The sequence below is a fragment of the Phodopus roborovskii genome, unplaced genomic scaffold (assembly GCF_943737965.1).
Source record: "Phodopus roborovskii unplaced genomic scaffold, PHOROB, whole genome shotgun sequence".
In the NCBI taxonomy this organism is placed as follows: Eukaryota; Metazoa; Chordata; class Mammalia; order Rodentia; family Cricetidae; genus Phodopus; species Phodopus roborovskii.
The window spans coordinates 29,021,520-29,093,608 of record NW_026126558.1 but is presented as its reverse complement, the minus strand read 5'-3'; positions in this window follow the sequence as shown (position 1 = coordinate 29,093,608).

The following is a 72,089-nucleotide window of genomic DNA, read 5'->3' as shown; positions in this document are numbered from 1 at the left end:
TCCCTATTTTAAGAGACCAGGCACTTGCACCATCTTTTCAAGGTCACACTGGAAGGATGAAGAAGCATGGGTAATTCAAAAGAAAACTGTCACCATTCTTCAGGACAATATCTTTGAGTTCTGACTTCATATAGAATCTGGAGATGTCAAAATTAGAAGGATATTTAGAGAATCACATATTTATATTGCACACTTTCCTGAATTAGAAAATGATATCTGGGGTAATGGAAAGTAGTCTGATGCCCCAGGAATGAGGGGTATCTTTTTAGCATCTCAGAACTACTTAATTAGCATTGTACTTTGAAATTAACATAAAAGTATAAAGAGTGAGCAGAGATAAAAATCTTTGATGAACAGCAATATATTCTATTTATTTATAAATAAGGTGTACATCTTTTATCTAAAATCTCTTTCTTTTCTGACTGTAGGGACATTGCCACATAAAAGACTATGTTCTACTCTAGTCATAAAAGTGCACTGATTTATGTACATTCTTCTTATGGTACATTCAAAGTATAGATCAGTTCTAATTTGTTTTGTGTAATTCTTTTTAAACTAACAGACATATTTTGACAGCTTATAAATAGACACCCATATCTTGTAAAGGTAGATTAATTATCTATAGTAAGAAAGTGATAAAAAGAAAATCAAAAACCTTTTATGAAAAACACTCCTGAATGCTGCATACCATCCCATTTCTTTGCCGTTTAAGGTGCACTTAAAATTTTAACATGTGATGTCCAATGTGTTCAGCCTATATTTAGCATAAGTATAGATTGCATTAGTATTTAAATATACTGGCAATACATATCAAAAGGATGCCTTTTATTTTCTCAACTCACAACGTTTTATTACAGTGGAACTTCCACGACTATAGGGAAAGAGCGAGTGATCAATTGCCTTAGAATAAGTGAAAATGTCCCTGTACATTTCCATGACATTTTTGACATGGATTGGTAAATAATACAGCATATAAGTTCAGAATTAGGCTAAGTGTGCTGAATGACACCAGAATACCCTGCCTCTTCTAGGAATACACCAAGTTTATTCCTGCCTCAGAGCATTTGTAATAGTATTGACCCTGTTTGCAATGTTCTCCGAAGACCTGTGTAAACTACATCGTGCAGAGATTTGCTTAAATATCCACTCTTCTTTGGGATATTACCTTTTAAAATAAATTTTGTTTAAATTAGGAACAATCTTATTTTACATATCAATCCCAGTTCCCACTCCTCTCTATCATCTCATGGCCCCCCACCAACCTACCCATCCCATCCCCCATCTACTCCCCAGGGAGAGTGAGACTTTCCACAGGGGATCATCAAAGTCTGTCAAGTCATTTGGGGCAGGGCCTAGGCCCTCCACAGTGCATCTAGGTTAAGAGAGTATCTGCTCATGGGGTATGGGCTCCCAAAGTTCATTCTTGCACTAGGAATAAATACTGGTTCTACTGTCAGAGGCCCTATAGATGCCCAGGCCTCTTGGCTGATACTAAAAAGCAAGTGGCCTGGTTAGCTGGCTCCCCAGCTGTCAGACCACGGTCCATGAGCTCCCACTTGCTCAAGTAAGTTGTTTCTGTGGGTTTCTTAGGGATATTACTTAACAAACTATGTTTTTTATTAGTTCACACTGAAAATTTTCTTGACTCTACAGCATTAAGCAGAGAAATCCCAACAAATACTTCCATTTGAAAACCATATGCACTTTCAATGAATAAATGTATTTCAACAGAAATTTAGCCTATGACATAAATGAGTTAATATTGCTTCAAAGTCACACCTAACTCAACAACTAATCTATCTTGAATTTGTGCTTTATTATGTCAGGAAGTTGTTTTAATTTCATATAAAAATAATAAGATACTAGTTTGCTTGGCAGCCGAACAATAAGTGGATCCAACAGACTGATAGTTCCCACATAAATTTACAATATTGCAAAAGGAGTCCAAACAGATGCATTTTTCTACTTAAGCTTGAAATCTATGTGCAAACAATTCAGTGTAAGTGTAGGTGATTGATGAATAAAATATCACTGGTCAGGCTGGCTACAGCTAAAGTTTGGTTTAATCTTTCTGCTTTAATTTGGTTTGGTATTTTATTGTTGTTAATTTTTTTCTCCTTTATTCTGATGCTGTTTTCACCTGAGGTGGATAAATATACATTATGCATGGGAAATAATGAGCAACATAAATTTAAATACCTGGAACAGGTGACAAAGTTGTTCAGCTGCTTTCAAATATTATGCTTCTGCTAGGAAAACACATAAAAATAGCTTCCTTTCTCCATTCTTGAGAAAAAAAGTTGTCATTGACTATTTAAGGCATGACATATCAAAACAAAATAGTACAATGGCCGTGTTTAGTATCAGTTGTCATTATACTTGAAAAAGTTATGCATGAAGTATTGTCAAGTATATAAAACAATGAGAGTTAATTTAACATGCTTTTGGAGAAAAAAATAATGTTATTTGGTTTAGAGAAGAAACATGAAATTTTAGTAATGTCACTGACAGCTGAAGAAACTATAGAATTAGACATGGATTTCATGACATGTGTCTGTCACAAGACAAAGGAATAAATTTTATTTGCCAGCATAATTAATAATTTGCATCTAAATATAAAATTTCTTTCTCAACTCATGTCCTTTAATGTTCAAATTTGGCTTCTTGTAAAAGGGGAAATATTATCCCCAACAGGAAAGTTAAGAGAGAAAAGGATTATGCTAATGTCAAATGTGTTTCCAGTGTCAACATGTTTAATGTAGCTGTAATTAATAAATAGGATTATTCTTTTTATTTTGAAAAGTATCCAATTAACTTCAAATGGGGGGAAATCAGTCATTTGTTGACACTTCTGTATTTATATCAATTTTTCTTGTGGTATACAGAAAAAGAGGAAGGTAGTAATAGTCCAGCACCTAGTAAAGTATTCCAGAAACAAAAACACAAGCAAATGAAATGTAACAGCAAATAAAACCAACACTGTTCTTTTACTTAATATATGGTAGTCAGTGCCATGTTTAGCACAAATGTGTGGATTCTAGTTTTGAAAGCCTACAAATGGAAACTCTCATAGGAACCTAACTTCATTCTAATTACATATTATGCTTGATATGTGAGCTTTATCTGCTGTGCAGGGCCTCATGAATTACCATAACTGCTGGATTTATAGTATTCTGATGCAGTGCTTTTTCCATCTGTGTTCATTCTGCTCTTACATCAGATTTTAAAAATGATTTAAGTTTGAAACAATTCAGTTTTTCCCTTAAGGATCTGATATTTTAATATTAAATTAAATACAGTTTGGAATCAAACACAATGCTAAAGTATTGTATAAGTTAAACAAGTTTTAATAAGATCACTTATTTAAAAAGGATAATACTGATGTTTTTATGGGTTTGCAAAAACATGATGAATGTTATATGTGACAACATATGTAGAATTGATCAAATTCACAGAAACATTTTATGCACATATAGAATGCATATATAGGTTGTGTTGTGGTGAATGACTGAACCATTCACAGTGAGTCTGAGGCAGGAGGAATGTTTGAACTTAAGGCCAGTCTACCCAGAGCTGTAAAGTGATATCTTGTATCAGAAAGCATAAAAATATACAGGTAAGAGAGTTCATTGGGTAAGTACTTGATGCCACACCTAAGAATGTGGGTTTGATCCTGGGATATATGTGATCAATAAAACTGACTTTAGCAAGTTGTTTTGTAAATGTGGCACTTGTGCCTGTACATGTATATGTATTTAAATATACACTTATGTGTGCATGAAGATACACAGTAAATAACTTTAAGAAGTTAAAGCAAAAACTAAATAATCTTAAAAGCATTGTACATATACACTAAATACATTTAAGCTTAAAAAAGGAAACATGATAGAAAATAGAGACAAAAAAGGCTACAAATAAAAAAAGTGGTCACGGCTTTTATGTGTGTTTTTATGGATAAATTATTACATTACTAACTAAAATCACTCACTCTTACTATTTCTTGTACTTATATATGATAAGTCCTAGATACATTCTTAAAAGCAATATGAGGCATTTTTGGTAATGTGGTATCTTCTACAGTGCCAAATAGTTTAATTAATATTCATAATATCAAATGTCATTACAAATTTCAATGTCTTGTTGAGGAATGTTTATTAATAATCTGATATGGCAAGACAGCTGTGGGTACTGGTACTTGATGACACATCTAAGGACCAAACAAAGTTTGTTCAAAGAAACGTTGGGTTTTTGCATGTGTCATGTGTCACCTGTCTTAACTTCCATGGGCTGTATAGGAGGTCCTATCATGATTCCACTTTTGTATACACAGCCAGTAAAACAGAAAGAAAATCACCTTGAGAAAAGTCACAGTTACTAATTCCCACACTGACCTTCACAGCAATCCAGTCATCTTCTATAATCTGTGCTTTAAACCTTTACAATAATTTCCAAATTCATTCTAGTCTGGATTCCTTTCTGTGACTGTGAATACTCTAGATGTCTCATTAAGTGAAGCTTTCTGCCTTGACACTATTTCATGCTCAGCTAATCTATTGTATTTTATAGGAGTTATTGTAAGGTGGAATCATATGTAAAAATGAGAGCAAGCATAAGAAAAAGAGAGAGATTTTTCCCTGTACCTCTACCCACTGACAGATGTGGTTGCTCTCCATGTCTTGGTTGCAATGATAGCACTACAGTAAACAAGGTTGCTGGTTTCTCTTGAATACTCTCATTTCATTTGAAAATATAGTAAGAAGTGAATCCTACTATTAACAATTTAAATAATCTTCATAATGTCTTCCACCACAGATGCACCACTTTATGTTCTTACAGTATGCCAAGGTTTTTAATTCTATAGTTTCTTTAAAACACTGCTGTGGTTCTTTTGGTTTGGTATAGTATCTAGTATCCATCTTAAAAGGGATGAAATATTTATCCTTATATCTATAATGGCTTCCTCTATTATGGTATCCCTTTTCTTGATCTCTTCTATTCTTTCCCTGTCTCAAACTTCCTGCTCCTTTATGCACACCTCTCTCTTCCTATTCCAGCCTTCCCTTTCTCAAAACTCCCTCTCACCTCCCTCTATGTCCCTGATTTTCTCAGGAGAGCTTGTCCCTTTTCCCTTCTCCAGGGGAACATATATCTCTCTTAGGGTCCTCCTTGTTTCCTAGCATTTCTTTTCTGGCAGTGTGAATTGTAGGCTGATAATACTTTGCTGTATCTAAATGCCATATATGAGTGAGTACATATTCTGTCTTTTTGTGACTAGGTTACCTCACTCAGGATGGTTTCTTCTAATTCCATCCATTTCACTTTGAATTTCAGGATCCCATTGTGTTTTTCTGTTGAATAGTACTCCATTTTGTGAATATACCAAATTTTCTGCATCCATTCTTTAGCTGAGGGGCATCTAGAGATACCATAATAGAGGGAACCATTATAAGATTTAAGGAGAAATCTGGCGCTAGGGAAATGCCCAAATATCTACAAGGATGAACCCAAGTAACAATTTGATTTATTTTATTGAGAGATCTCTATTCAGCTCTGTACTCCATTTATTAATAGGGTTATTTGGTGTTTTGTTGACTAGTTTCTTGAGTTATATGTATATTTTAGACATCGGCCCCCTGTCAGATGTAGAATTGGTGAAGATCTTTCCCCAATCTGTGGGCTGCCATTTGGTCTTGTCAACTGTGTCCTTTGCTTTACAAAAGAATCTAAGTTTGAGGAGGTCCCATTTATTAATTTTGATCTCAGTATTTGTGCTACTTGATTTATGTTCAGGACGCAGTTTCCTGTACCAATTTGTTCAAGGGTACTTTCTCTTCTAAAAGGTTCAGTGTGGCTGGATTTATGTTCAGGTCTTTGATCCATTTGAACTTGAGTTTTGTGTATGGCGATAGACATGGGTCTATCTGCAGACTTCTACACACCATCATCCAGTTGTGCCAGCAGCATTTGTTGAAGACACTTTCCTCCTCCAATTGTATACTTTTAGCTGTGTTATCAAAAATCAGGTGTTTGTAGGTGTGTGGGTTAATAACACGATTTTTGTTTTAATTCCATCAGTTTACTTGTCTCTTTTTCTGCCAAAACCAGGCTGTTTTGAGGACTATAGCTCTGTAGTAGAGCTTGAAATCGGGGATGGCGATGACTGCTGAAGTTCCTTTATTGTACAGTGTTGTGTCTTTTGTTTGTCCATATAAAGTTGATTATTACCCTGTCAAGGTCAGCGAATAATTGTGCTGGGATTTTAAGGGGGATTGCATTGAATTTGTAGATTGCTTTGGCAAGATTGCCATTTTTACTATATTTATCCTACCTATGCAAGAGCATGGAAGATCTTTCCATTTTCTGGTATCTTCCTTAATTTCTTTCTTTAAAGACCTTAAATTCTTATTATATAGGGCTTTCAAATGTTTGGTAAGCATTACCCCAAGATAATTTATGTTGTTTATGGCTTTTCTAAAGGTTGATGTTTCTCTGATTTCTTTCTCAAGGTCTTTGTCACCTGGATAAATTAGGGCTACTGATTTTTTTGAGTTCATCTTGTATCCTGCTACTTTGCTGAAGGTGTTTATCATCTGTAGGAGTTTCCTGTTAGATTTGTTTTGGATTGCTTATGTAAACTATCATATGATCTGCAAATAGAGACAGTTTGACTTCTTCCTTTCTAATTTGGATCCCCTTGATCTCCTTTTGTTGTCTTATAGCTTTAGCTAGAACTTCAAGAACTATATTGAAGAGAAATGGAGAGAGAGGCCAGTCTTGTTCCTGATTTTAGAGGAATCACCTTAAGCTTCTCTCTATTCAGTTTGATGTTGGCTGTCAGTTTACTGTATATTGCTTTTATTATGTTTAGGTATGTTCTGTTATCCCTGTCCTTTACAAGACCTGTATCATCATGAAATGGTATTGAATGTTTCCAAATGCTGTTTCACCATCTAGGGAGATGATCATGTGGTTTGTCTTTATCAGTTTGTTATATGTGCATCATGTTGATAGATTTTCATTATGTTAAACCATCCCTGCAATCCAGCGATGAAGCCTACTTGGTCATGGTGGATGGTTTCTCTGATGTATTCTTGGATTTGGTTTGACAGTATTTTATTGAGTATTTTTGCATCAATGATCATGAGAGATACTGCTCTATTGTTTTCTTTTTAGTAGTTTCTTTCTGTGGCTTGGGTACCAAGGTGATTATGGCCTCATAGAACGAGTTTGGTAATGAACCTCTGTTTCTGTTTTGTGGAACAATTTGAGGAGTATTGGTGTTAGCTCTTCTTCGAATTTCTGGTAGAATTTTGCAGTGAACCCATCTGGCCCTGGGCTTTTTTGGTTGGAAGGCTTTTGATGATTGCTTCTATTTCATTAGGGGTTATAGGTGTTTTTGAATTGGTTATCTGTTCTTGATTTAATTTTGGTAAGTGATAGTTATCTGGAAATTTGTCCATTTCTTTTTAATTTTCCAATTTTCTGGAGAACAGATTTTCAAAGTATGACCTGAAAATTGTCTGTATTTCCTCAGTGTCTATTGATATCTACCCCTTTTCGTTTCTGATTTTGTTAATTTCCATGTTCCCTCTCTGCTTTTTGATCAGGGTTTGTCTATCTTGTTTTTTTTTTTTTTTTTTTTTTTTTTTTTGTTCTGGAAAAACCAGGGATCTGTTATGGGCTTTATGAGAAACCTGACCCTAAGGAAATTCCCAGGAGTCCTAAAGGATGAATCCAACTTAGAACCTATGCCTTAATGAACAGTGAACCTTAAATGTTCTTCCCTTATAATGAGGTTGATGACTAGAGCCTTCCTTCATCCAGTAACTGATTGAAGAAGAATAAGCAGAGATCCACAGCTAAGCAATAGGCCAAATTCCTGGAGGCCAGCTGTAGAAAGGGAGCAGTGATAAGCAAAAGGGTCAAAACCATGTTGGGGAAAACCACAGAAACAGCTGATATGTGCAAATGGGGAGCTTATTGACTCCAGAATTACAGCTGGGGAACCTGAAAAAGTAATGTAAGGATCTAGGAATTATGTTGGCTGCCCCTGTCACCTGGAAGAACGTACTCAGAATGTACCCTAGTCAGCCCAGGTGCAAAGAACCCCTTTAAAAGAAATATCCACCCACTTATGTTCTCTTTCTGCTCTCTATTTCTACTCTCTTTCCCTCTCTCTATTTTGCTGTTCCCCTTAAGCAGACAGGAATTTTCCTGGTTCCTTCTTCTGTTCTGTCCTCTCTCTTTGTCTCTTTAATTCTTTTCTCTTTCCTCTTCTGTTAACAAAAACAAAAACAAAAAAACAAAACAAAACAAAACAAAAAACAAACAAACAAACAAAAAAACTTCTTACTAATCTCTGTCTTCCCAGCATGTTTATCCTTCTGCCTTGGTCTCCCTCCCCTGCCATGGAATCCACAAAGTTCCCCCTCAAACATCATAACAAGACCAAAGCAGCCCCCCACAAAGCAGGACCCCCAAATGTGAGTGTCAGTTGGAAGCCTTAGGCTGTTTATAGGGCCACTGGCAGTGGATCCAGTATTTATTCCTTGAGCATGAACTGGCTTTTTGGAGCCCATTCCTTATGGAGGGTTAGATACAAGGGGGAGGGCATCGGTCCTACACTAAATGATGTGACAGACTTTGATGCTTCCCCATGTGAGTCCTCACCCTCTCTGAGGAGTGGACTTGGGGAAGGATGGGGATATGTTGGGGAAGTGGGAGAAAAGGAGGGAGAGGAAATTGGTATGCAAAATAAGATTATTTTAAAAATTAAAATTAAAAACATGCATACATATAAAACTATATGTATTCAAAATGTTATATTTAAGAATATATGTTTGCAATAAAAATTTAAAGTAGCCATGAATTGGAAGGAGGAAAGGGAAAGGTATATGGGAATGTTTGAATGAAGAAAATGGAAGGGACAAATCTAAAAGGAACTAGCAAAAAAAAAAAAAAAAAAAAAAAAAAAAAAAAAAAGCAGAATAAGACAGCAAGGACTACGGCAAAGAGCAAGCATCCTTCTAAGGCTTTTGCTTCAGTTCCTACCTTGAGGTTCCTCCTGATCTGCCTGGGTCCATGCCTGGGCTTCCCTTAATGACAGATTGTTATCAGTGTATGGAGGAAAAGTAAACCATTTCCTCCCCAAGCATTAAAACAATGAATATGTGAATAGAACTGGAGATTACTCTTTGAGAATTTAATGTGTTAATGTGTACAATGCATTTTGATCATCTCCATCCAGCACCTTACAGAACATTCTCAAAAACTGACCAAATGTTTGGTCACAAAGCAAGTCTTAACAGATTCAAGAAAATTGAAATACCACTTATACTTTATCAGATCACTATGGACTAACCATATTTCAACAAGTACAGAAATAATAGAAGCCCTACAAATTTGTGGGATTGGAACAATTATCTACTGAATATCACCACCAGATCAATGAAGGAATAAATAAAGAAATGAAAGACTTCTTAGGACTCTGAAAACTAGTGCACAACATATTCAAACTTATGGAACAAAAAAAAAAGTTGTGCTAAGAAGAAAATACACAGTACTAAGTGCCTGCATAAACAATAAGGAGGGATCTCATACTAGCACCCTAATAGCCTAATAGCACACCTGAAAGCTCTAGAACAACAACAACAACAACAACAACAAAAATCCAACAAAAAACAAAAAATCCAAGAGGAGTAGGAATAGGAAATAATCAAATTCAGTGCTAAAATCAATAAAATAGAAATGAAGAGAACAATAAAAAGAATAAATGAAACAAAGATTTGGTCCTTTAAGAAAATCAACAAAATAGAGAAACACTTATCCAAACTAAAAGTCAGAGAAAGAATATACACATTAACAAAGTCAAAAAAGATGAGATAGCAATAGTTACCAAGGAAACCTAAAGAATCATTGGGTAATATTTCAAAAACTTTTAGTTTAACTTCAAAAAATTTAAAAGAAATGGAAAAATTTGTAATAGATACCACTTATCCAAATAAAGGTCAGGTAAATAATTTAAATAGACCTATAGCCACCAAAGAAATAGAAACAATAGTTAAAATCTGTCATAAAAAAAAAAAGCCCAGGGCCAGATGGCTGTAGCAAAGAATTCTGCCAAATTTTTAAAGAAGAGCTAATACCTCCATTCTTCAAATTACTTTGCAAGATAAAAACAGAAGCAATATTTCCACATTCTATTTATATGGCCACAGTTACTCAAATCACATTGAAGACTCAAAAAAAAAAAAAAAAGAATTAAAAAGAATTACCAATTTCCCTCATAAACATTGATGCAAAAACAATCAACTACATACTCAAAAACTGAATCCAAGGACACCTCAAAAACATTATACACCATGATCAAGTAAGCACTAACCTTGAGATGCAGGGATGGTACAAAATTGAAAGATAAAACCACATGATCATCTCATAAGATGCTGAAAATGCCTTTGACAAAATCTAATACTCCTTAATGATAAAAATCTTGGAGAAATCAGGGATACAAGGAACATACCTAAACATAACAATGGCAAAATACTATAAGCCTATAGACAACAACAAATTAATTGAGAGGCACTCTAAGCAATTCTGATAAAATCAGGACAAAACTAGGATGTCCACATTCTCCATATCTCCTCAATATAGTACTTGATATTTTAACTAGAGCAACAAGACAACTAAAGGAAATCAAGGAATACAAATTAGAAAGGCAGAAGCTAAAATAAAAATATCATTATTTTCAAATGACAAAATAGTATATATAAGTGATCCTAAAACTTCTACCAGGAAACTCCTGCAGCTGATAAACACCTTCATCAAAGTGGCTAGATATAAAATAAACAAAAAGCAAGCAAACAAACAAAAAACTGTAGCCCTCCTATATGCAAAGGATATATGAGCTGATAAAAAAAATAGGAAAATATCACCATTTACAATAGTCGTGAGTAATATAAAATATCTTCATGTTACTCTAACCAACCAAATGAAAGAAGTGCATGGCAAGAATTTCAAGTCTTTGAAGAAAGAAATGGAAGAAGATATCAAAACATGGAAAGATCTCCCATGCTCATTATTTGTTAGTATTAGCATAATAAAAGTGGCTATCTTATCAAAACAAACCTACAGATTCAATGCAATTCCCATCAAAATGCTAACACAATTCTTTACAGAATATGAAAGAACAATACTCAACTTTGTATGGTAAACTAAAAACAAGATAGCTAAAATAATATTGTATAATGAAAGAGCTTCTGGAGTTATCACAATCTCTGTCTTCAAACAGTACTAATGATGAATAGTAATAAAAACTGCATTATATTGTCATCAAAACAGACAGCTTGATCAATGGAACTGAATCAAAGACCCAGGCCTATATCTGCATATCTATGTTACCTTATTTTGTATAAAGAGACCAAAAATATACAATAGAAAAAAAGAAAGTGTCTTGAACAAGTGGTGTTGGTCTAACTGGATGTCAGCATATAGAAGAATGCAAATAGATACATATCTATCACCCTGCACAAAACTCATCCAAGAGTATATAAGATATCAACACAAAACCAGATACACTGAACCTGATAGAAGAGAAAGTAGAGAATAGCCTTGGTACACATTGGTACAGGAGACAAACACATGAAACTGAAAAGCTTCTGTAGGGCAAAGGAGATAGCCAAAAGGATTAAACAGCAACCTACAGAATGGGAAAAGTTCTATAGGAAGCCCACATTGAATAGAATGCTAATTTCCAAAATATATAAAGAATTCAAGAAACTAGACATCAAAATACCAAGTAATCCAATTAAAAAATTGGGTAGAGATTTATGCAGAGAATTATCAATAGAGAGATCACAAATGGCAAAGAAACAGTTAAATACATGTGCAACATCCTTAGCTATCAAGAAAAGTCAAATCAAAACAACTCTGAGATTCTATATTACTCAAGTCAACATGGCTAAGTTCAAAAATACAACTGTCAGCCCATGATGGTAAGGATGTGGAGCAAGAGGAAACCCTCCTGCATTACTGGTGGGAATGAAAATTTGAACATCTACTTTTGAAATTAATATGGCGATTTCTTAGAAAACTCAGAATTGACCTACCTCATAACCTAGCTATACTACTTGTGGGTATATACACAAAGGATACTATACAGTACTACATGGACAACTGCTCAAATATTTTCATAGAAACTTTATTCATAACAGCTAGAAACTGGAAAAAACTTAGATATCCTTCAACTTAAGAATGGATAAAGAAACAGTAAAATTACACAATGAAATATTAGTGAGCAGTTAAAAAGATGACATCATGAAAATTTCAGGCAATTAGATGAAACTAGGAAGGATCATCCTTAGTAACATAATGTAGATCCAGAAAAATATACATGGTATGATGGGAGATGCCATTATGTATATATGTTTCTCATACTGGTTAATGAATAAAGCACTGTTGGCCAATAGGAAAGGAAGATAGAAAGAACTAGGAGAAGGAGGATATAGGAGTCAAGATGGAGAGCCTGGAGAGAACAGAATTGCCATTCCTCCGCTGTCGGTAAGACCATGTGGAAATACATAGAAATGGGTTAATAATTAAGACAGAGCTAGCCGATAAGAAACTAGTACCTGGCTAATAGCATTGTATCAAATACAGAGTCTCTGTGTGTTATTTGGGGCTTGGTGCGGTGGCAGGACAAGACTGGTGACCGGTGGTAAAAAAACTGTACTCCTTACAATAGTATGTACTCACTTATATGTGGATATTATCTGTGGATAACAATGCTACAATCCACAGACTCAAAGAAGCTAAGTAACAATGAAGGCTCAAGGGGGTGGTCATTAATCTCACTGTGAAGGAGAAATAGAATAGATATCACAGGTGGGTTGGGAAGGTGTAGGTGGTTGGACATGAAAACAGAACTGAATGTGTATGCGGAGGAGATATAGAGAGAGCAAGAGAGAGAGAGAGAGAGAGAGAGAGAGAGAGAGAGAGAGAGAGAGAGAGAGACTGGGAAAGACAAGTGGAATAAAGGGCTTTTTTAGAATGATCTAAAAACATAGTACAATGGAAACACTGGGAGATAAGAAGTCTGAACTGACCATCTCCTGTAACCAGGACAGACTTAAAATGGAATGAATGCAACCTCAACCTAGCTACGTAACATTAGACCTACAACTTGCCCTGCCTACAAAAAATGCTGTAGTAAAGATGGTGCAGAAAATATGGGAGTGACCAACCAATGACTGGTCCAACCCACATCATGAGATGGGCAAACTCTTGTCACTGCCTGGAGGGCCAAGGACTCAGTGCATAAATAGCCCAGAGACCTAGAAGGAATTAAGCCAGACTGGGGAAAAAATCAATGAAACAATTCCTTATAATAATATGCTATATTCATAGATAATTGCTTAGCCCAATGACCACCACAGAGATTTCAGTCAGCCACAGATGTAAACACATGCTGAGATCCACAGGTAAACATTTGTGGACCTCAAGAAATCTTGTAAAAGAGAGGGAAGAAGGACAGTAGGAGTTAGAGGGACCAAGGACTCAACAAGAAATCCACATAATCAACTAACTTTAGCTCGTAGAAGTTCAAAGAGATTGAACTTCCAACCAGAGAGGCTTTCAAGGGCTGCTGCACATATGTTACAGTTGTGTAGTTTGGTATTCTTGTGGGATTCCTAAACCATTGGAGCAGGGAGTGTCTTTAACCATGTTTCCTGCTTTTTGGACCCTTTCCTCCTACTGGATTGCTTTGTCCAGTCTCAATAAGAAATAAGGTGCCTAGATTTATTGCAACTTGATGTGCCATGTCTAGCTGATGTACATGGGAGGCTTGTACATATATGAAGAGAAAAGAGGAAGAGTGGATGTTGAATGGGAGAAGCAGGAAGTTTTCAGGGAGGGGCTTGGAGGAGAGGATGAAGGGAGGAGAATTTATGATCTGGATGAAGGAAATTAATTGATTAATTAATTAAAATCAATTACATATAGAAAAAAGTGGAGTTTTGTTTTTTCTTAACTTTAAAGAGAGGTACCCTATGTTACTGGGGAATGCTCCTCTCAGAAAACATGGTATATTCAGTGAAAGTACTTTTGCTATTTCCTTTAAAAGTAAATTATATTCACAGGCAAAGTATCCTGATTACAGTTTCATCTCCCTCTACTGCTTCCAGTTCTTCCCCACCTCCCCTCTCTTCCTGATCCACTTCATTTTTGTCTCTCATTAGAAAAGAAAAGGCTTCTAAAATGTAACAACAAATCATAACAGAATAAAATACAATAAACTAAAACAAAAAATGCCAAAGGAAATAACTTTCTAAAGTCACTGAAAATTGAAATTGAAAAGCAGCCGTAGATCTGGGTATTGGTGGCACACATTTTCAATACAAGGATTTAGGAGACAAAGGTTGATGAATCTCTCTGAGTTCAAGGCCACCCATGGCTACACAAGATTAAATTAGTCTAAAAGAAAAACAGAACTCTTACCTTTAATCCCAGAACTCATGAGAGGCATTTAAGGCAGGAGAACAGGGTCTCAGAGCTGGAATTCATTCTCCAATCACATTGAGGATAGGAATACATTCATTCTCTAGCCACATTGAGGAGGATGGCATTCTCCAGCCATGCTGAGGAGAGGTAGCAGTCTTAGACTTAGGGAAAGCTTCTGGAGACAGGATCAGACATTTCAGTCTGAGGTAGAGATAAGAGATACTGGCATGGCTGGTTTGCTTTTCTGATCTTAAGCTTGAAGTTTGAAAGCCAGTATCTGTTTCTGGGTGTTTCATTTTTTCACATTATGGGTAAGAGACCTACAAGAAGACATAAGAATCAAAGACCCACTCAATCAGCCTTGGGAGTCCCATAAAAATTGTAAAGTAGAAGAATAAAATATGTACCAAGGGCTGGGTGCAGACCAGTGTCAGCCATATTCTTGCTGCTTCAGAGTCTGTAAGTTTATATGGCCTTTGTGAAGTTGATTTAGATAGCCTTGTTCTGCTGGTGTCCTCCAATCTCTCTGGCTATTACACTCTTCCTGACTTGCCTTCTGTAGTTTTCCCTGAGTCTGACAGCTGATATTTGATGGAGACATCCCATTTAGAGTCATATGTTCCAATATTTCTCTCTCTGTGTGAGTAATATCTGGAGATGAGTCGATGTATTTATTCCCATCTGCTGCAGAAGGAAGGTCTCTGATGATGGCTGAATTAGGTTCTGATCTATGACTAAAGCAGAATATCATTAGGAGTCATTTCATTATTATTTTCAGACCAGTATTATTTGGTTCTACAATTTGGGGGCTATCTAGTTTCAGGTTCTTGGTCAAACAGGTGGTGCTGGTATTGATTAAATCTTGTGGAGTGGTCTTAAGTCAAATTAGATATTGTTTGGTAATTCCCACAAGATCTGTACCACCATTGTCCCTGCATATTGCAGGCAGGACAGACTATATATCAAAGAACTTGTGATTTCATTAGTGTTTACATTTACTTTTGTTGGTCTGCAATTACTTTCATTTAACAAAGACACTAGGTGTGAACACAGGAGTGAAGGTTTGATGTAAGCAACAGCTGGACCTCTTTATGTTAAATGAGTGGTGTGGGAGTTGTCTTCAGTAATAACACTCTGCTGTCAGATTGTGGGGAGCTACCCATTGTCTTGCAGCAGCCTGGGTTGCTTGGGGAATTACATGGTACTCCTTGCCCCAAAACATAATTGGATGTAACCCAATTCTGGCAATGGAAGCTTCATTTTGGTAACAAGAGATAGCCTGTAGGGACTCTGTCTCCTTTATTATTTGGAGACCTCATTAAGGTAACCTACATGTTTTAAGAAGTTTCTGCTGCACTAGATTTCCATATAACCACTCAGATACCCCTAAATTCTAGTTGTCTCTCCCCTAGTTCCCTCTCCCCTCAACCATATATTTCCTCCCCATCCCATCTGTGCTTCTAGTTCCCAGTCTGAGTGCCCCCAATCCACCCATAATATCTATGCTGTTTTCCCATCATAGGGAGATCTGTGTCCAACCTAGTGTCTTCCTTTATACCTCTCTTATCCAGATCTTCAGATTGTAGCATTGATATCATTGGCTCAACAGATAATATCCACCTATATAAAAAATATGTACTACATTTATGTTCTGGGTCTGTATTACTTCATCCAGGATGTTTTTTTTTTTTTTTTTTTTTAGTTTCATTCATTTGCAAATTTAATTTGATGCTGATGCTGTCAGTTTCTTTAATAGCTGAGTATACTTCATTGTTTAAATGTGCATGTTTTCTTTATCAAGTCTTCTGTTGAAAAGCATTTATGTTGTTTCCACTTTCTGGTCATTATGAATAAAGAAGTAATAAGCCTGTTTGAGTAATTGCCTTCGTGGTAGGAAAGAGTGTCCTGTAAGGTTTTTCCTCCCTCTGCTGGTCTTGTCCCGCCGCCACGCCTGAGACTCTGTATTTGATATAATACTGTTGGCCAGGTACTAGTTTCTTATTGGCTAGCTCTGTCTTAAGTATTAACCCATTTCTGTTAATCTAATATTTCCACGTGCTTTCACCTTACCAGGGAGTGGGGCATGTGTCTGGTCTCCCTAGCCTCTCCATGTTGACTCCTCCTTCTTCCTCTTCCTCCTTGTCTCCTAGTCCCTCCTCTCTTGTTTTCCTATTGGCCAACAGGGCTTTATTCATTAACCAGTTTGAGAAAAATATTTACAGAATGACATCTCTCATCAGTGTCCTTTGGATATACCAAGGCTGGTATATTTAGGTGTTGAGATAGATAAATTTTACTCTTTCTGAGGAAGTGCCATACTGATTTTGACAATGACTAAAACGGTTTGTGTTCCCACGAGCAATGGATGAGTATTTTCCTTATTCCACATCCATGTCGGCATTAGCTGTCATTTGTGTTATAGACTTTATTCATTCTATTAGGTGTGGTTGGAGGTTTCTTGTTCTATCCACCAGTTCTCAAATAATTAATCTAAGGCTTAATTTTAATTATGATTCTTTGGCCAATTACTGACTAGCTTTCACAATTAAATTAACCTATTACCATTATTTTACATTTTACCATGTGGCTCATGGCTTCTTTGCTCCCATCTTGCTTTTCTGTTAGCTACATGGTAGCTCCTTGACTCTGCTTTCTTTCTCTCCACATTTTTGTGATCATTGTTCAAAACAACTTTATTCATCAATTACTGCAAGCCATACATATTTGCATCATACAGAAGGACATCTCCCAATATCTCCCCTTTTCTGTCTTTATAAAAAGGAAGGTTTTAAGTTTAACATAATAAGTTACACGTAACAAACAGTTATCAAGAAAGAATTACAGTTTATTCAAGAAACTATTATCTGCTCTGTCTTTGTGAGTCAAAAGTTTAATGTCTAATCGATCTTTTATGATAACTAAGGAAAACTAATTATAAGTATCTAGTTTTTGACTTCATCAAAGACCCCAGAAGGATATAATATTACCCAAGTAAGCAGGAAGTACATTATAAGAAACTTCCAAAACTATAGAAATGACAGATATATCTACCTACCAGGACAGTCAAACATAATTCTCTGGTAACATTGGGGCATCTATTTTTAGCCTATGGACCTAGAATGACTGGAAGGAAATATGAAGATCAGAAGATCTGTTCTGCCCTGTACTGGTGAAGTTCATCACATGCTTTCTTCTGTGTCCTGCAGAATGTTTTGCTGTTTCCTCTGTGAAGCAGGAACCATAAAGGAACATTCCAGCTTGTTTTGACAAGTTCAGCAGTCATTTTCTGGTGAGTTTTACATGTCCAATATATACGGAATACAGTCAAGCAGTCTAAGCAAGAGCAGTTTCTTGTCCACATGGCTAGTCTTGCCACTTTGAAAGCAATCTCCATAAAGAGCTTCTTCAGTGCCAATTATCTTCTTGCAGCAGTTCATGCTGCCAGACACAGGTGTGTCTCAGTATGTAGAAAAGTCTAAGCTCTTAGAACATGATAAATGCCATATTGAGTAGGTCTTTGAAGTGTTTGAAGATTACCTATGAATGTGAAATATACCTCTGCAAATCTAGAAAATCTAACATGACTATAATAAATGACTATTACTTTGTATTTCTTAATTATATATTATATTTTAATTTAGTTGTATAAACATAATGCCTTAAACAAGTTTAGAAATATGCATACAGTATAACAAATTTAACATCAAATATGTATCAATGTACCAAATTCAATACAAATTTATTCATTTCTATATCGTATCCATTTTTTTCTTTAGAAAGGGATTGACTATGACTATTAACCATTTATTACCAAATCCTTTAAATGAAAACAAACATTTATAAACAACATTTGGGAAGTTTTGCATAGTTTTCTAGGCTACTTCCTGCTGATTCTTGGGTACAGTGATCTTATAGGGATCCTGGTATAATTTAGAATTATGTTCAAGTCCTGACTGGGATATTATGTGTGGTTGGTCGTCTCAGCCAGCATTCATGAAGCTGTCATGGATATGGGATAACCTGGGCCATGAGTTAAGGGGGTCTTGTTTGATCACATCATATTAGCTTGGAAGGAATCCACAGCTTATCATCATCTATAGAAACAATAGCAGACCCTCTTGCCACAGTAACATGTCCTTAACATCTAAGTTTTGAAGTCAAGATATCTTTAAAATATATATGTTTGTTTAGCTTAGAAGCCCCCACAATCAAATATCTCTCTGTAGTTATCTTATTAACCATCAAAAAATTTAATACAGTATTCATTTACAACAGTATTCATTTACAATACATTTACAACAGTAGTCATAGTTCAGATTCACTGTGTATTTTCCATCTTTACATGGCCCATTATAATTATTTTCTTACTTTATTTCTCCTTTGAGGACCTAAGTTTATTAGTCTTAAATTATTCTTTATCTATGCTTTTGTCTATCATATACCCTTTCTCTCTCAAACCTATGTATTTGTATTCAGGCACCTGTACTGGCCTGTCCTTGGGTTCTGATAGGATACATCCTCAGCTGAAGCCACTAAGAGTACCACCTGTGCACATTCTCTACATACCCTTTGAAAACAGCCCTGTCCACCTCCCACCTCTCTCTCTGTCTCTCTGTCTTTCTCTCTCTTTCCCCTCTATCTCTCTGACTCTCCTTCTCTGTCTTTCTTTCTGTCCCCTCCATTTCTACCTCTTTTCTCTTTTCCTGCTCCTGTCCTCAGAAGTCTGTCGTCTGTCTCCCCCGCCCTTCCCCTTTCCACATCCCCTTTCTTCTAATAAATAATCCCTCCATGTGAGCTCTGATGCATGGTATCTTCTAACTCAATTTTCTAAATTACAACTATGTTCATATATCAAACATTCTGTACCCTTTAAGGGGATATTTTTTATATGAATATGCTCTTATTGTGTATCTGTAATCCTTTTTTGACCAGGAGTGTTTTAAAATGGTAAGCAGGATTGAATAGGACTGGCTCTGCCCCAATCCTTGGCTTCCTGAGTGTCTGGTTTCATGCAGAAAGTACTGGCAGGAGGCAGGTGTAGTGGGGGAGGCTTTAGGTCCATGACAGCAGCTGCTCATACATGTTTGTTAGCAGGGCCTCTTAAAAGAGCTGCTCTCCGGTTTTTGCTAATTAAGTGTTTACTATGCCTTTGCTAATTAAGTGTTTACTATGCCTTTTAAAGCTTTTGTCAGGTTTTACTTGGAAATTCTTATCAAATGTTTGGGTTCCACATGTGGCAGGAGGTTTCCTTTCCTTTCTGCTAGTTCCCAAATACCCACTCTAAGCCTTAGTACTAATTATAATTATTTGGCCAATGGTTCAGGCATATTACTGACTAGCTCTTACAATTAAATTAAATTAATCCATTTCTATTGCATATTTAACCATGACACTCATGGCTTTCTAGCTTACATCACCAGGCATTTACATGGTGTCTCCCTAATGTGGCCTTCCTTCTCTCTGCATCTTTGTTTAAATTTCCTGCCTGACTCTATTTTGCATAACTATTCGTCAAAACAGCTTTGTTAACCAACCAATAAAAGCAACACACATTTGAAGCATGCAGAAGGGCATTCCAGATCATATATGTATAAGATGGAATCTCAGTATTGTTTTGATTTGTAATTTCCTGGTTGATAAGTATTATTTCTTCAAGTGTTTCTTGGTCATTTTAGATTCCCCTATAGAGAATTCTGTTTAGAATTGTACTACATTGTTTAATTGATTTTTTTTGATATCTAGTTCATTGAGTTCTTTATATATTTCCAATATAAGTCCTCCAGCAGATTTGCAGTTAGTTAAAAACTATTTTTCAATTCTGTAGGGTTCCACTTTGTCCAAATGATGGTGTCCATTACCTAACAGAAGCTTTTCAGTTTCATGAGGTCCCATTTATGAATTGTTGAACTTAGTGCCTATGCTATTGATGCTATTTTCAGCAAAACTCCAGTGTCAATGAAGTCTTTGAATGATCTGCACTTGAGTTTTGTGCAAAGTGATAAGTATGTATCTATTTGAATTCTTCAAAATGCAGGCATGCAATTTGACCTATAATATTTGTTAATGATACTATTTTTTATTTCCAGTGTGTATTTCTGGCTTCTCTCCTTAAAAAAGTGTATAGACCATATTTATTGTGTGCCATAAGTTTGTGTATATTGGATATTAAGTTTCATTGAATTCCAGATAGTATTTAATTTCTTTCTTTTTTTTAAGTCTTGACTTAAAAGAGTTGTTCAGTTTGCATAGGTTTGTAAGCTTTGTGATATTGTTTTTGTGGTTGTCATTCAGCTGTTACCATGGTGATGAGAAAAGATGCAGAGAATTATTTCAGTTTTCTTGAATATATAAAGACTTGATTTATGTCCAAGTATGTGGTCAATTTTGGAGAAAGTACTATGAGGTGCAGAAGAAAAGTTATATTCTTTTCTGTTTAGGTGATATGTTCTGTAAATATCTGTTAGTCACACTTGATTTATAACATCTGTTAACCGCAGCATTTCTCTATTTAGTTTAGTCTTGATGACCATCTATTGGTGATAGTTGAGTATTGAAGTATCCTCTCATCAGTGTGTGAAGGTCAACATTTGATTTAAGCTAAAAACTTTTTAGAAACTTGTGTACCTTTTGTTTGGGGAACAGATGGTAATGATTGAAATATTATCTTGGTGCCCTTTCCTTTGATGATAAGTAAAACTCTTAAGGCAGGGCATAGTATATTTTCCTATAAGTTATTGTTCATGGGCACTTCCATTGTCTCCAAAATAATCTAATCTATTGACATGACATTTATTTTGTTTGACTTAAAACTAGAAGACAACATCCTGTTGCTGAAGACACACATACTTTTTGTTGCAGGGCATATATAAGTCACTGTTCAGTTGACTAGGACACTTCCTTCTGCTGTCTATCTTTTATAATACTGGGAGATGCTATGAAAACTGTTGAGAAAAAGATACCAATGGTTTTGCACACCACTAGATCCTTTATTTTTCACCAACCTGTCATAAAACATATGTTCATTAGTATAATAGCTTCATGTTTTGTCTCCTATATGGATCTGAATAACAACAAAAGATATAGAAGAAGAAGATGTACTCTTAGGATAAAAGAAAAAACACAAATAAATAAATAAGGTAGGGTGCAATATATGTGTATTAATGAAACTCATATTTTAGTATATTAATTTATGTCAAGAAAAAGATGAGAAAGAAAAAATCAAGACAACCAAACGTCTGTTATTGCTTTATCGAAGTATTACACAAAGAGGTTCAAATAGCATGTCCTTGCAAGGTAATGGTATAGATCAGTTCTGGGTTTGACTTCTCAATCCCTGATAAGTAATACTATTGAACATTATTTCATAACATATTTGGACATTTATTTGTCTCCATTAAAAATGTAATCACATCCCAGCTTGGACACATTTAAATTTGTGATTTGAAATCTGTAAATTCTTTATATATTTGAGGGATTTTTTATTTATTTGTTGGCTTTTTGAGAGAGGGTCTCTCTGTGTAGCTCTGGAGACTGTCCTGAAACTAGCCCTTGTAGGCCCTACTGGTTTCGAACTCACAGGGATCCATATGCCTCTGTTCCTAAGAACTAGGAATAAAGATTTGCAGTATAACCTCCTGGCTGAGGGATTCATTCTTTATCATAGTTATTGTCATGGAGACATGGTTTGCAAATGATCTCTCCTATTTCATAAGTAATTTTTATTCCTCTCAGAAATTGCATTTACTGCTCTTCTGCTTGGTAAGTTCACTCATTTACTTTGACCTGTTGGTCATGCACTAGTATATTATTTCCAAAACTGCATTTAACCTGCCACCCATACTGTTTCTAGTGGAATCCATACTTTTTCAGTTAATATACTTCATACCAACTTTTTGGCAAAAGCTGTAACAATTCTTTACCTGGAGCTTTCTTTCTAGTGTTTCCAATAGTAATTCCTAAAGAGATATTCTGTACCTCAAACATTTTTGGATAAATTCAATGAACTTCATTTCCCCTATCTCCATTCTGTTCCCATAATCCTAGGCTCTGTGTTTGTGTTGGTGCCATATACTTTTATCTTTATAGATTTGAAATAAACTTTGGAAAACAGGACAATTAATAGCTCCAGTTTTTTTTTCCCATCAGGATTACTGTGGATCTTTGGGGCCTTCTTTGATTTCGTATTTTAGTGCAAATTCATTGACAGCTTTGTCTGCTTAGAATAATGTTTGGTGTGCAGTTAATATATACTTATATATATATATTTTATATCTGCAGTTTGTATAGAACTTTTAACATGAAAGATGCAAGATTTTATACAAGGGCTTATTTGCCTCTCATAAGACAGTCCTGTGACTTCTGCTCATGAGTCTATTTATGTTGTTGGTTACATAATTTTGTTGTACATATTGAAATATCTTTGCATCTCCTGGATAAAACTGATGTGATCATGGTGGTTAAAGTTTTTGATGTCTTTTTAAATTCAGTTTATAAATATTTTATTGTAAATTCTTGTGTATATATTTATCATATTTATCTATAATATCCCTTCTTGATTGAGTTATTATGTAATATTTGTATTAAGATAACACTGAAAAAATTGTTATTTGGGGTCAGTCTTGTAGGTCTCTGAACATTTCTCTAGAGTCAGTTTTCTCTTCAAACCTATAATAGCTCCTTCTTTTATGCTGCCTCTCTCTCTCTCTTCCCCTCTCTCTCTTTCACTCTCTTTTTCATCCATTATTCCCCTGACTCAATCTTCCTAGTCCCACATGCTTCCCTCTCTTCCTCTTCTCTTTCTCCTAGCTCCCTCTCCACTCAATTGCCACCCCCCCCCACTTCCCATATGCTCTGGAGATCTTGTCCTTGTCCCCTTCTGTGAGGGACCTCGTATGAATCTCTCAGTATCCTCTTTGTATCCTAGTTTTTCTGGCTGTGTGAATTATAGGCTGGTGATAGTTGCTCTATGTCTAAAATCCATATGAGTGAGTACTTACCATGTTCCCATTTTTGTGACTGGGTTACCTTGTTCAGTATGGTTTCTTCAAGTGCCATCCATTTGCCTGTGAATTTCAAGATTCCATTGTTTTTTTCTACAGAGTAGTGTTCTATTGTGTAAATGTACAACATATTCTTTATCTATTATTCAGTTGAAGGGCATCTAGGTTGCTTCCAGAGTCTTGCTATTACAAATAGTGCTGCTACAAACATAGTTGAACAGATGTCTTTGTTGCATGGATAATTTGGGTACATGCCTAAGAGGGGGATTGTTGGGTCCTGTGGCAAACTAATTCCCATTATCCCGAGGAACTGCCATACTGATCTCCAATATGGCTGTACGACTTTGCACACCCACCAGCAGTGGAGGAGTGTTCTCCTTTCTCCACCTCCTCTCCAGCATAAGTTGTCATTAGTGTTTCTAATTTTAGCCATTCTGGCAGGAGTAAGATGATACCTCAGAGTTGTTTTGATTTGCATTTCTTTCTTAAGTGTCTTTCAGTGTTTTTGACTGAGCATCAGTGGAAAGGCTACCATAAATGCCCTTCCCTGATAATGAGATTGATGATTAACTTATCCATCTTCATAGAGCCCTCATCTAGTAGCTGATGGAAACAGAAACAGAAACGCACAACTAAACACTGATCTGAACTGGAATCCAGTTGCAGAGAGAGAGAGGACAAGATCAGGCTATAGAAACACTCAGAGACAGCTGACCTGAAAAAGGAGGAGCTACTGGGCCCCCAGACTGATAGCTGGGAATCCAGAATTAAACTGACTCAGACCCCCCTGAAGATGGGTTTCAGTCAGAAGGCCTGGGCAGTCTAAGGGACCTTGGACAATGGAACCAGGATGTATCCCTGGTGCACAAAAGGACTTTAGGAGCTCATTCCCCATGGAGGGATACTCCCTTAACCTAGAGGCAGGTCCCTTAACCTAGGGAAGGTCCTAGTCCCTACTCTGAGTGACTTGACAGATTCAGATGACCCCTCCTAGAAGGCATCACTCTACATGTGGAGTGTGGGGGGATGGGATGGGAAAGTGGATGGGGGGCATGGGAGGGTAGGAAAGAGGAAGAGAGGGAGGGAAGGAGGGAGGAAAGAAGGGAGGGAGGGACAGAGGAAGGGACGGAGAGGGAAGTGGGATCCATATGTAAAATAAGACAAATAAAAATAAAAGTAAATAAGCTAAAAAAATAAGATAACACTGACTACACACACACACAATTGAAGAGATTATTTTTATTTTGGGGGGGATTATTTCAAAACTGTTCTTTGAAGGTCTAGTTGAATTCTATACTGAATCTGTTTGTCACTGAGCTTTATTTGGATGACATTAAAATGTTATTTCTTCCCAAATGTTGTTTTGGAGTGTTGTTCCACCCCCCCCCTTTTTTTAAAGGCTTTTAGATGTAATACTACACTATTAAGGTGAGGACTATCTCTGGTTCTGTGGCTCTGCTGTATCCAGTCTGTGCACTGATATCAGTCACTTCTGTTACCATGGAGGGCTAAGCAGAGGCCTGTAGTCTGGGCTGACTCTTGAGGCTATGTGGGGTTTGAGGGTCATGTAACTGTAAGGGTCACACAGATCTGGGTAGCATGTGCTGTCATCTGAGGCCATGGTGATGTTTGGACCCAAACTTGGGCTAAGGGTCAAATCTTGGTCCATAGCCCTACCATAACCTAGGCCTGCATTGATGTTTGTATGTCCTGTTACCATCAAAGGCATAGCAGATACCCCTGGGGACATGTAACCGAGAACATGATGATCAGTGTAAGCTATGAGGCTAGCAAGGGCCAGGATGTCAACTGGTGCCAGGATGCTTCCAGAGACTATGTCTGGGAAAATGTCCTACTGCAGCTTGGGTCTGCATTGATGTCTATGAGTTATGTTGCCACCAAAGGCCGCACAGATGCCCAGGACCTGGCCTCCACCTGTGGCAGGATTGGTTGCAAAGGCCATGCCCTTGACTGATCCATATAAACAAGAATGACCTGTGCTACCAACAGAGGCTAGAGCATTGTTCAGGCCAAACTGCAGCTGATACCTTGTCTGAGTCTATGGCCCCAATATAGACAGAGTCTCTGCTTATGTCTAAGACTCCTGTTGCCCTCAAGGGTTATGTGGATGCCCAGGATATGGGCTGCCACCTGAGGCCATGTTAGAGTTTGAGGTTCATTTATCTACTGAGTCCATTCCAATCTGAGTGAAAGCACTGCCCACCAGGGTCATCATGACATCCTGGCCAGAGCAGCTAACAAGGACCATGTCTGAGTCCATCACTCAACCTCAGTCAGAGACTGTGATGATATTTATGGTCCCTGTTGCCAGCAAGCATCATGCAGATGACCAGGTCTGATCAGCCACCAAGTCATTGTTAGTGTCTGAGGGTCATGCCTCTGGTGGAGCAATACACATCTAAGTGGCCTAAACTGGAACCTGGGAACATGGTGTCCACTGGTCCTGGATTGCTGCCAAGGACAATGTCTTATGTCCACATTCTTACTTTTCCCTAGTCTGAGCTGACATTCAGGGTTCCTGTTACCACTGAAGACAGTGAGGATTGACCCTTGAACTTTATATGGGCAAAAGAAAACTGGCCCTGATGGTGTGGGTATGGATGAGTCACTGCCCTGAGGAAGTTATAACATGAGAAGTGACCTTTTTTTTTTTTTTTTTTTTTTTTTTTTTTTTTTGCTTCCTGCTGCAATGAGTCAGGTAGCCATGGTAATGCTAGAGAGCTGACCCTGTTAGTGTCGATCATGGACAACTGGTAGACTAACCAACACAACTACCATTCAGGCCCAGAACCAGAGCTATGTCCTGGCCCACCTAAACATCTACCTCATCTAAGAATTGCTGGAATATGTAAAAAGGTTAGACCTTTAGATTGAAAGCTACAACACTTCCTTGACACAAGGCAACAACAGGATATCCAAGACGAATTGGACTGAAGGCCCAATATCAAGAATGTAGCAGAAGCCAGAGGTCTTGGACCAGACAAATGATTCAATGGATGAAAGCTTACAAGCAAAGTTATATAAACTAATGGGTATGTATGCTGTGTGAGTTCAATGCCAAGACTTTTTTTAAATGTTATTTTGGTTCTTTTTAGTTTTGTTCTTAGTTGTTTTTTTTTTTTGTTGTTTTTTTTTTTTTTTTTTTTGCTTTTCTTTTGAATATTGTTTGGTTTTTGGGGGGGAGGTTTCAAGAATGAAGGATAGATACAAAGGCATGGGGAGATTACGATGAGTGATTTGAAACCCAAAAAGAATAAATTCAAAAAGAGAAATATATAGCCACACTAAGACATATGTTTCATAAACTCTCATGTCCTAGTTTCATCAGAGCCATAAATAGACACAATGAACACATCCACCTGCTATGAGTCAATTGACAACATGTGGTATAGCCACATAATGGAGCAATGATGAGCAATAGATATACGGATATGTCTCTAAGTACATAAAGTATATTATCCAGTCACAAAAGTTAACTATTTCATGCGTGTGTCTATGTGTATTTCAAACAAAACATCCAGGATGCCTGTTGTCTGAGACTGGTACAGAGATTGAAAAGAGATTACTCAGAGAACTGAGGATTAATAGGAACAATTCTAAAATTGCTTCATTAGGGTTGTACAGCTTTATAAAGAGACTGTTTTAATAAATTATAAAGTTACAAACTAATTGTATGGCAATTACATTACATCTTTTTTATCTTTTTTATTTAATTTTATATAACAAAGTCCAATTAAATGTGTAACAAACATTTATACACAATATTTGGGAATTTGGGCATCGTTCTTTCCAAACTACTTCCTGCTGGTAAGGGGCACTGTCTTGGGGGATTCGAAGATGATTCAGATATCCTGGCTGTAGTCTGTAGGGCTGCTTTGTCCAGCTGTTTTGAATGTAGGATCAGCTTGTACTCTGTTTCAGGCGGTCTGGCGTGATCAAACCACACTAGTCTGGAAGGAATCCACATCTTCTCATTTTCTGTGGAAACAAAAATAGAAATCCTTCTCCCCCAGTAACTTGTCCTTCAACTCAAATTTTGGAGTCGAAGCATTTTTTTTAATTTAATTTATTATTTTACATGTCAATCCCAGTTCCTTCTCCCTCCCTCCTCCCCTCCCTCCCTCCTCCCCTCCCTCCCCCATCCCTCCCTCCCTCCTTCCCTCCTTTTCAACCTCTCTGCCCTCTCACATGCACTCCAAACACCCTCCCCTCGATCCCCCCACACCAATTCCATATGTAGGGGAATGTCATCCAGTAGGGGTCATGTAGATTTGACAGGACATGTGAAGTAGGGACTAGGGCTTCTCTCCTGTCTCTAGATTAAGGCAGGTATCCCTCCATGGGGGATGTGTTACCAAAGTCATTTTGTGCACCAGGGATATATCCTGGCTCCACTGTCTGAGGTCTGTTAGACTGCTCAGTCCTTCTGGCTGAGACCCATATTCAGGGGGGGCCCGAGTCAGTCCCATGCTGGCTTCCCAGCTATCAGTCTAGTGGCCCTTAGCTCCTCCTTGTTCAGGTAAACTGTCTCTATGTGCTTCTGCTGCATGGTCTTGTACTCTCCATCCGCTTCTGGGTTCTAGTTCGACTCGGTGTTTATGTATGGGTGTTTGCTCCTATTTTCAACAGGCATTAGTTGAGGGCTCCATGGATAAGTTAGATGTTGATCTCACTCTCTGGGAAGGGCATTTATGATAGCCTTTCCACGGAAGCTGAGATTGTTAGTTGGGAGCTTTCTTGTAGTTCTCTCGACCTTTCTTTGTGTTCAGTTTTATCTTCAAACCAATATTGGCTCCCTCTTTTATGTTCTCTCTCTCTCTGTCTCTGTCTCTCTCTCTCTCTCTTTCCTATCTTCCATTCCTAACCAGGCTCAATCCTCCTGGTCTCACATGCCTTCCTCTCCTCCCCCTCATTTTCTCCTACTTCTCTCTCCATTTGCTGTCCTCCCCCACTTCACCTGAGCTCTGGGGGACTTGTCCCTTCCCAGTTCTATGAGGGACTTTATATGTCTCTTAGAATACAGCTTGTATCCTAGTTCCTCTGGTGATGTGAATTATAGGCTGGTGGTCATTTGATCTAGGTCTAAAATCCATATATGAGTGAGTGCATACTGTGTTCCTCTTTTTGTGACTGGGTTACCTCATTCAGGATGGTTTCTTCAAGTGCCATCCACTTGCCTGCAATTTCAAGATACCATTATTTTTTTCTGCAGAGTAGTATTCCATTGTGTAGATGTGCAACATCTTCATTAACCATTCTTCAATTGAGGGGCATCTAGGTTGCTTCCAGGTTCTTGCTATTACAAATAATGCTGCTATGAACATAGTTGAACAGATGTCTTTGTTGCATGGATGTGAATCCTTTGGGTATATGCCTAAGAGGGGAATTGCCGGGTCATGTGGTAAACTAATTCCCATTTTCCTGAGGAACCGCCATACTGATCTCCAAAATGGCTGTATGAGTTTGCACTCCCACCAGCAGTGGAGGAGTGTTCCACTTTCTCCACATCCTCTCCAACATAAGACATCACTGGTGTTTCTAATTTTAGCCATTCTGGCAGGGGTAAGATGGTATCTCAAAGTTGTTTTGATTTGCTATTCCCTGATAGCTAAGGATGTGGAGCATTTTCTTAAGTGTCATTCAGCCTTTTTGATTTCCTCCATTGAGAATTCTTTCTTCATTTCTGTACCCCATTTTTTAATAGGGTTAGTTGGTGTTTTGTTGACTAGTTTCCCTAGTTCTTTGTGTATTTTGGAGATCAGCCCTTTGTCGGATATAGGATTGGTGAAAATATTTTCCCAGTCTGTGGTCTTGTCAACTGTGTCCTTTGCCTTACAGAAGCTTCTAAGTTTGAAGAGGTCCCATTTATTAATTGTTTCTTTCAGTGTCTGTGCCCCTGGAGTTATGTTCAAGAAGCGGTCTCCTATACCAATTTGTTCAAGGGTACCTCCTACTTTCTCTTCTAAAAGGTTCAATGTGGCTGGATTGATGTTGAGATCTTTGATCCATTTGGACTTGAGTTTTGTGCATGGCGACAGACATGGGTCTATCTGAAGTCTTCTACACACCCTCATCCAATTGTGCCAGCACCATTTGTTGAAGATGCTGTCCTTGCCCCATTGTATAATTTTAGCTGTTTTGTCGAAAATCAGGTGTTCATAGGTGTGTGTGTTAATATCAGGATTTTCAATTCGATTCCATTGGTCTACCTGTATATTTTTATGCTTATACCAGGCTGTTCTCAGAACTATAGCTCTGTAGTAGAGCTTAAAGTCAGGAATGGTGATGCCTCCTAAAGAAAATTCAAAGGAAATGGACAAGTTTCTGGATAACTATCAATTACCAAAATTGAATTAAGAACAGACAAACAACTTAAATAGACCTATAACCCGCAATGAAATAGAAGCAGTCATCAAAAGCCTTCCAACCAAAAAAAAGTCCAGGGCCAGATGGATTCAGTGCAGAATTCTACCAGACATTCAAGGAAGAACTAATACCACTACTACTCAAACTATTCCACAAAATAGAAACAGAAGGTTCTGTGCCAAACTCTTTTTATGAGGCCACAATAACTTTGGTACCCAAACCTCACAAAGACACAACTGAGAAAGAAAACTACAGACCAATATTCCTGATGAACATCGATGCAAAAATAATCAACAAAATACTGGCAAACCGAATTCAAGAATACATCAGAGAAATCATCCACCATGACCAAGTAGGCTTCATACCAGGAATGCAGGGATGGTTTAACATACGAAAATCTATCAATGTGATCCACCATATAAACAAACATAAAAAAAATCATATGATTATCTCCCTAGATGCAGAAAAAGCCTTCAACAAAATTCAACACCCTTTCATGATAAAGGTCTTGGAGAGATCAGGGATAACAGGAACATACCTAAACATAATAAGAGCAATATACAGCAAACCAACTGCCAACATCAAACTGAATGGAGAGAAACTTAAGCCAATTCCGCTAAAATCAGGAACAAGACAAGGCTGTCCTCTCTCTCCATATCTCTTCAATATCATACTAGAAGTTCTAGCTAATGCTATAAGACAACAAAAGGAGATCAAGGGGATCCAAATTGGAAAGGAAGAAGTCAAACTGTCTCTATTTGCAGATGATATGATAGTTTACATAAGCGACCCAATAAACTCTACCAGGGAACTCCTACATCTGATAAAGACCTTCAGCATACTAGCAGGATACAAGATAAACTCAAAAAAATCAGTAGCCCTATTTTTTTCAGACGACAAAGAGGCAGAGAAAGAAATCAGAGAAACATCACCCTTTACAATAGCCACAAGGAACATAAAGTATCTTGGTGTAACGCTTACCAAACAAGTAAAAGACCTATATAATAAGAACTTTGTGACTCTAAAGAAAGAAATTAAAAAAGATACCAGAAAATGGAAAGATCTCCCATGCTCTTGGTTAGGTAGGATTAACATAGTAAAAATGGCAATCTTACGAAAAGCAATCTACAGATTCAATGGAATCCCCATTAAAATGCCACCACAATTCTTCACCGACCTTGAAAGGATAATAATCAACTTTATATGGAAAAACAAAAGACCCAGGATAGCCAAAACAACCCTATTAATTACATGTTAATAAAATTGATGAACAATAAGTTGAAATGAAGAAAACTGAGTGGTAGGGGTGAAATAATTTTAATACTATGTTGTTCAGTATTAAATCTACATGATGAGTACTGTGGATTCATTATACTATTCTGTACACTTTTGTATATTTGAAATTTTAATAAAATGTTACAAATTTTAAAGAGGTAAGAGGTCTTTGACTCAGAATTATTCATAAGAAGAAAAACAGTCAGGGCCTGTATAATTTTTTAACAGATACAATGACAGAAACTCTCTGATTCATCATTTAATTTTTCAATATAATATAAAAATTCAAGGCTAATCATTCAGATTGATTGAGGAATTGCCCTTTGACACCACAATATAACATTCAACTGCTCAATATTTGACTTATTTTTCTTTTTAAATTAGAGCATATTTATTTTTCATTTTTTCTTTTCCCTCTTTGCCTTCTTGTATTCTTTCTCTGCACTCATTGTATATAGTATAAATAAAAAAACATATGTACAGTAAAACTAATTTTCATAAATATCATTGTTATAATATTTATTCACAAATGTAGAACCTTTTAAAGACAGGATCAGGCAATGTTTTACAATTCCTCATCTTCCTATCAGTTTCTATTTATTTTGTCCTTGATCTGTTCTTGAGTCATCACACCTTTTTATTTCTGCCTTTCTTCAAGGATGTGAATAGACACACTTAGAGATAGCTGTTACTTTTCTTAATGAAGTGGACATGCTAAGATAAGCAGGGGAAACTGTAATGTGTGTGTGCACTTTCTCAGCATGGCATATCTCTAGCTTTTCTGTTGGAAATTACTTTCACACTAGTGTGCTAAACTGGATGATTAGAAAAGACATGTCTGCCAAGTTGCCACTATGTATAAGTTTTATATATACGTGTAGTGAGAAGGTTTTGGGTAGTCTCATATAAATAGATCTAGACTGCAATTTCACCATAGATATTAAGTACATTTTGATCAAGATGTCAAAACTTTCTGATGCTAAGTTGGCTTATTTGTCACTGCAGATGATAATGCTGTCTCTGAAGATTGTTGCAGAATTTCAGATAAATTAAAGTATATGCACTGTCTATTATACAATAGAATTCCATGTAATCAGTTTCTGGGGACCATTCACACCATATATAATTGTGTAAAATTTCTAGTCTATCCTTCTATAAAAAAGCATTAAATAAGCAGCATTGAAAATGAATTTGGTAATTGTAAAAATGTATATTTCAGTCAAAAGAAGACATGGATGTCATTCACAGAGTTCTCATCCTCTTGTAGATGCTATGTAAATATAGGCAGCACTATAGTCTCAAGATGACCACTGGAATGAAATATATTTATGAACTTAAAACTGAGGACACAATCAGACTTCTGACAATGGAACCAGTAATTATCCCTAGTGCACAAATGTGCTTTGGAAGCCCATTTCCCATGGAGAGATACTTTCTCAGCCCAAATATACAGAGAATGGACTAGGCTCTCCACAAATGATATGACAGATTTTAATGTTCTTCCATATATGACATCGCCTTCCATGGGGAGTGGGATGGGGTGGTCCATAGGGGGCGTGGGAGGATGGGAGGCAGGAGGACCTGGGATTGATATGTAAAATAAGATTGTTTCTAAATTAAATGAATAAAATTTAAAAAGTAAGGACACAAAGTATTGAAGTACTTTGCTCAGTTTTAATGATAAGAGTCATAGCTGAGAAATGAACATAAGCAGTTTATAATGGTTAAATTACGGGATTCCTGTGTCAATTTCCTAACTCGAGGCATTTCAGAGAATTGAATGACTTCATCCATGTAAAACCAGACGCATTATTCAAGTTCATGCTAAAAGTAGTGTTTAAATCACCTCATTTTGTATTTATAACTACTTTTGAACACGATATTATTTTTATTGACATATATTCAATCTAATAGTAATGGAGTCATAAAGATATTTTTATATGTGTATATTATGTAATTTGACCATATTTATCTCTAATATCCTCTCTCTCTTCCCTACCTTTCCCTGTGATCCTACAAATTAGAATGTGTCACTTCTTCATGACATATACATGAATGACTATATCACTGTATAGAATAAAGAATACATATTGAGAGAAAGATACACAATATTTTTCTGATTCTGACTTATTTCATTTAACATGATCATCATTAGTTGTATCTATTTTTCTGCAAATGAAACCTTCATACTTCTTTATGGCTGAATATAACTCTATGTTGTATATGTAGTTTGCTTCTATTACTATGTTGATAGATACTGATCCATACATTACCTGCTCTAAGCAGGACTGGAGTAAACAGAGACATTTGTATATCAGTCATTATTCTCATTTCAAAGATTAGGACACTAGAACTCAAGAGTATAAAAGTTGGCTAATGAACATATAATCATGGAAAATATTGACAAAATAAATATATAATAGATAAGTTCTTATAAATAGTGATTAAAAACACTAGACCCAGGTGGCTGGAGAGATGGCTCAGTGATTAAGAACACTGGGTGCTCTTCTAGAGGACCTGGTTTCAACTCCCTGTAGCCTCATGGGAATTTACAACCTTATGCACTTCCAGTCTGGGAGATAATATAAAACAAATCTGAATAAAGAAGGACTTAAAAAAAAAACTAGACTAAAAGATACTATATGCAAAGAGAGGCCTTAAAGTAGGGTATTTTTTGAATTTTCATTGAAGAGCATCCTTTATGCTAAGTCACAGAACAAATTGATTTCTCCAAGGATTCTTAAAGTTCTATAATGAAGAAATTTTCCTAACGTCATTTGAATGATTTCCATTAGTTTACTGAAAATAAAATTTCACTGAAATTTTTATTTTGTTCCTTCTGATGCTGTTATTATTATGCAATTTAGACTGAGAATTTCATCTAAGATGCTTTATGTGGTTTTCCTTCAGAGAGTGTCCTTAATGATATATTTATAGTCAGTAGTGTGACATTTAGGGTATGCACATATCCAAGTTCCCAAAGATGCTGTAAGAGTCAGAAAGTCAGGTAAATTCTTTAGCATTCCATGGTGAATTTGTTAGCAAATTAACTTCTCATACTCTAACTGAAACTCTGATTATGTGGTTGTTTTATATGTCATATGATTCACTAGCTGACATTGCTAAAGGAAAGTTTAGCTTTAAACCTATTGGATAATCAAGAATTTTCTGAACAGACATTTGATGTTACTGACTATTCTGCTTTTTTTGTATATGATTCATATTTAACTTTATTATAATCATTTTGTATCATGCTCTAATTTTAACTTCTTCAGAAATATAAATATATGGTTGTTTTCATTAGGATTCAAGCATAACATGTACATCTCTGACAATTTTATTATTGGAGAATGACCTTGTTAAATCTTTATTATTATTGTCACTCACTCCTGGTGACATTATGATATATTTATAAGTTCTAAGATTTTCAAAAGCTATTTAAGAATATAGAGCTATTTCATTCATAAAACAACAAAAAATAACAATATAATATGTGTGAAAAATAAAATTATTAGAAAGCAAAATGTAATATGAAAAATAAAATACCCAGATATTGGGGTTCAAGCTTCAAGCTGAATATTAGAAAAGCAAAGCAGCCAGCCACTGCTTTTACTTTTGTCTCAGCTCAGACAGAATGTGTATCCTCAATCTGCTCTTGACTTCATTGTTCCTCAGATTCACTCTGTTATGCTTTCCCCATGTGGCTAGATACTACTAAAGACCCTGCTCCTATCGTTTATACCTCTCTAGTTCTAGGATTGAAGGAGTGCAATATTTTACTCTTTTAGATTGATTCAATATTGTCTAGCTCAGGGTGGCCTTGAACTCAGAGAGATCCATCTTCTTTTGAGTCCTGGGATTAAAGGTGTGTACCACCACTTCCTGTTCTCTATAGATTGAGGCTGAGTTTGCTTTTTGAATCCTCAGGAAATCTTTACTTAATCATAAATAATATATAACCACAGTTAAATGTATATTTATTCAAGAGGAATGTATTTAACATTAACTAATTGTTAATTGGGTTTATTTACTCCTTTTATGTATCGGCTTATCTATCCTATTAATACATTTTGCTGCATTAATGGAAGTCTATATTATCTAAGATATCCAAGTAGAGCATAATAACTGATATTTATTTTATATTAATTAATATTAATTAATTAATATTTATTTTATATTAATGCTATTTGTTTATATTAATGCTATTTGTTTTCATAACAATCTCTTCTTTTGACATGTCATTACCATGGTGAGGAGGAGGAAAGAAATGGAAAGATAAATGGATATATATATATATATATATATATATATATATATATATATCCGGAGAGAGAGAACAGGTTTGCAATAAGAATACAAGAATATGTTGAATTTATATGGTCCACGTAATTATGTTATAATTCATGTCTAGTTAAAATTTTAGTTCAAGGAAGTATATGGGCACTGTAATTGATCCTCAATAGTAGCTACTGAAAACCTATTGCAGTAAGGGAAGATATACAATGATGTTAGAGAATACAAAACAGAGTAGAGAAGCTGGAAACAGTAATTAATATAATTACTGTTACTGATATTATTGCAATTACATTCTACAAAGACTTTCTTGCTGTTCCAATGGGTCTGTCACTGTTCTATGAACCATGGAATATATACTTTCTAGACCTTCATGGCAGTCATTATTATTATCCCCTCTTTATGGATAAGGAAATTCTGATATAGGTGGGTGAAATAGAGTTTTTCAGATTGGTAACTCTAAACTTCAACCTCAAGTCAGGCACATTGACTTTTAGTTTACATCTCTACACAGTTGAAAATTAGAGATGCAACACATGACAGCAGGGTGATTCTTGCTTTCAAATTTTTATGTTTTCAGATTATTTTTATTCTTTTGTTGATCTGATACAGCAGAGGCCAAGAGAACACACAATCTGTTAAATTTCTTAAAACCTCTGAAGACATTTACAAAGGCATGTGATTTAATTTTCTGATTGCATCTCCCAATCTCACTTTTTCTATGAAACCTTAGTACATGGTAGTTTTGTTTTGTTTTTTGCCTACTCTACAACCCTTGCCATTATAAGAATGTACTAATTCTCATTTCTCTAAAAGAATAATTTAACACAAATACTCAATTTTATGTTGTTTGTATATCTAAAACTTCATTGTTACAAAAAGAGGTTGACAGAGAGACAAGATTGATTTAATAATTGTGACTATTCTCCTTTATCAAATACAATGTGAGTATGAAACAGTAATGTGGACCTTTGTTGATATATAGCAAGACATGTTGTATTGTCTACTCTGTTTTATTCTTATTATTGTCATGGAAACACTTAGCTATTGCAAGTGGAGAATGACTAATGTAAAATTTCAAGTTCAAAATGCTCTAAATTTTAAAACTTTTTTTTCTTTTTTTTTTTAATTGATTTTATATAACCAAGTCCATTTAAATGAAAACAAACATTTGTAGACAATATTTGGGAATTTGGGCGCCGTTCTTTCCAAACTACTTCCTGCTGCTAAGGGGCGCTGTCATGGGGGATTCGAAGAAGATTCAAGAATCCTGGCTGTAGTCTGTAAGGCTGCTTTGTCAAGCTGTTTTGAATGTAGGATCACCTGGTACTCTGTTTCAGGCAGTCTGGCTTGAACAAACCACATTAGTCTGGAAGGAATCCACATCTATTCATTTTCTGTGGAAACAAAAATAGAAATCCTTTTCCCCAGTAACTTGTCCTTGAACTTAAATATTGGAGTCAAAGCATTTTTTTAAATTTAATTTATTATTTTACATGTTGATTCCAGTTCCCTCTCCCTCCCACCCTCCCACCCTCTCTCCTCCTTCCCTCCATTTTACCCTGTCTGCCCTCTCACATGCACTCTAACCACCCTCCCCTCCCATCCCCTCATACCAATTCCATATGTAGGGGAATCCCATCCAGTTGGGGTCATGTAGATCTGACAGGCCATGTGAAGTAGGGAATATTGGCTCCCTCTTTTATGTTCTCTCTCTCTCTCTCTCTCTCTCTCTCTCTCTCTGTTGCTCTCCCTCTCCCTCTCCCTCTCTCTCTCTGTCTCTCTGTCTCTGTCTCTCTGTCTCTCTCTCTCTCTCTCTCTCTCTCTCTCTCTCTCTCTCTCTCTCTCTCTTTCTTTCTCCTGCCTTCTATTCCTAACCAGGCTCAATGTTCCTGGTCGCACATGTTTTCCTTTCCTCCCCTCATTTTCTCCTACTTCTCTCTCCATTCGCTGCCACCACCCCCCCCCCCCCCACTTCACCTGATCTCTGAGGAATTTGTCCTTTCCCAGTTCTGGGAGGGACTTTTTATGAATCTCTTCGAATACACCTTGTATCCTAGTTCCTCTGGTTGTGTGAATTATAGGGTGGTAATCCTTTTACCTAGGTCTAAAATCCATATATGAGTGAGTACATACTGTTTTCCTCTTTTTGTGACTGGGTTACCTCATCCAGGATGGTTTCTTCAAGTGCCATCCACTTGCCTACAAATTTCAAGATACCATTATTTTTTTCTGCAGAGTAGTATTCCATTGTTTAGATGTTCCACATCTTCATTAACCATTCTTCAATTGAGGGGCATCTAGGTTGCTTCCAGGTTCTTGCTATTACAAATAGTGCTGCTATGAATATAGTTGAACAGATATCTTTGTTGCATGGATGTGAATCCTTTGGGTATATGCCTAAGAGGGGGATTGCTGGGTCCTGTGGTAAACTAATTCCCATTTTCCTGAGGAACCGCCATAGTGATCTCCAAAATGGCTGTATGAGTTTGCACTCCCACCAGCAGTGGAGGAGTGCTCCACTTTCTCCATATCCTCTCCAACATGAGTCATCATTGGTGTTTCTAATTTTAGCCATTCTGGCAGGAGTAAGATGGTATCTCAAAGTTGTTTTGATTTACACTTGCCTGATAGCTAAGGATGTGGAGCATTTTCTTAAGTGTCTTTCAGCCTTTTTGATTTCCTCTATTGAGAATTCTTTCTTCAGTTCTGTACCCCACTTTTTAGTAGGGTTATTTGGTGTTGTTTTGACTATTTTCTTGAGTTCTTTGTATATTTTGGAGATCAGCCCTTTGTCAGATATAGGATTGGTGAAAATCTTTTCCCAGTCTGTGGGCTGCCGTTTGGTCTTGTCGACTGTGTCCTTTGCCTTACAGAAACTTCTAAGTTTGAAGAGGTCCCATTTATTAATTGTTTCTCTCAGTGTCTTTGCCAAAAGATCTCCCATGCTCTTGGATAGGTAGGATAAACAGTAAAAATGGCAATCTTGCCAAAGGCAACCTACAGATTCAATGCATTCCCCATTAAAATCCCACCACAATTCTTCACTGACCTTGAAAGGGGAATAATCAACTTTATATGGAAAAACAAATGACCCAGGATAGCCAAAACAACCCGATACAATAAAAGAACTTCAGGAGGCATCACCATTCCTGACTTTAAGCTCTACTGCAGAGCTATAGTTCTGTAAACAGCCTTGTATTGGCATAAAAATAGACAGGTTGACTAATGGAATCAAATTGAAAATCCTGATATTTACCCACACACCTATGAACACCTGATTTTCGACAAAACAGCTGAAATTATACAATGGGGCGAAGACAGCATCTTCAACGAAGGTGCTGGCACAATTGGATAAGGGTGTGTAGAAAACTGCAGATAGACCCATGTCTGTCACCATGCTCAAAATTTTAAAACTTTTGAGCACTGTTATGAAACCATAAGTGGAAACGCCCACCCCTGACTTTGTGTCCTCAAAAGGAAATAGCCCTTTACTACTCCCCTGGACTGTGATACAGTTTTTCCATCCATGAATATATTGCCATGAAAACACATGATGCCAACATCTTCATATGTTGCCTTCATTTGGTTGCTTTCAGTTCTGATGTGTGCCAATATTTTGTAAAAGATAGAAAGGCTAATTCTAAGTACAGCATCAAGACAAAAATGAAGGAACATGTATTTAACAATGGTGCATTGCCCTGATACAATTAATAAAACAATGGGTGTTTATTGAAAAGATAGTACTTCATGACCTGAAGAAATAGACAGATAAACTGAGTTTTGTGCTGAAAGTGACAAACAGGAATTAATGAAAAATTATAAAAATCATTACATAAAGCTAAAAATGAAGGTCTCAGTCATGAATTGAAAACTGGATCTACCACCATTGTAGGATTACAGTCAGGATCTGACTTCTAAAGGGGTCCTTTACACCTGCGCGCAGGCTAGTACTCATGGAACCCTGGGTTGACCAGAGTACTGCCTGAGTGCAATCTGCCAAGTGACAGGGGCAGGACAGCCTAATACCTGAATCCTTACAGTTGTTAGGATTAACAACGTTGTTATAATCAGTCCCTCAAAGGAGGTGCTTGTAAGTGATCTAAGGAAAATTTCTGCTCTGTTTGTTGTGGCTTGAGAGCTATGTTCATTAATAACATAAAAATATGTCCGTTTATGACATCAAAAAAAGATCTCCATAATGCAGGCTTAAGTAAGGCGGCTAGAGACTCAGGGACATAATTTAAAAAGGCCTACCCCCAAACAAACCCCCTATCTGTTAAGGTCCTGTCATCTAACTTTTTGGTGCTTCTAATATTTAATATTCTAATATTCTAAAATAGAAACTACAGCACATAGGAACTTTTTAGGAAAAACTTTTATTTCTTGGTGGAAATAGGACACGTGCTATGGCTTTCTGCTCTTTTTCAATAGCAGATAAAGCTATTTTGAGTTCCTGTGCTGTGGAGTGATCTAGGACACACAGTTCCCTTCATTATGTGAAAGGGTATATGCATAAGCTTTCTGTTCGGTAACAAATACCAGGGATAGTCAATTAAAATTCCATTTATTTTGTATCACTTTTTCTGACTTTAGTTCATGAGACGTTCAGGACATTCCTGATTCAGTATATAGCAATAGGCTATTATCACCGTACGATCACCACCACCAGCAATCAGGATCATCATCATTATTACATTTAGCTACTTATTAGTTGCATGTAAGCGAAGTACTTATTGATGTCATGTAAATTCTGACAGGAGAGATGATGATTTCAACCACATGAGTGACTGTCCATATATATTTTCTGATAGTCACAACTTTATTATTTGTTTTTGTTTTGTTTGCTTGTTGTTTTATAGTTTTTTGTTTGTTTGTTTGTTTGTTTTGAAGCCAGGGTTTCTCTGTTGCTTTGGAAGCTGTCCTGGAACTAGCTCTTGTAGACCATATTGGCTTCAAACTCACAGAGATCTGCCTGCCTCTGTCTCATGAGTGATGGGATTAAAAGTGTGCACCACCAGCACCCAGCACAACATTAAATTTGAAGGATTCATTGTTAAAATGTTATTTTATGCATATAATATTTCAAAATATAATTTAAAATATTAAAGAATACCATTGTATGCTACACATTAAATATGATTTCATGTTTAGACTTGGGTCCATTCTATAAGATCACTCATTATGCATATTCAAATATTCTATATGTATTGAAGAACAATTTTAAAACAAGAATCCTTTATTCCAAAGGATTTTGGATAAGTGATACTCAACCTGTATATGCTGTTCTTGGGAATGTTACCTATTTATGGTTATCACCCATGTTTAAATTTTATGGAGATAGAATTCTATGCAATTGAAATTAAAATAATTTTACTCAGAGATATGTTGACTTTATAGTGATGGCTTGATGTCAAGTGTAATTATTTGTAAGTAGTTTCTCAGTCAAAGCAGACTAATTGGGTCCAGGTGTTTCCTTTGGGAATACCAGTATTGCCTACTATCTGAGGAATGTTTTCCCAGTCCACTAATCCGTCTTTTTTTAGAAGTATACTATCATCATGCTGGACCTCTTCTTCCTTGCTTTAGAAATGAAGAGAAATTGCCTTGCTTAAGTCATTTAGTAGATTTCAGGAAATCTATTCATATACCTGCCTACCCACCTACCTATGTATGTATCTCACACACACACACATTACATTGAGCACACAGACTTATAATGTTAATACTCACAGTGATATAACAACTACTGCTAAATATTCATTAATTCATATGTCATAAAAATAAAATCCCAATCAACCTCCAGACATATGAAACATACCACCTGCATACAATATTCTTATTAACAACTAAAATTAAAATATTTTAATAACCACTTTGTCCAATATTCTTAGGAGAAGCTTGGTAGAAGTTAGTCCACATCATACAAGCTCATATCAGTGGTTGACTACACACTATAGCAATATTGCCAATTTCAGTTTTGCTTAAGACAATGAATTAAAATTCATCAGGATGGATAAATCAGCCATTGCTCACTATAACAACCAATTTTCTTAGAATTTGATTATGCTTGAAATAAATGCATTGGAATAGTAGTCAAGAATCATCTCATTGAGGCTGTATATAAAAGGCATTTATATTATAATGAAGGTTCATTTTCTTCTAGAGACCATAGCATATTAAAATTCTGGGTGACACTAAAATGTTGTTATTACTCATAACTCATACTTAGATTCACTATTACTTTATGTATGAACAATCAGAGGAGAATTGGAGGACAAATGTCACAGCTAAGCTTAATAAGCACTGAGTGGGGTATTTGAACCTGTCACAGGAGAAACACGGGGGTGGACAGGCATTAATCTTTTGAAGTTATCAAATTTTAGTATTTTATTTTTTCCATTTATAGCCAATTTCAGGAAAGTATTTCAAAGAGCTTAGTCAATTGAAGTCTATAAGAACTTTCCATTTCCTTTTATGAAAATTATTTAACTTCCTTTTTAAAAAGAACATTTTAAGATCCCAGTCTTCAAATCCACACTCACTTTTTACTTTTCAGTTTGAAGATATTATCAGGTAAGTATCAGCTCACAAATTGAGTGAAGACTCAATTAATGAAAATATCAAACCAGTAAGTCTCCAGTATATGCATACACATGAGCCCAGGTACTTTTAAATGTTGCAACTTTCTTTTAGACTTTCTGTGAAAACTTTCATTTCATTTTCTATAAAGTAATCTTATGGATACCTAACTTAGAAATTTATATAAATTTCCTAGGGTCACAGATTCAGGAGAAATGAGAGAATTGCAGTTGATCTCACAAGCTTATCCACCATGCTCACCTGGTAAAATTAGTATTTTTCAATGTCCATATTTAATGTTCATTTGCTGGAATATGACATGCAACTTATTATTGGACTTTTATACCATTGAAATTGGTTTTTCTGATATATTTATAACAAGCAGAATGAACTACACTTTCTTTTTACTAAAAATATCAGTGTAGAACATAGACAGGCGGCTTGAATCTGCTGTGTTCAGACATGGGAACTCAGACATTCACTGTAAATTCCCCTTCTCAGAAATTCAATTAAATGAGACAAATCTATATATAATTTAAAACAAAACTATATTTGTATTAATACTATGTTATATGATATTATTAATTATCAAATTAAATAATTAAAAGTTGTTGCTTGACCTATGAAGATTAGAGGTATAAGTCAGAGATGCTTATGGAATATATGTTGAATATATGAATGTTAAGGATTAGTTTGTTTTATTTAATTTATTTTTTGTTTATTTTTCTCTCATGCAATTCATCCCAACTGCAGTCTTTCCATTAAAACTTCCTGGAACATATCAGGGTACCCTAGTGAGGACTACTACTAATGGAGGATATGGAGACTTAACCAGAAATCTTCTGTAATCAGCCAAGTTATCCAGTGGTAGGACTGGCACACAAATCCAGCCATAAAACTTTTGATCCACAACATGTCCTTCATGTAAGATGTGCTGGGGGCAGTGGTTGCTCAAAGGTTGTGGGACTGACCAACCAAATTTATTTTTTAAATTAAAATGTGATCACATAACTTCTCCTTTCCAGTCCTCGCTCCAATGCCTCCCATATTACCTGAATCCAAATCTTTCAGTTTCCTCTCTACTCCCTATAAATTGTTGCCCTCTTTCATTATTGTTGTTAAATATATGTGCATAAATATATGAATATATTTGGATAGAAAATTCGTGGAAGCAACAATTATTGAAAATACCTAGAAAATTACTGATGTACAAAACATAAGAATGAAGGTGATATTCACACAACGGATTGTAGTGAGATAGTTCTGTGGCACTGACCACTCCCATTGGGGTGGGGAGCCATGGACGGAGTGACCTATGGAAGGAGGTCGGAGGGGGCCAGGAAAGGCGCTCTCTTTCTGGCGTGACTCGGACAGGAGAGGATCGGGTTGAATTTCCTGGTGTTCATCTGACTAGGTTGTAAGTTATTTCTCCCTGAATAAACATCTATTCGGCCTATTTGTTTATCCTTATCCTTATTTACCGTGATAACGGATATTTCTATTGCAGCTGGGAAGCATTTGGACTCTCTGCCATTCACAGAGCCATTCAGCATACGAGGATGACAGTATTTTAGGAAGAGAAAAGATGGATTCAGAAGGCAAAAGTATGCAGAGACATGAGCTGATATGGAGCAATTCAGCTGTTTGGTATTAGTTCCTAGAAATCACATGAGAAAACACAACTTACTTGTATATTCCAATAAAATTTTAGAAAAAGACTTTAAATCATATAGAATCATTATGTACACAAACACTCACACACACACACACACACACACACACATATATATATATATATATAATTTGAAGTATCTCATATAAGGTTTTTATACTGTTACTGATTTGCTCTGTGTTTGGTTACATAATTATCTAATGGAGATTTCTAAAGGTTAATGAAACTATATTATAAAGTGAGCTCAGATATGAAAAGAATGAACCCTTAATTTTATTTTTATTCTGTTAGGTTGAATGTGCTATGGGGTGGACAAATCACACAGCCTTTCTGTGTGAGTCTCTGAGGATATTTCTGAAAAAATTCTCATTTGCACATGGGAAGTCCAAAAATGTACTGCCTTCTTCAGCATTCATGGGCACCATCTAATATTTCAGAACTAGAATTCACTTCTCTTTTTTATTCCTGCATGCTTGCCTGAACTAGGGTAATAATCTTTCCCACTATTTAGACTGTGATTTATACCAATGACTCCTATGGTTCTGAAGCCATTGTCAAAAGCTTAGAATTGTGCTACTAGTTTTCTTCAACATCCAGTTTAAGGATAGCAGATTGTTGAATGTCTCAGTGTTATAAATCATCTAAGCCAATTTGCCTTGATATCCCCCTCTCATGCTCTCTCTCTCTCTCTCTCTCTCTGTGTGTGTGTGTGTGTGTGTGTATGCTTATCTGTCTGTTTCTGTCTCTGTGTTTCCATGTCTCTTTCTACTTTAATTTTTTCCTGAGACCTATGAATAACGTAATCCACAAATTTACATTGCATTAAACATACTTAACTAACTTCTTCTAATTTACTTCCATTTGTATTGGACCTTTACCAAGTCTTAAAATTAACAAGGTGAATAAATTGTGATAAAATCTGTTACTCTTATGGTGAGACTCAGAGGTCTAAGATATCTATGAGGCAAGATAAGATTGACCCATGCAGGGATAAGTCTGCATAGGTCAGGCAACTTAAGCTCTCTGATATATTTCCTTATTATACTACATTCTTAATGACAGATATATTAACCACTTTTCAGTAGGACTTTTCTTAGTTAGATTTATTATTTCTATAAACAAATTATAGCAGAAACAACTTTTGATCACTGTTTCTAAGGTTTGTTTCCTCAAGTCTTGGAAATAGGTAGGACTCCTGTCAAGTCAAAGAGTAATAACAGGAGGAACTTGGTAAAACACAGCCTCCAGAGACTTGCCAACAGTCATCTATTGCCCCAAGTAAGCCATATCTTCATCTGTTCTGTCACAGACAAATAGTTTATTAATTTTTTAATCAATCAGTGGATTAAATCATTCTTTAGGTAAGAGTCCTCATGCTCTAATTGTTTTTGGAAATTTGCCCAAACTCAGGGCTGTGGTTTACTAATTTTCTCTACATTCCTGAATCCTGTCCCATTGTTCAGCTCAAGAACCCATGCACATGTTTTTCATTGCAGTGCTGAAGTTCACTCTTGCAGTTGCTCTTTGCTGACCTAAATCTCTCATTATGTGTTGATCTCATTGAAAACACCCTCTTTATCTCCTTAATTTTCACAGTGTTTGGCCCTTGAGAATACAACCTAGGAGAGATATAATATCAGCAGGCTCATCTGTTATCCAAATTACAGTATGTCATAAATAAGAGATTAAGACCTAAGAGAATTGAAGGACTCATTAAAGGCTACACAGTAAGTTATTATACAAAGTATCAATTAAATAGAAAGAAATGAACGAGATGTGTCAGGTGTATATGAAGACCTCTTACTAATACAGATGCAAGTTGTATAGAAATTCCAAACAGAGGTGGATTCTGTGGGGAATTAAGGTACAATCGTTTATACAAAAAAATCATTGGAATACAACCTGTTCTTCACCTAGTTCTTCTATGAGTAGGAAAGCAAATGTGAAAACACCTGGTCCATGGTCATTGTTTCTAAATTGGATTATTTAAAGGAAATGCATGTTTCTCATACACATACATCTGCATCCCCTAAAGTTTCACTTATGTCTACAAAAACGTAGACATCATATCATCAAATTACCTTCATGACTATGAGAAATAAGGTGTCATAAAATTGTTAAAAATACCAAAAAATAATAATTTTATATTCTTATTTTACTTGAACTAAATCTTAGCCAGGAATTTCCTTTTTTATCTTCAACACACTGGGATTCATAGCATCACACTAAAAAAAATATGTGAAGGTTCAGAAATTATTTATCAGTGAGGCACTTTGAAATTTGGAAGCCAAATTTCCTAATTGTTAATAATTTTGAGTGAATGTAAGTGGGGCAGAGAAGGAAAGAGGGAGGGAGGGAGGGAAGGAGGAGGCAGAGAAGGAGTAAGGGAGGGAGGGAGAGGGAACAAGGATCGATATGTAAAAGTAAGTAAATAAATAAAATAAAGTTTAAAAAAGTTCAAAATACATATGCTAGGCCTTGGTATCTACTTTCTCACAAGAAAAAAAAAACAGTTGTGAAATTCTAACTATCAACATCTCTTTCAATGTTGAAACATCATCTATGATCTATGTGTAGACATACCTAGGTCTACCTTGAGGAATTAGAACTTGAAAGTGAATTCTATTTACAAATGTTCAACAGGAAATATATTGGTTTTTAAAAAAGCATATACAGACATGTTTATAATGGCTATTTCAGAATATCATAAGTGTAAATTTAAAGAAGCAGGTAAATTAATTCAATCCCAGTCTGAGTCCAGCTTCTAATCATGTTTTCCCTGGATGTTTCCATCTCAGTATCCTCTGAGATTTCCAGCTGAAGAAAGTCTATTAATTCTCCATGTACTTGTTGATGCAAAAATCTATCAGGATTATGGGTTGAATATTTCTAGTGTAGGAAAAGCAAGGGATGCAATTAATCTTTGTGAACTAAAATATACCTCTTTTCATTAATCTTTTATTGTAAATGAGCAAAGTAATTGAACCAGTACCACACTGTCAGACAGAATGCAATGCCAGTGGGATGTGCTTGAGGGAGCACATACTGATTGAGTATTAAATATCTAACGGCAATAATTTATGGTTCATTACCTCTTTTGGAGTTTCTTAGTTGTTTGAATTCTAAGTAGTCAGAGGGTTTGGTGAAAAGACTTTCAAATGCTAAAAGCAGCAATTGCCTATAACCCACAATCTTTTATTAATTTGGGCTACTTAGTTTGTAGTTGAAACAAACTCCAAGGATATTTGCAAACAGGAATGATTGTTTTAAAGAAAGAAAGATGTCATCTCACTACAAAGTTCCCTCATGTATAGGCTGTCACTGTGCATTTATGAAACTGCCCAGTGACATAGACAGAATTGTGACGAGGGACACCATCAAATCATTGAGCCATGATGGCCTGCATAATATGCAAATCCCTATACAGCTATCTGGTGGTTCAAAGATCTCAGCTTTTGGTTTCATCTGACACTAACTCCTTAATTGTATTCTTCCATCCCCTATAGCACAGTTTTGTTACACATAGAAATGGAAGCTTTTTTTCCTGCTGGTAACTAAATATGATCAACCTGAAGCAATGTTTATAGAAATTTGTAGCTTGGATTTGAAGACTGTATCTATTCAAACCTTACAGTGCTTAGAAGCAAACACTGTTAAATAAATATGGACCCTATATCTTTGACTGAGAGATACTTGAAGTCCTAAGGAGCAGTTAATATTTGTGTTGAATTATATTTTCCTTTTATAGAACAAATATGTATCTTCTTTGACTCATTGTAGCTCTTCAACATATAATTTGTTTCTGAAATGCAATTTCAAATAAAATTAGACTAGTGATATAGTTTAGATAAATGTATAATTGATACTTATGTGTGAAGCTATCTATACATGTTTTTAGCATACATAAGTCATGCATTAAATGTAGTGATACACCCGTAAAGACACACACACATGCATATTTACATATCCATTTTTATGAACTTCACATATTCAGTTCAACTAACTATAGATTGACGCAGAAAAATATAATTATAGTGAAGATCCTGAAAATTGTCTTATCATTGTTGCCCAAACAGCATAGGATAATACCTAGATATGTAACTTTGGGTTTATGGATTTTAGATATAATGAAGAGCTTATGTTATGAAATCAGACTCTGTTTCTAGGTTTTATGACAACGTCAAAATGTTCTATATAAAGTAAATAAACATTCATATATTTTTGTTTTTGAATAAAATTCCAGAACACACTCCTTGGAAAGACAAGGAATGACTTGTATTTATGTATATGTACATATACACCAGTATGTGATGGTAAGGACCATGGAAAGGCCTACCCCAAAAATCTGTGAATGATTTATTTAATAAAGAGAAATTTTCAGACATTATTCCATTTTTTCAAACTGAGAATATATTATACTGACCAAATATGATTATTTAATATTTTATACTTATTTGTGGGTTGAATCAAGGACGTCAAGAATCCTAGGCAAGCAGTGTCCCACAGACTTACAACCTCAGCCTCACTAAGTTGTCTAGGCTAACCTTCAACTTTCTTTATATCTAAGCCTGGACTTTAACTTGAGATTTTCCTTCCTCAGTGTGCAAGTCACAAGGGCATAAAACTGTGCCACCAGTCTTGGTTTTAATAAAACCACATAAGTATTAAAAGTACAGATTATTCTCAAAGCTATGATCAAGGACCCAAACAGATGGAAGTAGTAAAAATATTAGATGAGTTATTACAAACTTTAAACATGGAGAGAAAACAGACACCAAGGGTTATACATAGGCTCTAAGAGATAATACAAAACAAAACAATAAACCAAACAAACAAACAAAAACAAACCAGGATACACACATACACACACAAATACACACACACACACACACACACACATAAACACACACACACACACAATCTTCATCTGTTTAAGTACATGATAGACATTGGGTGCAAGTAAACATGTGGAGGTGACTGTTCTCATATGTATTTCTGTACTATCTTAATAATAAAACATAAATCTATCTATTCCAAAAATAAATGTAACCAAATTTAACATAAATACAATGATTCATTGTCTTTCCTTAGTATGTTTTAAAACCATGATGCCTATCAAATTTGTGTAATAAGGTTATACTCTTACAGAGCTTTGCAGAATGTAGTAAGACCAATCAGAAACCTAGACTTTTTCTGTTATTTTTATTTACATTTTTGCGTGAATCCTTTATATCTTTAGCAATAACTTTGAGGCTTTGTTCTATTTGTAAATTCTCCAATAAATTCTAAGGTAAGCCATTTTACTACCATTTATCAAATTATTCAGCCTTAACTGTGTCCATTTATACTAGGAACTGTGGATTCTCAAATCTAATGTAGTCTTCAGATTCAAGAAAGTACCTAAAATGTAATAATTTTAGCAATGCATTAAACAAAGAAAGGAGTGCATAAAAACTCAAACAATAATATGACAGTAAAATGATGACTTAGAATACTTTTGCTAGCAAAATTTCTCCTGTATGCAAGTTAGTAAGAAATAAACAGAAACTCTTGAAGAGGATTTAGATTTGTCTACTATAAAGCTGACAAACACCAAATTTCCAAGGACTTTAAATGTCCACTGAGATTTAAGTCAAAAAGATACTTCCTTGGTTGCACAAAGCAGTAACACTTGTCCTCTGTAATAAATTTAATTTAATGTTCAATAGGTTGCTTCTCTTGTTACCAGTCTTTGTATGTACACCTCAAAATTTGCAGGTAGATACAAATCAGGTTATTTTGCTATTGTCTCTTTACAAACAAAATAATAAGCAAAACTATTGCAAAAATGAGTGTTTAATATATCAAAATGCAAGTGTGGTCTAATATATTTTCTTATACTGTGTCTCCTATAATTGGATATGAGTTAGCAACAAATTAAAAAAGAAATGCTTTTTGCTACTTAAACAGCTTTATTCAACATCCAATGAAGACTAATAATGAAATACCCATGAAAAACACCATGGCTCAATCATAAGGGATTTCAGAATTTGTGTAGCTCTAGGTTTGTTGACTTTAATAGGGCATCAGGGCAAAGAAGCAGAAGGGATCCTCATGTCAAGAATCACATGTACATACTTGGTATTTAACACTGTGATTTTAAAATGAAAACACCAGTTTTGATTTTTAAAATAGTAACCCCTTTTGGATCCTATTTTTGGGAAAAATTGTACATATATTTATAGTGCTAGTAAAAGCAGAACTTCTTTCTTCACTGTCTTCAATTTTTAGAAGTTTCAGGAAAAAATTTATGTTACACCAATAAGGCCCTCTCTCCCTCCCCATTCTCTCTCTCTCTCTCTCTCTCTCATACTAGGGAACACTTTTTTTTTGGGGGGGGGTCAGGCAGTCTCCTGACACAGTTTAATTACTAGGCAAAGAAAGGTTGATCTCCGAATCTGTACAGGAGCATCTCCCTTTCACATTCCATTCTTTTTTCTATTTTAATTACCTCAAACATTTATTTGTTAAATCAACAATGAACAAATAATGAGTCTAATAAAAATGTTTCCTAGGTCTTAACTAATAAATATATTTGTTGGCCTCTGCTGTGTGCCCAGTCATTAGGACCTCCAAATCAATATGGCTTGAGATCAACACAGACAATTTCTGTCTTCTTTACTCAAATGGGATAAAGAATAACAACTGTTTCTCATGCTTCTTTCAGAAGGTTTACCATTTTTTAACACTACAATACAGGAGGCAAAGAGAAACTTCTGTTTACAATTAAGAAGAGGTATGAATTTTAGATCTAGAGCAAAGGATCACCAGCCTATAATTCACACCACCAGAGGAACTAGGATACAAGGTGTATTCTAAGAGATTCATATAAAAATCCCTCACAAAGCAGGAAGGAACAAGTCCTCCAGAGCACACGGGAAGTGAGGGGGGCAGTGAATGGAGAGAGAAGTAGGAGAAAGACAGGGAGAGGAGAGGAAAGCAGGTGCAATTAGGAAGATTGAGTCAGGGTAGGAATAGAAAGCAAGAGAGTGAGACAGAGAGAGAGAGAGAGAGAGAGAGAGAGAGAGAGAGAGAACATAAAAGAGGGAGCCAATATTGGTTTGAAGAGAAAACTGAACCTAAAGAAAGGTCTAGAGACCTACAAGACTGCCGCCAACTAACGATTTGAGCAACCGTGGAAAGGCTACCATAAATGCCCTTCCCGGATAGTGAGATCAACAACTAACTTACCCATGGAGCCCTCATCTAGTACCTGTTGGAAACAGAAGGAAATACCCATACCTAAACACTGCTTCAAAATAGAATGCAGATGGAGAGGACAAGACTGGATTGCAGATACACATAGAGACAGCTAACCTGCCCGAGGAGGAGCTGACAGGCCCCCAGTCTGATAGCTGGGAATCCAGCATGGGACAGACTTATGCCCCTCTGAAAATGGGTCTCAATCAGAAGAACTGAGCAGTCTAAAGGACCTCAGACAGTGGAACCAGGAAGTATCCCTGGTACACTAAAGGACCTTCGAACTCATCCCCCATGGAGGGATACTGCCTTAACCTAGAGACAAGAGAGAAGTCCTAGTCCCTACTTCTAATGACCTGACAGATCTACATGACCCCACATGGATGGCATTGCCCTACATGTGGAATTGATGTGGGGGGATGGGAGGGTAGGGTGGTCAGGGTGCATGTGAGGGGACAGAGTGGGCGAGGGAACTGGGATCGACATGTAAAATAATAAATTAAATAAAAAATTAAATAAAATAAAAAAAATTAAATTAATAAAAGGTGATTTGACTCTCTACACAATCAAAGATTTGAGTCTTCTTGGTGCATTAACAACTGAAAGTAAAATAGCCTTTGAAATAAGAAAGCTTAACAGTTTCTTAAGTGTCTTTCAGCCTTTTCGATTTCCTCTAGTGAGAAATCTCTCTAGTTCTGTACCCCATGTTTTAATAGGGTTATTTGGTGTTTGGTGACTAATTTCTTGAGTTCTTTGTATATTTTGGAGAACAGCCCTCTGTTGGTGAAGATCTTTTCCCAGTCTGTGGGCTGCCGTTTGGTCTTGTCAACAGTGTCCTTTGCCTCACAGAATCTTCTCAGTTTGAGGAGGTCCCATTTATTTATTGTGGATCTCAGTGTCTGTGCTACTGGGACCAACTTATGTACCACCATATTGCCCTAATCTAGTTGCTGATGGAAACACAAGCAGACACCCACAGAAAAACATTGACCCGAACTGGAATCCAGATGCACAGAGGGAGGACATGACCAGACTACAGAAACCCACAGAGACAGTTTACCTGAACAAGGGGGAGCTAGTGGACCCTCAGACTGATAGCTGGGAAACTAGCATTGGGCAGACTAAGACCCCTGAACATGGGTCTCAGTTAGAAAGCCTGGGCAGTCTACGGGACCTGGGACAGTGGAACCAGGATGTATCCCTGGTTCACAAAAGGACTTTGGGAGCACATTCCCCATGGAGTGTTAGGAGATGTCATTCTGTAAATATGTTTCTCTTATTGGTTAATGAATAAAGCACTGTTGGCCAATAGGAAAGCAAGATAGGCAGGACTAGGTGACAAAGAGGAGAGAAGAAGGAGTAAGGAGGAGATTGAAAATGGAGGATGGAGAGAGAAGAATGCCAGCTTCTCTCCAGTAAGTCCACAAGGAAGTACTTAGATTAATAATAATGTGTTAATAATTAAGGCAGAACTAGCCAATAAGAAACTAGTAACAGACCAACAAAATTATATCTAATGCAGCTTCTCTGTGTGTTATTTGGGATGGCATGTGAGAAAAAAACCTACTCATAACAATGAGGGCTGGGAATACTCAACATAGAGACAGGAGGGAGGGCCTAGACACTACTCTAAATGACTTGACAGATTTTGTTGATACCTCCAGGAAGGCATCACACCCTCTGTGGAATGGGGGGATGGGATGGGATTGGAAGGTGGTTCGGGAGTATGGGAGGGAGGGAGAGAAGAAAGGAGGGAGAGAAGAATGGAGGGAGGGACGGATGAAGGGAGAGGGAACTGGGATTGATATGTAAAATAAGGAAAAAATAAGGAAGTTAAAAAGTAACTTTGGAATAATTTTGGAATATCCATCCATACATGGTTTCCATGCAGCACGTGAATGAACTTTTGACATCATTCAACACAGAAATTGTCTGGTGATTTAATGAGAAAAATAGACATGTTCTCATTTCCTGCTTGCAAAAAAAAAAAAAAAAAAAAAAAAAAAAAAACCAGAATTATTTTTCACTGGAGATTAACCAAAGCACCGCAATAACATAAAAATCCAGGTGCTCTGTAGATATATTGTAGAAAAAATGTCACAGACACTATTAGGTGAGTTGCAATGTCAAAGGAAAGTATAGGCAGGCACCTTAAGAAGTAGCAACCTGGGTTAATCATTGGAGTGCAAGCATGTGTGCAGTTTATGGTTGTTCTGCTTATGAAAGCCTGTCTTCAGCTCCACATAAAATGCATTCAAAACTCAGGGAATATTTTGGAGTGTGCTTATATGAAAAATGTGGACAGTGAAGAGTAACTATTAACAATGACAAGTAGAATTTTTTTGACTTGGCGTGAAGATATCTACCTTACTGGATATTTAAGTGATTGATGTAGAATAGCCATTAAGTCCTGTTAATCAAGTGACAAGAACTTTGTATCCTTATGACAGAAGTTGTTTAACTCATTCTAATTTTGCTGTACTATGTTATTTTTTTAAGCATTGGGATTCCAAGTGGTCTCTAAGGGGCAGCCTCCTCTGCAGGGAAAGAAACCCATGACTTTCTAATCTTTTGTAGACATTTTTGACCTAGGTAAAATTTTTATTTGAAGGACATTTTAGAAGCTAAGGAATCAAAATATGTTGTCTTGCTTCATAATAAACTTAAGACAGTCTATCATTTTCATACCCATGTGGACCCATATGATTTTTCATATTTGCATATATCTCTATAGAAGTAAAAATAGCACAACCACCAAAGCCACCTCAGAACAATGTGTCAGTGCAGAATCCTTTTTTTTTTTCTTGTTTATCACAACAGAAGTCTTGTTTCAAAGGCAGAATATTGTGTCTGGAATAGTGATGGAAGATGTCATTCTGTAAATATGTTTCTCTTATTGGTTAATGAAAAAAAAAACAATGTTGCCAATAGCAAAGCAACATAGGTGGGGCAAGGAGACTAGGAGGAGAGAGGAAGTAATATGGAGGAGATCCAAGATGGAAGACTAAGAGAGCAGAATGCCAGCCCCTCTCTCCAGTAAGATAAGACCACATGGAAGTACTTAGATTAATAGAAATGAGTTAATAATTAAGACAGAGCTAGCTGATAAGAAACTAGTAACTGGGAACAGAATTATATCTAATACAGGGTCTCTGTGTATTATTTGGGGCTGGCTTGGCTGTGGGTCCAGAACTGTGGGAAAAAAAAAAAAAACTACTCATAATGGAATAGACTTAAAATTGAGCTAATCAATACATTTGATTTATATATGAGTAGAGGGCAGATAGCTTGGGAAATGGCCTTTACAAACTCAGGAGTGAGTTGTTTCATTACCCAGAGTTCATTTTTTTTCTCTTTCTGCAGAACTAATCATCTACTTTTTAGTTTTGGCAGTAACATCTTTTCTTTTTTGAGACATAATTTACATATCATCAAATCCACCTTGTAGCACATAATTTGGTATTTTTACTCTCCCTTCCTTGCAGCTTCTAAGACATTGACACCTACGTATCAGTATCCTACTTTCCTAAAGTATACAGCTAAAATTTTGAACAAAATATTATAGTAGAAGCATTGATGGCCATAAGATGATGGGTTGTGTTCTTCATTTTGCTTAAACATACTCGTTATTCAATTAGGTTCTCAAGGAAAAAAAAAATAGATTATCAATTGTGATGCTGAATGTCATGTATTAGAGAGGAAATTTAAAAAAAAAAACATAAAACATATAACATAGATCCCTGTGTCTGTGGAACAAGTTCAGGTTTTGGTAGAACTGATGTACTCTCTCTTTGAAGAATGTTCTTTTCATTTCTGCCATATTAGACATTTCCACCTCAAAATTGTCTCCATCTCTTAGCTGCTCTCCTCTTGAAGTTAATCATCAGTGAGCTCTTCTAGAATTTTCATGTGGCTAACATCATATTTTTATTTGCAAACATTAAATAGGTTTCATAAGGCATTTCATACTTGCATCTAATATACTTTGAATAAAGTTCTTAATGTAAACTGTGATTTCAAATTGCTAGAATAAAACACGAGGAAAAGACGTCAAAATACAGATATATGCCAATGTTAATTTTTCTGGAAGTGAAAATGACAGATATAGAAGTATTTTATAAAGAGTGACTTGGCAGATGAAGTAGATCTAAACCTAGGTAGCACATCACTGCCCCCTTGACTTTCTGGTTTGAATAGGACATAAAGAATGGTCAAGAAAATGATGCCTTATCTCAATTTCCCACTTGTGATGCCATGCTTTTTTTTTTTCTTACCAGCTCAGAATTAAAAGCACATCTTCAGTAGACTGATATGTATATGTTTTGTAATGCTTATGAACTAGATTGTGTTTTGATCATTTCTATCAGCTAGTTTTATGCACAATCAAGAATCTCCTGTGTTTACTTTGCAGTCTAAGAGATGCAAGTAGTTAAATATATCCTCTTGGATCTATCCTTTCTAGAACACGTGGCAGATCTGCCGTGACTGTGAATCTCTGATGAGGACAGGGTTTGTCTACATTGGTCTTTACCTTTTAGGGCTTTTGAGCTTTGAACTTTCTCCATTTTAACTTTGCTATTGGCATCAAACTTCTGAACTTCGAATTAATTCTCTTCCTTACCTTGTGGCTTAACATTCCACCTGCCATCTTGCAAGTTAATTAAACCATGAGAATTCTGTACTAACAACAATGTCAAATTACTATTTTCATGTACTCAAACTAATTGTTCTGTACTATGTATCTGAAAAGTGATGATACAAAGAGAGTTCTCTGAATCTGGATGTGGAGACATAGGTCACTAATCCTAACAAAGAAGAGACAGAGACAGAAGAGTCAGGTAGACAGCTATTCTTAAGTACAAACTCGGTTTGACTACATAGGAGACCTAGTCTTAAATAAATATAAAATAACATGACACAATGATAATAACAGGAAAGACCTATACATTAAAATATATATTTGTAAAATGAAACAAAATTTATCCTGTCAGTTATATTTTCAAATTTGCTAATTTCTATTAAATAACAATAGAAATAGGACACAGTAGAAGAGATAGGGCTCATAGATATGGGTGGAGGGGGTAAATAGAGAAGATGTAAATTTTGAATGTCTGTGTGAACTATCTGAATTGGTGACCTTATATATTCAAATGGTCAGAATAATTCTTTAGTGATAAACTTAGATGTGCATTATTAATCTATATAAAATTAATTCTACTTAACCATTTGTGTAAAATTTGCATAGGTGAACAAATTTACACAAAGTGAATAAACATTTTTGAAAGTTATTTTACATTATGAAACCAATGTCCCAAAAATGGTAGATAATGAGTTCAGACTATCTACACCACCAACAGGCAGATCTTAGATGTAATCTCCTTTGTCTTGAGAATGTTATCACTTTATTGCAGGTTCAGTAGGAGAGACAACTGTAGACCTCAGACTCTGAAAAACTGGACAGGAATTGAGGTGTGGGGGATAAATGTAGTGAACTGAATTCTTAGAGGAAACATAGACATTTCTGCACTATGAACAGAAGTAAAAGGAAAATCAACTGGCTAGGGGACAAACTCGTCTCAAGAAATACAGGTGTTGCTATGTGGAAGAACTACCACACAGTGGCAGTGTTTTAGAACTTAACTAAAGTTAACAATTATGTTCAAAAGTCCCCAGTTCCACCTAAGCTTTAAAAATAGAAAAAACAAAACAAAACAAAACAAAACAAAACAAAAAAACAAAACAAAACAATAGGATGGACTGTTCATCAAAACAGGTGTCATGATTATAACTTCATGCATAGATAGGCACACTTGTGTAAAATTTACTTTTCTATAAGAAAATTGAAATTCAAACAAGTAGACAATAGAACAAGTAGATACTCATTTATGCAGAAAAAAAAGCAAAATGAAAATAAGAAAAGAAAAAAATACTGAATCACTTTACATCTGTATTGAATACTGCACTATCGGCTTCTTTAGTTGGCTATCAGAGTACTGGTAAATGTAGATTATATTTAAGAGCAAGAAAATAATATCTTTTGACTTTGGACACACCTAGGATGTGAGAGGTAAAACTCCAAGAGAGGCAGAAGGCACAGAATAAGAACAATGCCATTGCCATTTGCATTTATATTAATGATGTGCTCACAGGTTTCACCTGGCTACTAAGCTCGTTAAGAAATTAAGCCCAGAGATCCTGAAAGCATAGCATACTTTGTCTTAGTGTACTAGAAGGACAGTCATTGGAGTTTAGCATCTGTCAATGAAGAGGAGCTTGGATAAATACTCAGAGATGGCACAAATATGTTTTCTTTTCAAGTCTGAAATGCTGCCTCCAGTCAACTCAGTCCCTCATTAGACTGTATTGATTTGCCCCTGCTTGCCAGAGGATAGTCAGAGGATAATCGAACCCTTTTTGAGAAAGACAACATCATTCAAAGCCTGTGCAATATTTTAAACATTGTGTCTGGCACTCCATCAAAATGTGCGAAGCATAACGAAAATAAGACCCAGATGAGTGAAGGCTAAAAGATGGGCACTCATACAACCTAGTTAATGAACTTGTCAAATGAATTTTAAAATTAATTAAAATACACAAGAAAAGGAAAAGATATGGTGGAGGTAAGTTTAGCAAGAAACTGGAATGTTTGAGTAACAAGGAATAAAATTGAAATTCCAGGAATAAACAGCCTAGTATTAAAATTAAGTAGCACCATCATTATGCCACCACAGCAAAAATCAATAAAACAGCATAGTGGAACCAAATAAAGAGGGAACTTGAATTAGAAGGGAAAATTATAGAATTTAAATAGATAATCTTTCAGATAAAGTAAAAAGATAGAAAATAAAAGGCAGCATCAAATATCAGGAATTTCTGTGACAGCTACCATCCATGGTAAAAAGCCCAATTAGGCATTATGGGAAGCCCCATATGGTTAAATGACAAAAAGAAGAAAAATTTTTAAGAAGTAACATCCACAGCATTTGCTTGGACCTGTTCTTTAACTGGTTTAAGAAACTTGGATAATTGAAGTTGTGTACATGAGAATTGCTTATCATCACACTCACATGGATAAGCAGCAAAGACAAAAAAAAAAAAAAATCATGCCACTATTCTGCCACAGTAAAGGGGCAGAAGCAGCAACAGAAAGCTTTGTACACCCATGAACACAAAGGGGGATAGCCTTTCTGTGACTACTTTCTGTGAAACAACTCAACTTTATTCCAGAGTATAAGGAATAAATAGGGTTGGGGAGCCTGGGGACAAACCTTAACTTGCATTAAGTGGCAAGCTCCTATCACCAGGCTTCCTATAGAAGTGCTCTTAGCACAAGCTTTATAACAGGAATCTTTGCCAAGTTTTAAGTTAGAGGTAAATTAGGTGTCTGCTCTAAACACAACTTTCAAATAATGCCAGTCTTCCAGACCCAGGGTAATTCTCCAGATAAGGGCAGGAAGTTTTGCTGGGAAAGTAGAGAGTTTCCTTGTTGCCAACACTTTCAGAAAAGCTGTCAGGGCATAAGAGACTGCAAGTTCAACAAACAGGAAAACCAGCCTTCAGCATTTAATACAAAAAAATGGTATAACCTATGTACAGGGGAATGCAAAAGTTTTAACTTAGAAGAGTAACTGGCAGATTGTAACTGTTCACACAGAAAAATGTCTTCCTAGGAAAGATACAATATAACAGTATTTCCCAACATCCACAAATTTAAATTTCTTCAAGAAAACAAATATAAAAATAATTATAAGGACAGTTCTTTAGTCAGAAAGGGTGTGTGTGTGTGTGTGTGTGTGTGTGTGTATGTGTTTGTGTGTGTGTGTGTGTAGAAATATAGGAAAAATAATAAAATAGAAAAAAAGTGTAAACAGAAACATCTATTCAATATCAACTATAAAATGATAATTTTACAGAATTTTTAATTTAATTGTATGTTAAAAAAACATAGAGCTAAGGAGAGGCTCTATGCAGGGAAAGAAATGCTGAGGAAGTTCTGACAGTATATTGCTAATTAATAAAGTATTTCTGTTCACTCTCAATAAACAAGAATCATATAGTAGAACCAGTATAAACACTAGTAGGTTATGTAACTATAAAGTTTATGAAAGGACCATGAATTAATGTAGAACTGAATTTCTCTTTAGATAGAGGATCACCATGAAGAAAGCAAACACAATTAATATAAGATAACCACAGAACAAAAGGAGATTTTAAGTGACATTTAAAAAAATATCTTGAAATTCACTAATCATGTTAGGTGACATATCAAAAGTAACATGAGGTACAGTATGGATGGATGGATAGATTAAAGGAAAACATGTGTCCCAAATGTGCATCTTCACAAATGAAAAAATAACTGGCTATCCATTATTTAAAATCACATACAGAAAAGTTAGAAACAAATAGGAAATCATACTTCAAGTACAAAAATTCAGAAGTTAGTCAAATTAGAAATGTTTGTATAACAGTAAACATACATAAGACAATTTGAAGACAAAAATAAAATTTTCACTAAAAAACCCACAGCCATGGAAACATATGAGAATATTCGACTCATGTATACATTAACTTGCGTTTAATAATAAGTAAAATTGGTAACTTGCTTGAAATATACAATTTACAAAATTTGTATAAAGGAAACATAGAAATATTAATCTTTTTTACATTTATTTACTTATTTCATGACAGTTTTTGTGAAGGAGCAAGGAGGGGCAATTCACATGTCTCTACATAGGTGCAGGGCAGAAGAAGACTTGTAGGAAAGTTGACTCCAACTTTGAAAACAATCTCTTTTACATTCTGAAATATGCCACTGGCTCCTAAGTTTTATAAATCATATAGTATGTTATATAAAATTAAAATGAATCATATAGTAAGCACATTAATAGCATTCTCAAAAGCATAAAACTTGAATGCAAATGCCTTTATATATTCATCCCCACTCCTGGGAAAATTAATCATAAACTTATACAATAATTTCTAGACAATTTGAAATTCCACCTAATACTTTCAATCATTGAACATTAGCTCAATGTACTTTTGTTATGAAAACCAGTACAATTCAAGAGACAAGCAGGGGTCAAATAATAGCCGAGACGATATCATTTTAATTAATTAATAAAATTGATAGTCAGCTTGCCCAATGTCTAGGATAACAACCTCCACAAACACACACGCATATGGGATAACAAACACATAATTCACTCCCTACATACACAAAAGTAAATAACACACCTTGAAATCACTGTGAGGAGCTGTATTTGAGTTAAAGATGCAATTCATTTTTCTTTAATCATTAAAAGTTTCAGTAGTTAATGTCTCAAAATGAATATCCAAGAAGCCAAATTCCTTTTGAGAACATTCTCATTAACATCAGTGACAAAATTTTTCATATGCACAAAGATAAATTGTAAAAGTGAAGGAAACAATGAGTAGAAAACATCAGATTGAAATTAAACTTTATAATTCAGTTATCCTTTTCTTTTAAATATTCCAAACAGAAACCTATGCAAGTTTTCACAGGGAATTTTCCTGTAACATTCAAACAAGCCCAAACTGGAAACTTCTAAGAGTACACATAAACACGATAATGGATGTTTGAGTGGGGACTGTTTACATACATGATTGTAATGGACAAGAGAAATAAATAAAACTCTATTCTATGTAATAATGTGAATAAATTACATAAGTAAAATTGAACACACAAAATCTAAAAGGTAATAAACTGTGTTTATTGTTGAACACCAGATATAACATTAAGGAAAAAAGTGCATTGCATGAAGAACCTGAAAATGAGTTGCCTTTGAGGACAGATGCAACCACATGGATGTGATGTTGTGAAGTATTATGGGTACTGAAACTGGCCTGACTTTTTCTTTTTTCAATTTTTATTGACAATAGATTTTTTTCATACAATATATACTGATTATGATTTCCCCTCCACCAACTCCTTCCAAATCCTCTCAATTTCCCATCCATCCAAGTCATAATAATTATGAAATAAAATAAGATAAAATAAAAACAGGCAAGCAGACCAGAATATCATAAAACTCATAAACAGAAGGAAAATACAATGCCCCAAACAAAGGAAAAAGCTCAGGAAATGCATACAGACACAGAGACCTGAGATTTGATTGGAGAGATAGTTAACTTTGAACGTTTTCTACACCCCAATAAGCCTGTCTGCTGATGCAGCAATCCAAATCAGACCATAACAAACCATATTAGAAAAAGCACACATTTAACAGCCTTCCAATCCCCCAGAGAGGTGACAGGAAAGGGGGACTGGAAAAACCAGGAGTCTATTTTCCAGGAAGCTGTTTAAATACCCTGTGCGTGGTTTTGAGCATCTTTGGAGTCATCCATTGGCAGGCTTCTGAGATGTAGCAGGGTTTTGAGAGAGATAAATGAGAGGTCTGGAGTGGAACTTCCACCATAACATCCTAGACTCTTTGGCAGTATGGATGCCAGGTGCTGGGGAGAAGCTTCCACCATAAAAACACGTGAGTATTTTCTCCTTGAAAAAAATTCCTTAAAGTGCATATCCTTCCTTCCAGTTTCAGTATTTGTACTTGGTTTTACCAACTGATTTACCTTTTAGGGCATAACATAATCATGCTGGATTCCTATTGGTCTCTTACTTGTTCCTTTCCTAACATTATTAGCCATAGTTTGGTAGGACAATGTGCCTAACATTAAGCTCACAGGTCAGCATTTAAGAGAAGTGGGCTTTGAACACAGTTTGCCTGAGCTTGGACACTTAGTTCTGCAGGTATTAAATCTCTAACACTAGTCAACCTTCTTTAGCTTCAGTTGCTTAAAAATAAATAAATAAAAGTGAAATATTAAGAAACCCTTCATCACAGGAGAGTTGGGTAAATGATATGAACTCATAAAGTGTTTCATGAAATATAAATACTGCAAAAACATTGATTGAGACTCTGCTTCCAGTTTCCTTCCTGTATGAGTTGAATGACTGTCATCAAATATCACTGTGAACTCCTGTAACCTTACAAATTCAAAATGATTCATTGAGCTTGTGGAATTTCTGAGGATTCAGTGTAAGAAAATATATAGTAAATATTCAGCATAAGAAAATATCTAGTAAAACTCTAAATACAGAAGACATCTTGATATATGTAGTAGAAAGATGAACACAACCAGAAAGCTAATATAAAAGGGAAGATAAAGAAAATTGGTTATCTGATAGTTTGGTAAATATTAGACTGTCCACATTTCTCATAATGTTTATCTGACAGATTGAAAATATTCTGCAAAATATGAAGGGACCCTGTACACAGTGGAAATTACAGAAAAGCTAATAGGAAAATATAAAGATAATGACATATATTGCTTACATTAAAAATTATCTGAAATGCTATTCTAGTTGAAAACAAGAAGAGATTTGGGTACGTTTTGTAATTGAGTACTTTGTCTTTCATTGTCTAGTTGGATGACATCTTTTCATCTTTTTAGATATCAAAGCACATTTGGATTTGAGAATAAGATGGATGCAGAGATACACGTGCTAACGGAGGGAGGAGCGTTAGGAAAGTCCATGGTATTCAATTGTCAGTGACAGCACAGGACTCCAAAACTGAGGAAAATTGAGTTTTCACCTGCTCCATACAAAACTAGTTGTTCTGTAGATTCGTTCATTTTAACTGATGGATGTTTGGCAAGTGCCGATCTCCAGGGTGGGTTATGAAGTAAGCTTAAAATAATCCAAATTACCTGCTATAGCTTTCTTTCCTTTTTTAAGAAAAAGAAAAAAAAATAAAACAAAGAAAGATCGACAAAAGTATGGCAATATGCCTAAATCCCCTAGAAATTGCCTTTCCCTGAACATGTTATATTATTTCTTTTATTCAAAACTCAAATACTTCCTTTCAAAATGAGCTGTGTTCATTATAAAATGCTACCTGCAGCTTGGAGATAATGTGATATAACACAGAAAGTATGCATCTTTTTCAAAGGCAGTACATCAATTCAGTGCAAAAAGTCTGAAATACAATTGATATGCAAACACTGGTGATTCATAGACAATTAAGAAAACACACTCTCTGGGATTTTCTAAAAATGTAGAATAAAGCATGTCAACAAAGACAAAACAGTGAAATAGCAGATGTCCTTTGCTATGCAAACCAAAATCATCACTAGATTAGGACTTTCTAGTCACAAGTGGTTTAAGGCAATCTGGAAAAAATGTGGATTTCATATATCAGTTATTTATATATAAACTAACCACAAAAGTTAAGAGTATTTTTGAATGTCTAGTACAGTTTTAATATTTTGGCATAAAAGGTGAATTATCTCCAAAATTAGAGGGAAGCTTTTGAAGAATATAATGCAATTTCCTTGGAAACAAATTATTTGTTATATTATTGATATATTATTGAATATATACTACATGTGGTGGTATTTGCATTTTGAGAGATGAGCCAGTGATCCAGGAGGGTTTTGAGTTAATGTCATAAAGGGATATATAGCAATACTGTCTCAAAAAAAAAAAGAAAAAAGAAAAAGAGATTAACTAAGAAAATCCTATCTACAATTTTATGTACTTTCATTATGATTGTAATTTACAAGATTAGCATGACTTCCCATGAACAGAAATAAAAATAAATTATTTTAACTATATATGTGTGATGCCCAGTAAACATTTAAGTTATAAGGTAACAAGGCTAATGTACTATTTATCTGTGTCGTATTCAACCTAACTGATCTGTAAGAGTTTGAGTGTCCTACTGATGAAGATCTACATACCAGTAATTCATATTGCAGTTTTACAACAATAAACAATCAGTGAAGATTACTTTATTTAGTTTATAAGTTAAGAGACACATAGGAGATATTTCTTATTTTAGGTTTTAGATGGTGTATTTATGTAGATGTTGTATTATGTTAAAATTAGAAGAAAGTCTTCACATTATGTTTAGAATGATCTATGAATTTAAATGTCATATTATCCTTCTGTGTGAGGGAGGGTTGCCATGAGTGTGCATGTACACATATGGCCAGAGATCAGCCTTTGTTGTTATTATTCAGAAAACATCCACCTTATGAGAATAGTTTGTCACTGCGACATAGAGCTCCATAGTTAGGCTAGATAGGTTGTGTATTGAGATCCAGGGATCCATCTGTCTCAATTTAACTAATGCTAAGTGTATCACCATGTCTTGTGTGTGTGTGTGTGTGTGTGTGTGTGTGTGTGTGTGTGTGTGTGTGTGTGTGTTTGTGTGTGTGTGTGTGTGTGTGTGGTTTTTCCAGACAGGTATTCCTTTGGAGCCTGTCCTGGAACTATCTCTGTAGACCATGTTGGTCTTGAACTGAAAGAGATACTGCTTCCTCCTCTTTAGTGCTGGTATTAAAGGCATGTGCCATGAATGCCCAGCCCAAGTTTAGCATTTTTATATGGGAACAGTGATTACACTCACATCTTAATACTTTGTGGTACTATAATGATACTATAATATAATCACACCATTTTTACTTTCTCTTTCCATCCTCCAAACCCTCCTATGTACTTAACTCCCTTTGCTCTCTTTCAAATTCATGGCTGTCATTTTGTTCAACTGTTTGATTTTTAAATTGAAAATTCACACTATGAATTCTGATCAGGAATTTCCCCTGCCCATCTCCTCCCAGATCCTCTCCACATTCCCACCTGTCCAATTGCACATATTCTTTTTTCCTTTTCTTTAGAAAACACAGTAAATAAAATAAAATGACAGGAAACAAAAAATAAAACAACAAGAATAATTAAAAAGCAGGAAAATGGACCACACACACACACAAACATAAAAATACATGAATAAAAAAATCAATAATAGACAACCAAGGACAAGTAAGGAAAAAAGGGAAAAACAGAAAAAGAAAAAGAAGAAAAGAAAATGAAAACAGCATTGAGTTAATTTTGTGATGTCTGTCTATTGCAGGGCATGGAGCTGTGGCCTTTTTCATTAATTGTTAATTATTGTTTAAGACAATCATTTTGTTGAGATTTCATGTATATAGTTCTTCATATATTTCTAGGAGACATATTTATAGCAAACATCCTACTCTTACTTTCTTTCTACTCTGTCAACTACGATCCCTGAGCCTTAGGCATAAGCATTGTGTTATGATATGTCAGTTGGAACAGGACTCCACAATTTTGCATTATTATTTGTTTTGTGTAATGATCTCACTGTTGCAAGCAGACGTTTCCTTGATGGGAAGTGAAAATTGAACTTAATTGTGGACATAAGGATAAAGAGTGTAGGTAAATATCATGCCTCTTTAGAAAATTGGTAGTTGTAGGTCCTCCTTCATAATCTGTGACTTCAGTAGGCCTAGGAAGTTTGCTATGTTCTTAATATCAGTTAGAATTTCTTTTTTATTTTATTTTATTTTCTTTGATTGGATCATAATTCCACTTAGAGATCTATTAGATACTACTAAAGTACAGTTGCAGTTACTATATACTTAAGGTTATCATGCCATACTGGTTGTTATGTTTCTCAAGTGGCATAGCTAAGTAAGACTGTTGGTTGCCTCCCTCCTTTGAAATTTTGCATGGTGACATCTTATACCGTGAAAGCTGGTCCTCAAAGAGGAAACTTTCAGGTCAGACCTTATTTCAGGGGCTTTTGGGCCCCATGCATAATGTCTTCAGCAATATGGATTCAGTTTCTACCTTTGGAGCACAACAAGAAAAGAAGCAAAAGTCTGTAATATTTTGGGGTTGTGGAGTCTCTTGGACACCCTCAATCAACAACTCAAAAGAGGGCTTCTTATGACTCACTGTTCTTTTGTTGTAGATTTCATTGTTGTTGTTTCAGAATTATAATACAATATTTCTCCCCTCTATTTCCTCCTTCCATAACCTTCCATATATACCTATCTCCACTCTCCTTCAAATACATGACCTCTTTTTTTCACTGTTATTACATGCCTGTATGTGTGTACCTAATGATATTTTTGATAGTCTATATAATGGGATCTGTATGTGTGATTTCAGGGTTGATCATTTGCCATAGGACAATGAATTAGTATGTTCTTCCCTGGGAAAGAGTCCTACCAGATCCCAAATTTTCTAAGTTTCCTGTAGTTCTTTGTGTAGTGTTGAAACCTTACAGGGTTTTCCAGATTCAGTTTGGCATGTCTACTGTTGTGCTTCTTCTTCACCTACTGATTCAGCAGTCATACTGGTGAGAACTAATGGGTGGGTATAGCTTCTGAGTGTGTGTGCATGAAAGTATTTCTTGACATTAGGTTCTATGACTCTCTACTTGGATCTGCCTGTGGTTTGAGCAGTTTTGCACCACAATATGTTTGTACCACGATGGTCTTCTTTAACTTCTGTCCAGAAGCAATTGAGCTAGCTAACATGGATAAAAATCACAAATGTCATTTTCCCTGTAATTGTATATATCTGACATTTTTCACAGGCATGGAATTTTGATTCATTAAATTAAAAGATATTAAAGTCCAATGTTGTAAAAATGGCATCTGCAAAGCAGTGCTGTCTAAATATCAGAATAGTCATTTTGGTCTCATTAGCTCTGGTGCCTCAAATACACAACTTACAAGCATAGGCTTGACAGGATAAAAGAGATACTTATTTGTGTGATGGACAGTGAAGATAGCTTTCTGTCTTTTGTTATCCACAAACTAATAATAATGACTGTGATGAAAAGATAAATAAACAATAAACAGATGCAAAACAATCTGTGGTTGTTTCCCCAGCATTAGCATTCTTTTCCCTTGTCTCTTTGCTGGTTTTTAATATAATGTGCCTTCTGAGAACACCATATAGGGAAACAAATAATTAAAATATATATCAAATTCATTTCTGTAACTGTTCTAAATTTCTATGAAAAGGAGATGCATGAAGAAGGAAGGATGCCTGCAAAAGAATTAATGTCTATTTAGTATACATAAATCCTATGGTAGGTTCCTGATAGTATAGAAAAGATGTATGGAAAAACATTGTTTTCCTTAATTTAAAACTATCAGGACACAGTAGCACATACTTGTAATCTTAGCACTCAGGAAGTCTTAGCCAAGGCAGGCTGATATTTGTGTTTAAGGATAGTCTTTTCTAAATAATGATATCTAGAATCTAGCTCTTCTAGAGCTAAGTAGTAAGACATTATCTCAGACAGAGGGTACATTAAATGTCCTTATCCTTTAATGAGATTAATGACTACCTTAAATGCCTTCATAGAGCCTTCACCCAGTAGCTGATGAAGTAGAAACAGAGATTCACAGCTAAACACTGAGCTGAATTCCTGGAATCCAGTTGTAGAGAGGGATTAGTGATGAGCAAAAGGGTCAAAACCATGCTGGTGAAACCGTCAGAAATAGCTGACCTGAACAAATGGGTACTCATGGACTCTAGTCTGACAGCTGAGAAAGCACCACAGGGCTGAACTAGGTCCCCTGAAAGAGGGTGTCAGTTGGGAGGTCTGGGTAGTCTATGGGGCCTTTGGCAGTGGAACCACGAGCACATTCTGACATGGAGGGATACCATCTCAGCCTGGTTACACAGCGGAGGGTGTATGCCCTGCCCCTAATGATGCCACAGACTTTGATGATCCTTCATGGAATGCCTCAACACCCCCCTTTAGAGTGGATGGGAGATGGGATGGAGGGTTGGTGGGGTCTTGGAAGGAGAGAAGGGAGAGGAAACTGGGATTGTTAAGAAAATATGATTGTTTTTTAATTTAAATAAAACTTTATTTTCATAAAAAGAAAACAACATAAAAAAAATCTGGTAAGATCCTATATGGTATGAGATGATTTTTGAGATGAAAATATAAACAGTGAGTGGAGCTTTTGTAGAGTAATAAAAGCAGTTGAAACATTATTATATTAGTGTATCTGTAACTCCTACTCAGAGCACAAGCACAATATCTGCATATATTTAACTTAGAAATCCAAAAAAAAAAAAAAAAAAAACAAAAACAAAACAAACAAACAAAAAAAAAAAACAAAACCAAAAAACCTACAACAAACAAAAAAACTTGAGAAAGGAGATCAAGTACAGAGAAAATAATAATAAATTTAAAACATTTAAAGTGTCATCTATTTATTTCTTATTCAAAATTTTAGTTTGCATTTACATTGAAATTTATCCATCAATTTCAGAATAGTTGGCATCTACAAACAGGAAGTTAACCGTAATATCCATGGCTACTATGCAAATAGATCATTACACGTTTACAACATGATAAGAATATCTAATTAAAGACAGAGACATGTATATATTTTCAATCTTTCCATCCCTATTACTAGAGGCCAGAACATAATGAAATATTTTCAAATTATTCTGGTACAAGAGTGGGAATCCCAAATTCTTTCTTACAATTCAAAATTGGCCCATATATTATGGTGGTGGGAATATAAGTATATCTGAACTCTTTTTTAGTTACTTTGTTAACCAGATCAGTATACATTATCCAGGAAAAAAAAATAAACTCTAGCAAATCAACAATGTTTAGAAATACTAAATTCAACTCTTCAATTGATGGTTCATCTAATACAGGATAAGGAACATTTTTGGAGAGTAAAGATTCAAATGAAATTTTAAAATTCAAATGAGATTGTTAAGAGTCACCCTACTTGTTATTTTTAAATGATTGAAACACATTAGTACATTTTGAAGCAGTAATGATGCTATGGTTTGAATATAAAATGATCTCTATAGGGGCATCCATGCATTTTCATACTTGGTATCTACTTTGTGGCTCTGTTTTGAGAGCTTGAGGAACCTGTAAGAGGTAGAGTCCAGTTGAGGAAGTGGGTTAACTGGGGGTAGGCCTTGAAGGTAATGCCCACTTCTGGTTCTGGCCTGAGCCTGTTATTTCCATGATATGAGGCAATGCAGACAGGTTCCAAATACCCTAGCTGTCTCAGATGCCAAGGAGCTGCCCTTCCATCCTTCTCTACCCTGAGAAACCTGGAACCACAATAAATTCTACCTCTCTTCAGTAGTTTCCATTGTTCACGCACATTGTCATAGCAACATGGGCATTAGTACACAGAGTGTAGCACAAGTACAATAGATGCCACCTATTTCTTGTTTTTCTTTTTCTCAGAATAAAAATGTGCATTTATAATCTAGTAAAGGAAAAAGTGGTAAGTGGAAAGCATTTATAATGGATCTTACAAAGGCTGTCATTCATTTTAGTTATAGAATGTTAACTAGCTTACAGCAAATATATCAGGCAACTAGGGCTATTTGAAATTAAGATGTTAATCTAGAACTTAAAATGGGGAGAAAGTGTATATCTGGCTGTAGCTCTTTACCAGAGTACCAGAGTGTGTCTGTAATGCAAAGTTGAAAAGACATAGCAGGTTTCTTAAATTCTCTGGAGTGTATGAACTTAAGCTAAGTGCTAGGACTATCTGGAAATTCTTTCTGAAATATATATCTCTGTGTTTAAAAGAGAGAGAACTAGTTTTTTTCTACTTTTTTAGCTAGTTGTTTCCATTTAATTTGCTAAAAATGGATTAGGATAGAAAGAAAAAGTAAATACAACAGTAGATTAAATTATTATTGTTATTTTATTTCAGATCTTATAATTAGCTTGTACAGAAATTACAATTAGTTCTAAAGCTTATATTTTGGGTAGCATGTGTTATTCTGCTTGTAGCTGGGTACTAAAGTATCATAGAAGTAAATTAAAGAAAGAGTATAATGCCCCAATGAGAAGATCACCTTCTTCCAAACATGGATTTGGTAAATACTAATTTAAAAAAGAAACAATAGAATGCAGATAAAAGTATAGATAATTTGGCTGGAATTTAAGATTCAAATTGGCAGACACGAATGACAAATTTAGAAACATTGGTGGTGCTTGAGGGCTTTTTTCTTGTTTTTGTTTTTATTTTGTTTGGGTTTTGGTTTTTATGGTGCTTGAGTTGTGTTTCACCTACAGGTCACTTGCTACTTTAGTCCAGCTTTTAAACATCTCCATCCTTCAAACTTGGCAAGATAAATATCTCTACCTTTCACAGACATAAATTTCTATGGCTAAAATCAGATAACATTGTAACAGCAATCCTTAGCTCACTGACTGCTTATTGCTTATTTTCTAAATGGATACTTTTTGTTTACCCAAATCATTTGAATGAATTAAATGATAATGAAGTTCAGGATTGCTTGTATCATGGGCATAAAATAATTTAGCATACCTCAGATTCTGTGATTGGCGATAGAATCAGAAAGCAGATGCCAAAATGGTTCCTGTGGCTTATCCATTGTATTTGCTTACAAAGAAAGCCGAAGCCTTTCAATGACAACACTATGTTATGATTCTTTTGTTTTGTTTTATTTTGCATTAGTTCTTATTTTTCTCTTGGAATATTGCTTGTCTTTGAATAGTTCTGGTTACTAATAATACTGACTCCTCACATTTTCAAAATGTCTCAAATTATAAATTATGCTTCAGTGTCTAGTTCAACAACTACTCAGAATATGATAAAATCAGCATTATTAGTTTTAATTACCAAATTAACACAATCTACAGTTACCTCAAAGTGAGAAAATTGCCAAATAAGAATTGACTGTGAGAATGTCTATGGGAGATTACTTTGATTATACTAACTGAGATGTAAAAACCCATCCATCCACTATGACTGGGACCATTCCCTATGCAGATGATCATGAATCTCATGAGTGGGGAATGAGCTGAGCATTAGGTCAGTGCAATCCTTAGCCTCTCCATGATCTTGTGTATATATGTAATAGCTCTGGCTATTTCAAATTTCTGTTGCTGTGGCTTCCCTGCTAGAAAAGAAATGACCTGGAATTGCCAGTTAACATGAATTCTTTCTTGGTTATTTACAGGTATTATGTCATAAGAGCAGAAAATGATATTAAGACAGATATAAAAGCACTATATATATACACACACACACACACACTATATATATATATATATATATATATATATATATATATGAATCTTACATTTGAAGCTATTTCCCCAATTGATGTTGTCTGAAATGATTACTTCAAAATTGTTTGACATATAATTCAACTTGTACATTGTTCTCATACTCACTATAAACCATATTTCACCAATGAGTATGATGTGTGATAATTTAGTGTGTTTTAATCTGGAATTGAATGTGTGAAACAATGAATAGCATGAGGCAGACTGAACAATTGGGGTCAGGTATTGAATTATTACATCTCTGTGTCCTGGGCATATTACATCTAAGCTGAGAGAACTAATATGCAAGGGCACTCAAACTAGAAAACTCTCACAGATGGTACTTTAATATTACTTTTTTAGGTTTTACGTGTGTGTGTGTGTGTGTGTGTGTGTGTGTGGAACCCAAAAGGGTGTCAGATATCCTGGAATGGATGGAGGTTCAGAGAGTTTTTACCATCATGATTTGTTTCCTGGAAACCAAATTTGAATCTTCTCCTAGAATACACGTAAACAGTGAGTAAGATCTCCAGTCTCCACTTAGATCAGTTTTATAATTACTTTTCATGATAATCTATTGGTGATCTGTGTGAGTGTATTCAGACATGAAGATTTTCATGGCATCACTGTACTCCATTTCTCCTGAAATTATGAATTTAAATTCTGTTTCAGAGGCATGGTTGTATTTCTGACATAATAGCATGCTTGCAAACTTTTCCTAAAGGACTTCTCCACATGTGGGATGCTATATACAAGGTGCATCAATACTCATGAAAATAACAGCCTGGAATTAGCAGCTACCCACAGTTTCTCAGGGATAACTGTAGCCTTGCTTGCATAGTCTTAAGGTTAAATGTAAACCACAGTAAGTATTTATTAAAAGGGAAAGGTGAGTGAAAGAAACAAAAAATGAGGAGAGACACAGATTAGGAAATCTGCTGAACTATAAATAAAACTCATCTCAAATAGAATCATCAAATAAATTTATAACAAATCATTAAAACTTGTGATTATGGGCAGATAATTTGTATGGAGAATAATAATAGCAGAAATACCACTGCCTCTGCAAAGTTAATATGAAAAAAGAAATTTACATTTCCCATATACTGATAGCTATCTCTAAATGATGAAATTGTGGCCTATATTTACTTCTTATTTCTTAAGGACTTGCAAAATGCCTGTAATGAGCATTAGCTTCATAGTCAGAAATTCAATATATCA